This window comes from Ananas comosus, linkage group 16, assembly GCF_001540865.1.
Source record: "Ananas comosus cultivar F153 linkage group 16, ASM154086v1, whole genome shotgun sequence".
Classification (NCBI taxonomy): domain Eukaryota; kingdom Viridiplantae; phylum Streptophyta; class Magnoliopsida; order Poales; family Bromeliaceae; genus Ananas; species Ananas comosus.
In genome coordinates, this window is record NC_033636.1 from 8,866,688 (window position 1) to 8,920,058 (window position 53,371).

Genomic DNA, 53,371 nt, shown 5'->3' on the forward strand with positions numbered 1-53,371 from the left:
TAAGTTATTTTAATGTAATAATATAAATAAAATAATTTGAAGTTAAACATCTGAAAATAAAAAAAAAATAAAGTTCATGCTTTTTACATTATTTTTTTAATTAATAATTATTTTATAAAAAATTTTCAATTAGGGAAAATTTTGTTTATTATTTATTACCAAATCTTCTATTTGAATATATTTTGGCCCCCCTCAAGATTGAATCCTAGCTTCGTCCCTGCACAGAAACAATCTCTCGTATGCCAACGCCATCTTCTTGGCGGTGAACATGGACGCGGCGTAGTTCCTGCACACCCTCCCCCGCTCCGCGAGCCTCCGCGGGCCTTCGCTCACCGCGAGCTCGAGCGCGTCCACCGCCGCCGCCACGTTGGGCGCGAACATGAACCCGAACTCGCCGTCGGCTACGAACACGCTCCCCTTTAGGCTTGGCAGCCGCGTTGCCGCCACCGGCTTGGCGCACATCATCACCTCCATGATGGTCAGGTCCAGCCCCTGCGGCCGCAGCGTCGGGTCCACGAACACGTCGCGTTGTAGAACCCCCGCAGCTTCGAAGGCGGTAGCAGGCCCAAAACTTTGGCGTTGGGGCCCGGTTTGGCGTAGCGCTTCTTCTTGGCCGGTGGAAGGTGGCGAAGGCCATTAATGGCGTGGAAAGGAAAGAGAAGCTGGGAAGGGAGTGGCGGAGAGGTGGAAAAGGGACCGATATATTAGGAGCCTAATATGACTCAAACTCAGAACCTCCTATTTTAATATCATGTGAAACAACCGTTATACTCTAAAAACTTAAGTTGTTAAAAAATGATATTTATATAATTTTATATTCAACATGTAATATTCCGTAATCTCAAGCATGTAGTAAAACGATTGCTTTTAGGAGTAGATGTTGTGTACTGAGCATAGAGGTCTTCCTAATTTTAAATTATTTTTTATAATGAATCTACATATATTTAAAATCATTTAAAAAAATAAACTTATTAATTTTTTTCGATATTTATTTACCTAACGTTGGAAAAAATTCAAAAGTAACATATGAAAATAAAAATCTTAAAAAAAAAATCTTATAAAATATTTTATAAAATCTTACTTTAATAATTAAAAAAACGAGTGTGACGAACATGCACGCGATGATTGATACAAAGCCCCGACGTGCTCTAATCCTGCAGCCAACTAAGTCTCCAAAATCTCCAATTTATTTAAACAATTTTAGGGCCTAAAAAAAAAATGACAAGCAACTTTTATTTTGTAACCACGATGTTCGCTGCACTCTGATTTAAAAAAATTTTCCTCTCGCTTGATTTTATTTCCAAGTGGAAGTAGAGCACTTATTTTTATTAGTATTATATCTAACACATCCTCCGTAACCTTAAAAATATCTAATATACTCCTAATTCGCCTTAAAAAATATTTAATACACTCCTAATTCGCCAAAGTATTCTTATTGATTTTTAAAATATTTTTTAAATATCCCAAAATCTAAAGCTTACTAACTAATTATTAACTAATTTAATTTGCCTTTTATTAAGCTAAGTTTCGACAATATTTTAGATACCAAGGAAAGCTAATGAAACTAATTTGTACGCGCCTGCTAGTTAGATTTTCATACCTACGATTCTTAACCCTAAGGGCGCGTTTGGTTCGTGCTATCTTTTAAAGATTCCTAGTAATCCAATGGGAATAAAAAAGATATGACGGTATTTGGCTAAACGCATTAAGTAATCTAGTTGGTAATATTGGATTCACTTGGGAATATGATTCACCCCAAAGTACTAATCTCATTCCCTTGAGGGAGTATGGGTATCCTCATATTAACGGATTGGGGTAATTATAATATATCTAATATCTTTCTTTCTTTCTACCCGCCGGCTAATTGATATTATTTTTCTTTACACTCTAACCTTATATCTCTCTCTAAACTTATTTTTCTCTCTAAAATTCAACTTTTTTTCTCTCTCTAAACTAAGCTTTCTCTCTCTCTCTCTCTCTTTCTAAAATTTCAACTCTCTCACTCCCTCTAATTTCGACTATATTTTTCTTTCTATTTTTTTAATTATGCTTTCTCTCTGTAACTTATACTCTCTCTCCCTTTTTTCTAAAAAGATTTTGAAACTTTTGATAACATTATCTAAAATTAATTTAATTAATTAATTAATTAATTAATTAATTGTATATTTTTTGTAATATTAAATAACATGGCTAATTAATATTACCATGCGAATCAAACACAGGAATTTCACATTCTTAGTAATAGGATGAATAGCAATAAGATTCTCGGATATCTTTTATTCCTAGTAATCTTTCATAATGCGAACCAGACACACCCTAAACTCTAACCATGAAAAATACTAAAACCATAGAAAACCTAAATTCCTAAAATTCTTAAAACCACAAAATCCTAAGCCCTCGAATTATAAACTCTAAATCCTAATACGTTCAACCGACCGTCCCTACCGCAAGTGACAAAGAGTTTGATGATTAGTGTGTCTACTATTTAGGCAGAATGCCGTCGCCTATTGTCACTAAGAAACTGAAAGGTCCCAAGTTTGAATTCTAGTTGATTCACATTTCTAGTTAAGTTTATATATAAATAAAATAAATGAAGCGGATGACATGTTATCTATCTTTTAAAAAAATAAAAAAATTACTAAATAGATCCTAAAACGTTCTATTAGTGGAACGGACAAATAGACAAATTTCAAACAAAATTAATTAATAAGAAAATAAATAATTTTATAAAATTAAAAAAATGTTTTTAATATTAAATTTTTTTTAAGAGCACCTATAAAATTAGGAATAGAGAGAAGATACTCGAAAAATTAACCCATTAATTATAATATGAAAAACTATTGGGATTTTGGCCCACTGCCACTCACCTAAAACTTTTAAACCTTATATTTATCATTTAAACTTTAAAAATTGTACAAATTAACAGCATAAATTATAATTCATCTATTTACATTGATTAGCATACTAATGAGTAAAAAAAATTAATAAAAAATATATATATCAGGGACATAGATTTTTTTTTTTTTTGATCTATAAATTATAAATTAGTTGTCTAATATAAAATTACCTTTCCAGATAAAATTAATTATGATTTGCAAATTTAACTTATTCAAACTAAAAATTAAGAGTTAATTTAACCTCTAGAGAAGCAAAAATTAAATTTGTCACTTTTAATAATTACATAAAAAAAAAGAACCCATGAAAAACATCTATTTTTCAGGGCCCAGCACAAGTCCTAGCATTTTATTTCTCCCACTGCTCAAAATTTTCTTAATATTTCGAAACTAATATCATACTAACATCATTTTCTTTGATTTTTTTTTTTTAAATTATAAGGTACTCCCTTTTCAATTTGATTTAATACAAACTAATTTTAAATAAACAAACTGAATCTAAAACCAAAAAATTTTATAGTCCGCTGACGATACGACATATCTAATAAAACTCATTCAGTAATTTACAGCAACCCTTTTCTCTCTTATTAATATTCTCATATCTCGCAAAACATTTTAATTAGATACTGAGTTGTCGATCACCCGGCGCCGGTTCCGGTGACGCCGAGGTCGGGCTTGCCGTCCTCCTTGCCGGCGCCGAACACGGGCCCGCCTTTCCCCGCGGCGTCCTCCGCCTTGTCCTCAATTTTCTTCACCTGAATCCCGCCCTCGTCCGCCGTCGACCGCGCCGCCGTCCTCGTCCGGTTCTCCCCGCCCTCCACCGACTCGTACGTCGTCGCTGTCGCCGACCCCTTCGGCTGCGCTCCCTGCGCCCCTGACATTTTTTTCTAATTATTTTTTTTTTAACTTTTTTTTTCCCTTTAGATTTAGCTACTCTTGGAATTTTCCTTCCGACGAAGTTCGTTAGTTAGTTATATAGGGTGTTGGAGGGGCTTAGAGAGTGCCACGTTACCGCGGGTGATAGGCCACGTGGAGGTGCCACGTGGAAAGAGTGGACACGTGTGAGACAAATAGTGAGACTAGAGAGTTCGAGAAGGGTGCGCCGAGGTAGGGACAGAGTCTAAATCCACGGCCCAAATCAGCCCTGATCGTGGGTTGGGTTGAATTAGGACCCAAATTGATTTGCAAATTTATACATGCACAAGATGATCTCACTGTTTATTTACGAAAAAGTTTATCTAAATCGCATGTATACATCTGTCCCACTAAATATTCTTTTCTACTCATCTGCAAAAGATTTCTAAGATGTAAAAGAAACGCAATGTCTAATAATAATAATAATAATAATAATAATAATAATAATAATAAGCACCCCACATGGTTGGATCCACAATGCACTCATTTGTAATTTATGTTCGCAATAATATATTGTGATCGTGAGGGCTCAGATTCTTTAATCTTTAATAATTAATAATAATAATAATAAAGTGCCGTGCGTACTGACCTAAAGAATTCGTTTGGAATTCTATTGTAGCCCTCTAAATAAATTTTTTTATTCTCCATCTCTAAACTCTTTTAATAATAATAATAATATAATAATAACTTAATAATAATAAAAAAGCATTAAAAGCCACATCCTGCGCGGCCCCCGAAAGTCAAAGTCAGAGCCAAAGCATACACCGAGACTCGCCGTTACACTGACGTGTGGGGCCCACACGTTGGTGGGGTCCACCTGTTAGAGCCAGAGCCGTGATATGCAACGGTTACATTGTGCAGGTGATTCCTGGGAAACTGGGGACCATATCACGAAGTAAACGGAACCGGGCATTGGCCGCGGCGCGGGAAACGCGTCGGCCTCCTCCGCTAATACTTTGGCCTAACTCCTCCGCCCACCTCCCGATGCCCCATCTCCCGCTCAAAGCTTAAACCCTGCGCCCGGCGCATCGGCATAATTATGCACCACGCATTTATCCTAATTCATTTTGTTTCACATTTACGCCTGCTATTGCGAGTATTGCGAGTGATCCTAAACAATTTTCTACCTCTTTTATATAATAATATGTTAGTAGCTAATTTTAATTTTTTTTAAATTTTTAAGAAATCTTATTTTAAATTTTTGAATCCATCGCATTTGCTATCTCTTCAATCAGTACATAAATTTAATTTATAAAATATTCACTATATATGTAGACAGATAGTATTAAGATAAATTTTAGACAGTTTCTTAGTTTGATTCTTTAGATAACACTTATTGTATAAGTTTAATATTAATTTAAATAGTATTTTTAATGGAAACGTTAAAGTTGATATTCTCTTGTAGCTTATCATTGTACTCACACAATAAAAATATAAAAATTAGAGTTAAAGTTTAGATACCTATTTCTAAGCTGCCCAGCTCGCTGTGATAGTTAGTTGCAATTAAAAGTAGACGAAGAACTATCGAGTCAAACAAAGACGCATCCCTGCCGTACAGTTTTTTTATTGATGCTTTAGATGGAATAGAAGAGAGGTGGCAGCCGGTGCACGATGGTTGGATGCACAGGGTGCAGAGAATAATACTACCTTTCACCATCACCACCTTAATAACAGCACGGCCCACCTCCTCCCTCCCCAGTCCCCACCCTACTCTTCTTCTAATTTTTGTTCTCGCTCACACCATTAATGGCGGCGACCACCCTCCACAGGCCCAAGCGACCCGTGAACGGCTCCACCGCCCCCATGCTCTCGCTCTCCCCCTCCCTCCTCCTCCTCCTCCTCCTCCTCCTCTCCGCCTCCTTCTTCCTCCTCCTACTCCACCATTCCCCTTCCTTCTCCTCCTCCTCCTCCTCCTGCTCCCCCTCCTTCCCCAGCAAGAGAACCAATCTCCGAAGCTCCCGCTCCGACCCCAAGCCATGGTCGGGGGACCTGCGCGACGCGGAGTTCTCCTGGAACAGCTTACACTTCTCCGACTCGGCGCCCCCTCCCGCGCTTCTCAGGATCGCCGTGTTCTCCCGCAAGTGGCCCGTCGCCTCCGCCCCGGGGGGCATGGAGCGCCACGCCCTCACCCTCCACTCCGCCCTCTCCGCCCGCGGCCACCGCATCCACGTCTTCACCTCCGCCGCCGACGACGACGCCGGCGGCGGTTCCGCTAATTCCACCGGCGGCGGCGCCGGCGGCATCCGGCTCCACTTCCTGGCGGGCCCGGCGGGGCAGTGGCGCTGCGACGAGGCGTGGGCGCTGTACGAGGCCGAGGCGGCGGCCCACGGCGCCTTCGACGCGGTCCACTCGGAGAGCGTGGCCGTGTTCCACCGGCGCGCGCGCGGCGTGCCCAACCTGGCGGCGACGTGGCACGGGATCTCGCTGGAGTCCCTCCACTCCGGGATCTACCAGGACCTGGCGCGCGCGCCCGGCGAGCCCCTCTCCCCGGCGCTGAACCGGTCCCTCGCCCTGTCGGTGTTCAAGGTGCTCGACGAGATCCGCTTCTTCCGCAGCTACGCGCACCACGTGGCCATCAGCGACGCGGCGGGGGACATGCTCCGCGACGTGTACCAGATCCCGGGGGGGCGGGTGCACGTGATCCTGAACGGGGTGGACGAGGCGCAGTTCGGGCCGGACCCGGCGGCGGGGCGGGCGTTCCGCGCGGCGGCCGGGGTGCCGGAGGAGGCGGCGGTGGTGCTGGGGGTGTCGGGGCGGCTGGTGAAGGACAAGGGGCACCCGCTGCTCTACGAGGCGTTCGCGCGGCTGAGCCTGCGCCACCCGGGCGCGTACCTGCTGGTGGCGGGGTCGGGGCCGTGGGCGCAGCGGTACGCGGAGCTGGGGCGGAACGCGGTGGTGGTGGGGGCGGTGGAGGCGGGGAGGCTGCGGGGGTTCTACAACGCGGTGGACGTGTTCGTGGACCCGACGCTGCGGCCGCAGGGGCTGGACCTGACGCTGATGGAGGCGATGCAGTGCGGGAGGGCGGTGGCGGCGACGCGGCTGCCGAGCGTGAAGGGGAGCGTGGTGGTGGACGACGAGTTCGGGTTCACGTTCGCGCCCAACGGGGAGGCGCTGCTGGACGCGCTGGAGCGCGCGGTGGCCGAGGGCCCGCGGAGGCTGGCGGAGCGGGGGAGGGCCTGCAGGGACTACGCGGCCTCCATGTTCACCGCCACGAAGATGGCGCTGGCGTACGAGAGGCTCTTCCTCTGCATCAAGAACGAGACCTACTGTAATTACCCTTAATTATTTACCCTTCTTCTTCTTCTTGAACATTTTATTATTTCCTTCTTCCTTCTTCCTTCTTCCTTCGGTGGGGGTGGGGGTAGGGATGGGGGAAGATTTTCCCAATTTCTTGTGATTTTTAAAGAGGATAGATAAATTGTTCTAACGTTAATTAATAATAATAATAATAATAACGACGGATGAGAATATTGAGGAATTCCACTCCATTTCATACATATTTGTACGTGGTTTCTTCTTTTTTTTCTTTTTTTTTTTCCCGTTTCTCNAAACATATACAATTATTTTTCTAGAATTAGAGTACTATACTATTAATAGCACCAAATAATTAATATTATTAAATTTTTGACTCTTAGAGGGAGGAATATGTGATGAGGATGGTAGTCATCCATTAGGATTGAGGGAGTGATTAGTTGAATAGTATAATTTAACATATAAAAATAATTAAATTAGTTAAAAATTTAATAGTCTATAATAGCCAAACTCTATAATCTATACTTCTATATTATTCTCTAGTAACATTATAGAAATGAGAGGGAGCTCGATGCTTTTTAAAATGCCCAAATTTTAGTACTATCAATTTTATAGTCCTTGGGATTATGGATCGTTTTGAGTCCTTGGATTATGGATCCATTATGGATCGTTTTGATGCTTGAATGGTGGTGCTCGATAAATAGCTCCACCACCAGTCTTAATGATCTAATAAATAAAGGCTTGACCTAAAAGCCCAAAATAAGCTATCGTAAAAAGATTATACCTTAATTCAGTCGGTACAATTTGTATAGCATTCTATAATATTATACTTTCTGATTGCGCCAATCACAACGCATTCTACCGGCTTAGATATCCCAATAATGCACAATAATACTGCATTTTACCATCACAAACGCAGGAAAGCTTAATTAGCTACCAAATTGAAGTCACAACAGCCCAACAACACAGTGGAACATTAGACAGAGTTCACCACCGTATGTAGTCAAATAATACGTGAGATTTTTTAGAAAAAAAAAAAACAATAACCCGACTCTAAAGTTCACAAAAAGGATAAAAAAGTGAAGCTTGATAATAGCAGACATATTTGACTGCTAACGCTGCTCTTCAGTTCTCGCCTTCCTCCCCGTCTCCGCTTCCCTGCATCGCGGCCATGGCCACTGCCTCTCCTGGCGGAGGATGGTCGAATCTGCAGTTTGAGCCGAACTTGCACATGCCCGTTTTCATGTAGAAAGAGCAGGCGGTAGCACCCTGCAATCATTTAAGTAAATCAAGGATTAGCATTTTCACCTCTCACGCCGTCGACACATTTGTGAAGATGAAAAAAGACTCAATTAAAAGCATCCATTGCATGGTTAAAGCAGCAATGGGGAGCTCTAAATACTCGATAAATCTCTCAAGGTGAACTTTTTCCACAGGCAGTGTCGATCCTACCAAAATTTCAGAACAACTTTTATTAAGAATTTAAATGCTTTGGTATCGAGTCATACGAAAACTTGCCGACACTATACTGCACAGTGCATGTCGGGCCGTGCCGATGTGTAGTGATCATAAAAATTATGTGCGCCGACATATATTGATATGAAATATTTATTTTCTTTAATAACAAAATATTCTAATTACTTATTATATATTTTTATCAAATCTTTTGAACTTTATTGAAAATATTATTTACTAATTTTTTTTTAAAAAAAAAGAGTATTGAGCTGTGCCATCGATATGGGAACTGTATCATGTCGATATCTTGTTGGCACGATATGGCACAGTAGATATAGCTCGTGCTGATGGACACTAAAATTCTTGACCTTTATACTTCCCATAAGCAATAGTTGAATATTTGGCAAGCATAGAAGTTGAGAGACTTAATGTAGGAGTTTCAAAAAGTTTATGAGCTCCAAAGCAGAAGCTCCAATTTGATGCTTCGGCTTTTGTCGCAACAACGAGTTGCGACAGATTTTAATCAAAAAGCTGTCATATTGGTTCTTCAAACAGCTCAAATATCATAGCACTTCTGTAAAGTTCCAACTTGGCTAAAGAGGCTATTGAAATGCAAGATTACGATGCAAGATTACGATATTGGAGGGGTAAAAACTGAAGAAAACAAAATGAGCATCTAAAGCACATGCTGAAACCATCAAAAGTTAATGTAAAAAAGACGAAGGGTTTTCACCACAGAAATCGGGTTCACAAATCCCATGCATCAGAAATGAAACTTTGTACTAGAGATGTGTTTAATGAGACTGGCCACGGCATTGTACCTCTCTTCGTGGGAGCCCAGCAAGGGTTAGCTTGACATTCAGAGTCTGTTTTGCATCTGACACTGGAGCTGCGCGATCAATAGGGTGGTGAAACCTACATCTGTCTGCGAACTTGCACTGTCCAGTCTTCATGTAGTACTGCATTGCACAAAAATTAAAGAGATGTCAACACCCTAGAGGTAATCAGATTTTCTAGGGCTGGACTTGGCAATTTGTTAAAGAAGCTGGAGATTTAAGCAAGAAACCAGAATACGGCACACATACATCACATTCAACTTCTCCTGGGCGTTGAGGATAGACAGTTGGAGCAATTGCAAGCTGTGCCCAGCAAAAGAAAAAAATAAGGTATATTAGTTATACAACTAAAGACATCAAACCAACTCCAATTTAATTGTCATTAACCATTATGTGCCAAAGTAGAAAGTGGTCATTTCTGCATTACTGATGCATGGGTCGGCTGAAGATTAAAGCTTTGGAAAAGGTTAGCAGTCGGATTTAAAACTCCAAAAGGTAGATTAGTTGCCGTCGGATGTAGAACAGTTTGTCCTACAGCAGCAGCCAATGGTGGAGTGATCGCTGCATAGATAAACCAACCAAATAACTACCCAATAATTTATGTATTCATTAAACTGAAGCAGATAAAGCATTTTTTTTTTTTAAAAAAAAAGCACAATACTATAGGCGGCCCACCATATCTGTCAGGGTGGTTGTAGCGGCAGGTAGCACCATATTTGCAGCTGGTGACAAAAGATATAGGAGGTGACGCATTTTGAGTGCTGAAAGATAAATAATCACTGCAATAGAAGAACTTAATTCAACATGAGATAGATTTACCTGCCAGTCTTCATGTAAAATGGGCAATCAGTTTCGCCCTGCAGTGCAAGGTAAAAGTTCAGTAGATAGATGATATTACTTTAATTTCTACAAGTACATTGGTTTAAAAAACTTGAACTCATTCAGTTCAACAGAAGCACTTCTTTATTAATATCCCTAGCAAAGTCAATTAAAATACCCTCAAAGGAAAGAAAGAGCATAAAAACAAAAATTTAAACCTTCCAACCAAATGAACTAACATAAGATAAGAAACCAAAGTTTCAGAATGCAATTGCAAGCCGATATGCTCGAATGCAACAGTATAAGCTTTAAAGTATCTTGATGGCCCTCCACCGTGTGAATATCATATTTAAAATTCTACTAGACAGAGCAAAAGCCAATAGCACCATCAAAGCTTCTTTATTTAATCAAATGATCTCTACCTAATATGCCCAGTTTTAGGAAAAATAAGTATTCAAGTATGGCATTTACTGGTCTTATGGGCAGTCCCTTCGAGTTGTGAAATAAAGCAGGGGTAATTGTAACATGTGTCGTTGTGAGCATTGAATCTCCACCAGCTAAACCATCAATCTCTGCTGCTTCTGCCTTTACCGTGGCACCAGCATCTTCTCCGCTTAATGGTATTTGAATATCCTTTGGATGATGAAACTTGCAATTTGCACCAAATTTGCACTTTCCAGTCTTGGCGTAGAACTGTAGAGCAATGAAGTTCACATCAAAGAGGAAACAAATTGACCCTACAAAAAAAAGCCCAGGAATGCAGAGACTTCTTACCGTGCATAATGGTTCCGAAGGCCTCTCAGGTAATACTGAAACATCCGAGATTTCGGTTCCCTACAGTTTCATTAAATAACATGAGAGAGAGAGAGAGAGAGAGAGAGAGAGAGAGGGGGGGGGACGACATCCTACAAACCTCCCCATTCATTTCCTTTGGGTGGTTGAACTTGCATCGGGACCCAAACTTACATTTTTGAGTCTTCATGTAGTACTACATTTTGCAATTACCAGATTGCAAATTATATACAGAAGCAGATAAGTCAAAATAGCAAGGAAAAATATAGGTAATCAGAATATCAACCCCTTACAGGACAATCAGGTTCACCAGGTCTTTCTGGAAGAGTTTCGACATTTGGGACAAGTGGCACCTGCAAAAGCAAGATATTAGGGTGAATACTGGAACAGCAGAAAAATAATTACCTTGATTAATTTTTAATGCAATCTATGTTGCAATTATATGAAAGAAAAAGAAAATCAGAGAGGAAATTATCATAGAACAGAGAATTCAGTTTCAATTCAGCCTATGGTTTCAAGTTACTAATAGCAAGGTAGCAAGATTCTAGGAGTTACATAAGATTCTTCCAATGACTCAGAAAAGGCCAAAAATATTGGAAGGCAATACAATGTAGTACCTCCCAAGTTATATGTGAAGGAGGAGCAACTCTTCTGAAGTTAAAAGTCTACTTTGGAGGACTAGATTCACAAAAATCAAAAATAATAACAGGTTAAAGAAGAGTAAAAAGAGGAGACATCGCAATGGACCCAAAAGATAAGAAAAGAAAAGGGAAGAGGTAGCATATAACGTATTAATGGAAAGTAGTAAGCTAAAGAAAACTAAAACTATTCCCTCTTTGAATAACAGTCCAATTTTATTATTTCACAATTGTGAATAAGTAAAGGAAAATCCAATCTAAGGATACCACCAGCGAAAAAGTCTAGGAGGATCAACTGTACAACATGGAATGAAACAAATGCTTAACTAAACATTAAAGTAACAACCAAACTGCTAATCATAAATAGCTAATTTGATGTTTGCATCACATTTTATGTAAACAAAAGAGGGGGTTGAAAAGGAAACATGAACACAAACTCATATCTCAGATTCTCCAAAATATTTGATCCTGATTTTGTAGCTAAGCACGGTTGAACCAATGTAATTTATCACAGACCATATGTAGGAGGCACAAAGAACTTAACATTTTAAAGAAAGCAAACACGACAACAACCTTAGCAACGACATCTCTGTACGGTAACAAATAAAATTCATATTTTATCAAGTGATAGATATCAACTAAACCAAGTGATCATTTTTATCACTAGCCACCAGAACTAAGATGTAATGGCTCTTTGGCTTAATTCTACTGTTACAAAGCAACAGAAGATGGCGTGCTATGAAAATGTCATAATTCAATCTAAGAATGACCTGAAGAAATTCTAGTACATCCATACATAATAAAATGGAATTCAAACTTTTCAAGTAGCATCAAATTCACTTTGTTTAGATTTTTCTAGGAACAACTCCCAAATCCAGAACCTTAAAAGCTAGTCTTTTACACACAAATAGTAATCTCCTCTCATAATAATAAAGTATGAAATAATTCCAATAAAAGCTAACTACTCCTAAGAACCTATGGTATTAACTTCAACCGAACATGCAACTACATGAAAATGAGAAGATTAACCATAAAGGCAGCTAATAATTACTGATATTTGTACATAGTCTTGTTCTGCCGATAGGAAAACATGGATTTTTAGTATAAAGATGAAGTAAATTGCAATAAATATAGAGCATAAAGATAACGTCTAAACTGTTCTCTGTGTAAAATATAGAATAGAATTAAATAGACATGAAATTGTTAAACACTAGTATATCGAATGGAAAATCAATACCCACTATATATAAATATAAATATATATATATATATACATATATATTAGGGGATAGATAGATAGTCACCTCTTTCCAGTCTGGGATTCCACCATCAGGAACCCAGATAGGATGGTCAAATTTGCAGGCCTCTCCAAACTTACAGGTTCTTGTCAACATATAGTGAGCACAGTCCTTCTCCCCCGGACGTTGAGGATAAATAGGAAGATTGCTTTCAAATCTAGGCCGTTTGACCAAATTTGTGGAATATAAAGCCTGACTTTGCCCAATAGTACTATGGCTTCCCAGAATAGATTGATGATAGAGAGCTATAGATAAGTAATACAAGAGAATATATAAGGAAAAAGACTTATAACATAATTATACACTTGAAACTATAATAAGTTTTTTGTATAAGAAAAGAACATAACCAATGGTTATATTACAACATTAGAAAATAAAAATAAGTCATAAACTTAGATTTATATCATGCATATTACTAGCATAAAAAATAGGTGATACACATAGTTATTATGAATCATAATTGTCACTCCTCGAGAAGAGTGTTCCTATAACCACTAATACCTACTGAATCAGCTGATACTCAGTAACTGCAACTAAAACTGATCATAGTAATCTCGCAGGCACATTGCGCTGAACACCCATAATAGTAAAACATCTACTTCTATCTTAAGAATCCAAACAGCTAATTAGCCCAAATAGAAGCCTAGGCACAAAGGCATTGATAGCATAGCGATTTCATCGATCAACAACCAAGTATCTATCTCAGTAAACCACTCATGAACATCAAAAGCAAGTTCAGTGAGAAGGAAATCGAAGCTCGAACCTTCTACGGATCGTCTCGCGCCAGAAACCGCCGCGTCCGCCGATCCAGCGGGCGTCTTCGCGGCGGCGGAGTACCTGTAGGCGTCGGTGGGCTTCGAGTAGCGCGCGTACAATTGATCGGCCCCGAGGTCGTAGGAGGAGTACATGGCCGTGTCCGCCGCGGCGGCGGCGGCGGCTGCGGCCGCGGAGAAGGGGTCGGCGCTCGCGAGCCTTGAGGAGACGGCGTCCGGGAGGTAGGGATTGGCGGCGGAGCGAATGGAGTAGAGGGAGGAGGCGGCGCTTCCGTCGTAGGAGGAGGAGCCGTAGTTGTAGAACTGGTTCGACATGGACGAGGAGGATAAAGCTCGGCTAGGGTTAGGGTTTGGAAGTTGGATGGGGGAGGGAAACGCGTGCCCCGCCCGATGCGGGAGAAGAGAAAGGACAAACGCGATTTGAGTGGTGGTATATTTCCTAAGGTTTAAAAGCATTATAAGGCCTCGGCCCAAAATTGGGCTCGGCCTAGTCGCGCCACAATACCAGGCCTGCTTTCCAGGCCCATGTACGTGTTTTGAAGTCGGCGGTTGAAGCTGTTTCGCCGCCGAAACCGTGTTCCTAACGTGAATTCGGCGGCGTCGGGGTTCTCGTCGCCGACTTTTGGAGTCCTTTTTCATTTTAGGTGTCCATTACTGTAGAAGGAATTAGGGCGTGTTTGTTTCGCCGTGCTAGTCTCACTTCGTCGATCCACATAAACGGGCATTTCAAGGCAACTGGCGAGTAACAATCCGAGGCAAGAAAAGGTTGCGAGCACCAACCTCGACTTTGTGTACGCCACGAGATTGCAACGTCGTCCCCTACAAACTACCTAGGCTAAGTGAAGATGCTCGAAACGTCCGGCCTCTTGCGACCCCAGTTTGTGTATCTATTTGACTATATATTCGCACTAGACACATTCAGAAACATATTCATGCATGTATATACCTGCACATCTAGTCTAGAATATAGATAGTAAAATTGTAGGTGTGTATATAACTTCTATGAATTACAGGCCACAGTGATTTGGCCGTTCAATCTTTCAAAATTTTAATTTTATTATACAATTTTTTAAGTTTTTATGTGAGTTAGTCAAAGGCATTTTGATTTTAAAATTTGATATCAGTTATCTTTAAATGTTTAGTTAGTATATTTTATGTGATTTTAGTAATTATAAATTTATTAAAATAATCAGTTTGAATTTTGAAGATAAGGCGTTGTCGGCTGATTCAAATCTAACAAATAAAAAGATTATATAGTAAAATTAAAATTTGAAAATTTTTGAATAATCAATTGACAAGTCACATATGATTTTTCCCAATATATTAAACCCCCTCAACCACAAGGCAACTTTGAAAAATAGCATCTCATCTTAACTTTTGCAACTTTCTTAAAAGTAATTCTATACAACTAAAGTAAATAGTTTATCAAATTTGATAAATCCGCTGAAATTTTATAGAATAATTTGTTTTTATTAAAGGTGAGAGATCCAAAATTCCACGACTATTTTTTTTAATTATTTGCAAAATAATAATAAATCTCGTTGCAAATTTTGCCCCACCACGTATTTACTGCGGCCCAATATCTTGTGGCTCACGAATCACGGCCCGCCTACAATAAAACCCGCTATGCGCGCTTTGCTGCTCCAACACACGAACCAACCCGACCCGACTCGATCCGACCCGACCCGACCCGACCCGAAAGCGAGCACTAGATATTTCTCTTCCTGTAAATCTCATCCTAGTTCCCAAACATTTGAAATGTTTCTATTTAGTTCTCAAGTTTTCTAGCTTGACGTGCACTTTCGCTTTATTATCAACGAAAAAGGGTGTTTTCTTCGTACATCTTTGTTTTTATATGCCTTGTTGTTATTCTTTGTGTCACTTTATTTTATCATCGAGTTTAAGTATTATTTTTTAAATTATGAAATTGAATTGTTGAATTAAGAATAGGAAAAGGATAAAAAAGTCATACTATATAGATGCATTAATTACACACAATAATATTTTTTATTTTGATGTATAAATTACTTGAGGCAAATTATTAGCAGTTTTTGTTATGTGTAGTTAAGAAGTGTGATGAAAAAATTTGTTTAATTTGTACATAATAACGGAATGTAGCAAACGAGCTCCGTTGTTATCTATTTATTTTCTATGATAAAGCTTTCAAATCGACAATTGTCACTGTTGAGTAAGATCTATATCGGCTGAAATATTTAGAAACCAAATTTTATATTTTAATATTTTTTTCTTATCCATTAAGTAGATATAAAAATGAACAATTAAAAATAAATGTCCTTTAAAAGGTGACTATAGAAATATTGTAATCAATATCAAGAGTATAGATCTTATTTTAAATGGTTTAAAAAATTTTCTAACCAAAATTCAATTTATTTAGATATTTTTTTACCGTTAAATTAAAAAATGTTTCATATTAACTATTAAAATTATAAATTTTGAAATTATTTGATCATTAAATCTATGATATCGAAACGATTTAAAATTTAATTTTTAAATATTTCAAAGTGATATAAATCATGGAGTTCAGTTATGGTGCTTGTAAAAGCACCAAGAACTTGGTGCTTGTAAATTTTTTACCGTTAGATTTATTTTTCGAATCATTTTCAACCATTAAATTATACTATTCAACCAACCACCCACTCAACCCTAAGGGGCCCACATCATCCTAATCATATATTTCTTAATTCAATAACTAAAAATCTACAAGTATCAATAACTTGGTACTTTGAAAAGTATAGGAGCTCAATTCTAAATTATGTTCAACACTGCCGATCGTCAATTTGATAGCTTTATAATAAAAAATAAATGGGTGATAATGAAATCCGTTTTCTACATATAGCATTGCATTGGAGCTCAACTCCATAATCATGTCTCTCAAATTATACTAACTTAGTTAAGCTATGCGGTGATTTATTTTAGAAGCTGTTGAGGATCGGAGGGACATTAGATAAAAGTTGAGGGACAAGGGTGCAAATTTACCTTCCTCCTTCGGACTACGGAAGGAGTGAGGTGGACGCGCGACGAGCTCATGGAGGCAACGCCTCTGCCTCTTTCCCACACGCAACTCCCTCGCGCTTCCCCGCTTCTCTCCTCACTATACAAGCGGGTTCCCTCTCTCCACCTCTCACTCTCCTACTCTCTCACCTCCCTCCCCCTCCTCCTCCTCCTCCTCCTCTTCGACCAAAACCCTAATCCGATCCCCCCACCCCTCCCATGGCCCTCTGCGGGATCGCCTTCTACCCCGCACCCCGCTGGATCGCGGCCCCCACTACGCCCTCGTCGCCGCGGTTCCCGATCCCGGCGCCGGATCCGAGGGGGCGACCGAGGGCGAGGTGCTCCTTGAGGAGGGCTCCGAAGCGCGCCGCGGCGGCGGCGGCGGAGAAGGAGGCGTCGGCGGTGGTGGCGGAGGAGGAGGAGGAGGAGGAGGCGGGGCCGGTGCTCAGGTTTAGGGCTTCGGATTTCGCCGTCTCCGATCACGTCAGCGTCGGGCTTCAAGGAAGGGTGCGCTCGAATTTTTTTGGGTTTGAGAAGTAGTTTCCACTTCTTCGTGATTCGATGTTATACGTAAATGCCGGTTTATTAAGTAGTTTTGAATCTGTACATGCGTGTGTAGTCGGACGAGGTGATCTTTGAGGCGACGGTTTGTGATCCCAAGAGGTGAGTTAGGGTTCCAGTAACATAAGCAGGAAGCTCGTTAGTAGTTGATTGTTTGAGTTTGAAATTGAGTTAGAATTTTGACTTGGCGTGGTTGCTTAATTCCACAGCCCATTGTACAATTCGAGGGTGGTTCTGCGGAAACTCACAAGCATCCAAGCTAAGCGTAGAGGCCGCCGTGCTTTGCAGGTGCATTGGATGGAATCAACTCACCGATACTTGATTTTGCTTTTGTTCATGATCTTATGGAAAATTGTACTGGCAAATTATTGTGTTTGGTTTAATTTCAGGTGTTAAAGAAGCTTGCTCGGCGTCAGCTCATGTACCACTCGTATTCCATGCAAGTACATGGATACATGTTCGATGGCGAATCTGGGAACGAAGGCCTGTTTACATTGGTGCATGGCGTGAGTGGTTACAATTGCTTTGATGCTTTCTTGGGGCATTCATAACTAGATTGTGTAAATTGATTTATAGAAAATGTTCATTTGCCAAGTGGTGAGTGAAAATTGCATCGGCTAGACAAAGAACGTTGTAACTGGAACTATCTGAGAATTTTTCCTTTTTTTCTACCTTCAGTATCATGGAAGTTATTCACTGAGGCACTGGCTTCAGCTCTCTGATTGGCTACCAACATTAGAAGCAACACTGGCATTGGATGAAGAATATGTTAGAAGGGTGGGGGATGACACCATTGGAGGGCCTGCTGTCACCCGACAGTTGCGTCTCACCAGGATTCTGATGAGAGATCTTTTGATTGGTGTAAGCATCTTCTTGGAACAATTTACAGCAGTTGTTAAAATTCTTTTGGAACGTTACCTCCCACCTTTTTGTTGTTTTTTGTTTTTAATCTAATTTACTGGTATCTAAGAAGCACTGTTGGATTTGCAGGTCAATTACTTGCATAGCCATGGACTGGCCCATACAGAGTTGAGGCTGGAGAATGTACATATAAGCCCAATTGACAAACATGTCAAGGTAGTTAAATGTCTTTCAATTAATTTTAAGATGTCTGGGTTTGTGACTCTCTTTGCTTGACCTGCATGGACTGTCCTTTTAAAATGACAAAATGTTTTCTTTTTGTGTCAAATCAAACTTTGTATCAAGTATGAATGGTGCCTGTAGCGATTTTTTACTTTGAGATGTTATTACTTCTTATGTTAGTATTAACTGGGAAATAGGATATATACATTATCTTAAGATTATCTTATGAATGTAATAAGCGACTCTTCTGGAATACATACCTTATTTTTTTAATTGATTTAAATGAAAGAGATCTAATTCACATGAGCTGCATTAGATAGCTGGCCGTGTATTACTTCTATTGCAGTTTAAGGTCCATTTTTTAAATACATGTTCCCTTCTTTTGCGGGAGAACAATTTTGAAGTTCTCACTCAGGCAAAAAAGTGATGCATCTACTAGTAAGTGTTTTTATTTCTTTGTGCATAAGCAAATTGATTACATCATCTATTGATCTTAACCTTTTATACATTGTCATACTATTGAGTTAAAAAGAAGGGTTATCATGGTCTACCATTGACCACCTCTTCTTAATATTGATCGTAGGTTTGTCAAGATTTTTACTTAATGGAAATGAAGTGAGGGTAAGTTTGAGGTATGCAACTGCTACGGCCATGCATGTAGAGGAACTTTGATACATGCAATGTGTGCTCGTGCACATGAGGCTTGTATTGGCAACAGAAAATGGGTACAAAGTAGAAAAATTGACGCCTTACTATACGTTCTGTAGAGACGGAGCTTTTTGAATTGAACAATCTCATCGCGTACTCTATCAGACTTCAAATCTTTTTACCTAAGCTGGTTTAGTCTTTCTGTTTCTTAGGTTGGAATTCTTGGAAATGCTGTGGATTTCTATGAAAACACTCCAAGTGGCAATCTAGTAGATGGTAACACTGACAGGAGAAAAATGATGATTGCATTTGACATGAGGTAAGATAGAGAACAAGCCATACATCATAATCATTATTCTTATTATCATTATTGTTTTCATGAGTGTCTTTTTGATCTAAGATTTCCCTTATCAAAATGGTTTTCCTGCATGGGGCAAGTCAGCTAGAGAGCCCAGACACATTAGAATGAAAGTTATGAAACTTACCAAATTAGTTTGCTTTGCCACTTTGTAATAAAAATTCTATATTCTGTACAGATGTGTTGGTTTCATCATGGCAAAATTGATCCTAAAGGAGCTCATGAATCCTTCAATCTTCCTGAAGTTCCAGTCTTTTTTGACTAAGGTTAACCCTTTTTTCATTTGAAGTCTTTTTACCCGCACATGGGTGATGAATTAAGCTATTTATTATTGGTACTTTTCCAATTCTGTGCTACTACTACTGTGCTCCGAAGCTTTTAATGCCAATGCTGTTATTAAATTTGTTGTGTTATATTCAATGCCTATTAAACTGCTTTATGGGAGAGTGAAGATGCTTCTGAACATGCAGGGAAACGATCCATCATGCTTGCGCGAGTTCCTCCTTCCAATATTATGCCGAAATTCTCCTTCTGGGAATGCTGGTTTGCAAGTAATTGTCCATTTGGTCCATTCTTTTCCTCAACTTATTTACTAGCGAAGTGCATAACCAAAACAACATATTCTTCCTTTTCTGACTATTACTATTTTTGTGCCCGTTTCAGATGCTGGATAGGAACTGGGGTGCGGGTTGGAATCTTTTGTCTTTGCTTTTGGCAACAAAGCCATCTGAGCGGATTAGGTGGGAGTGCGGCACATCTTTCATGACTGTCTTGACAATTACCAAGGAATTTTTTTGAAAAACTATTGCTAGTTTAATCATACTATGTTGCTGGTTTTCACTGATAATATTTTAAAACTGGGCAATGCTGTTCATCTTTTGAGAGAAAGTTGACATGCATATTATGCTTTTGACTTCTCATTCCTTTTGAGCTGCTCATATCCTAGTCCAGTAGCTCAATAAATTGTAAGTATGTGCCGCTTGAACTCCTCATTTCATTGTTCTTTTCTTAGCCACCCTGATTCTCATGTTTCTGCTTGCAGTTGTCTGGATGCATTGAGGCACCCATTTCTATGTGGACCTAGATGGCGTGTAAGTCCATCGATGGATGTCATTAGGTGGGGTTTAGGTTCTACTGCAGTCCGTATGGCAGAAGATTATATCTATGGACGGCATCAGGTATATGAACTTTTGTCTTAATTTAATCCTGCTAAAACTGTTAAGATACAAATTGACAGCCATGAGGTGCTTTGTTTCTCTCAAACATGAAAAACTCTGTTATTTAATCATGAGGCATGGCTAAAGAAAGAAAGAGAATAAAAATGCAAGCCTTGCATATATGAGTTTTTCAAATTTGCATTAAATCGTAGCTGTTACGGTCCCATCTTTTTATGCTAAGAGGTGTTCTCATCTGTGCAGCGTAACAGAATTGCTCACTTCATCGAACTAATTGAGTTGCTGAACCCCCGTCCAAGACCAAAGGTAAACATATCAATCTAAACACACTTATTTTACTCCTTTGGATCGAAAAGTACGTAGAAGGCATGTGTAAATTTGTTATTTCTAAATGTTATCAGTAATTTCCATCTCGGCTACTTCGGATAGTTAACTCGCGAGGAAATGTGACAATTCTCGATTGTCATTAACTCTGTGTTTTCATGCCCTAAGATATTATTTTGGTAAAGACTGTATCCTGATTAGGTACTTTCCTCACTATTTTCTGTTTGTTTTGATGCATTTAGAGCTGGCTTGACCTTCTGCCTGGTCGATGGCGCCTTTTGTACAGCACCGGAAGGCACATAGGACTAACACTTCGTGAACCTTCTCCAAGAGTCCTCATCAGCAATGCATACCTAAATTTCGTGCCAAGTCCTCATTCGAACCACCCCGTCTTTTCTCTCTCATCAGACATCAGTTTTAAGGTCATGCCGACGCCTAACTGGCCCCACGACAAGTCTGGAGCTCCCGGATCTCTCCACGTAAAATCTTCCGTCAGCATAACTCCCGGGAGGCTTTATTTCACGGAAGAAGAAGGTGAATCGAAAGAGCTGAGTTTCCAAAATCATTCTATTCGTAAGTTGCCACGCAGTAAGTGGAAGGCGACAAAATTGAAGGAGCTTCCCTCGAGTCTACCCGCCGTAAAACTCATCGCGGACGGTATAGATATATCGCTTAGTTACGAGTCGTCTTCATTAAGTGTCGATGCGGCGAAAAATGTGCTCCAAGAGGTTAGAACACAGATTCCACCTGAGATGTTCGACGTGTCCAGGCTCGTGTGTGGGTCCTATGTGGACGCGAGGATGATGGTTCTTCGCGGGGCGAATGGATCGGCTTTGCTGTTCATCAGATCATGTTCTAATAGCTAATTGTTGTTAAGAAAATTTGATTCAGAGTTTTAAGTTGTTGCCCCCTTCTCTCCTCTTTCTGCAAGAAGGTTATTGCTTCTTGCTCCTGTAAATTGTATAGTAGTCCGTGCCATTTTAAAAATTTAGTTTGTTTGGACTTCTACCCATGCAGTGTTTGGTTAGAGGATAGGTATAGGGATAACCCCTTATCCCCTCTTTATATCCAAACGTTAATTTTTTATCCGAGAATAGTAGTTCTCGGTTACCTATGATAACCGGGTATAATTATTTTCACCAATATCTTCGTTTTTTATATAAAATTATCCATTATTTTTTTTATTCCATATTATCTATCCAAACGCTATTTTTCTTATTTCCGGGAACAATCCAATTTTCATCCAAAAGTTATTTTTCTTATCTCTATATTTGTACCTATTTCTGTAATAACTAGTTTTTGCTTATACCTGAACCAAACGCTACCTTTGGGTATAAATTTTATAGATTCGTAACTAGATACGTCCATAATCTTCACTTTGGGCACGAGATTGTGCGCCTTTCTCGAAATTTCTCTCTGTAATGTGAGAATAATATGAAAAAGGGTCATGTTACGCCTGAGCAGAACTAGGCTGGCCCGTCAGACCCGGTTTCTTGCAGGTGGAGTCTGGCCCAGTCCATTACATTGGATTGGGCGAAGGGGTAATGTAGGCTGTTCTGGGCCAGAACAGCCCATATTAGCCGGGCGGAAACAGGATAGAGGCCGGTCCGGGCCGGACCGAATTCAAATACGGGCCGGGCCGTTCCACAACTACTAACCCTCCGACCCAGCACGGCCCGCCGGTCAGGAAGGTAGGGGCTGGGCCGGACCGGGCTTCGGGCTGGTCCTTAAAGTTTTTATTTTTTAAAACAAGATATAAAATTTAAAACTATGATTAATAATTTATTTCTGTTCAAATTTATATTTTTTGATTAAAACTTTGAAAATTTTATAAAAATAATTACAAAACAATAAATATTGTAAGCTTTTCCTAAAAATATATAAAACTTTTCCTATTTTTATTATGTTTAAAAGAAAATGAAGTGAGAAAGGGTTTTGGTCCAATATATCCAGAATGTGCCAGGCTGCAGGCCTCCTCTTGGGCAGGAACAGCAAAGGCCCGTATCTAGCCGCACCTCGGGCCTAAAAAAGAAGCCTAGCACGGCCCGGCCGAAATATTGGCCTGGGCCGGCACAGGTGCTGTGGCTGTGCCGTACTCCAGCCCAGCCCGTGGCCGTACCGGGCTGGGCGGTCCGTTGACATGGCGTAGTCCTGTGACAACTGGGGTCAGCCTGGTGCTTTTCCACTTGGACCAGATCTGCTCCGAGCCAGCGAGATTAACTTGAACCAGGTTGCTTTTCCACTTGGACCAGATCTGCTCCGAGCCAGCGAGATTAACTTGAACCAGGTACAGCCCTAGAAAGCGTAACTACACGCCCCGGCCAGGCCCAGGCTGCGCAAAAGATGAATATAGTACTACACCATTAGAGTTTCCTTTCTTTTTTCCTTTTTTTTTTTTTTTTAAGAGCCAGAGAGATGGAATTGCAGTATTATGCATAAGTTTACTAATTACGAGGATAAAATGAGAGAAAATGAAGCACAGGTACCAACCATACATTGTACACTACAAAGGCCTCTCTGATATATTCGGCTTAAACCGAAACTAGAAAATACAACCTAGTTACTTACGAGCGAAACCAAGACAAGCTGAAGCACATTGCCGTCGATCTCATCAATAGTTACTCACCACAGTATATACGAACAAAAACAGAAGTAGATGGTGAACATCAACACTCAAAATGATAAAACAAGTTTTTGGGTTCTCTGGGCTAAAGAGTACAACAAGTTCCTGATTTGTACCAGTTACGCTGCACGCGGAAACTGAAAAAGTGATAGAGCGATCAAGTCTACATGAAGAAATAATTTGGGAAACATGCGCTGCTGCCGGAGGAGAATATCCTCTCCCTTTTCCAACACAACTTCTGCTAAAAAATCAGACTATTAAAAGTTGATGATGATTTTAGGATAAAAAACTGGATGGACGGAACCAAAAAGAAAAATGTAACAAGGGGAGATATTTTTACCACTTTTAGATCAGGCCTTGTCGCTGCAAATCAGTATATGTTTTCTTATTGTAAATATTCCCTTCCTTGTCTTCATACTCTTCTTCAAGATCAGGCCGCCATTTATTAAATCCTTGCCGTTCCTGTATTTTCTCCCATAGATCTTTTGCCTCCTGTCGCACGAATAAAAAATGTGAGCTCCACTTATTATATGATTGCCACTTTATTGTATTCTCTTAGGTGAAAACGCATGAAGGGTAAAAGCCCTCAACTCCATTTTAAGTTTAACACCTAAACTGTATCTCTATTTAAATACGACCCCCTTGGCTTTAATTTGTTTTAAGTCATTTTTTTATTAGATGAATTGAGAATTCTGTCCAATCTGGCAGTAATTTTGTTAAATCTAACAGCTCTACCCACTTTTAGTGCTCGAGCGGGCACACACGAGAGAGAAAAATAGAGAGAAACTTTACCTGAATAGATGTGACTTCATTGAAGTTCTTAGTATTGGGTATACCAAGACAACGCATACCATGTTGGTGCCGCCACTCCTTGAAATGACGTTCATACGCCCTTCTTCCCCAATAACTATGATTTCCGCATATTTCACACTTAAATTCCTGGGAAAAAAAAAGATAAAAGAGTCCAAATCAGCAAAGCACAACATGTTCAGATAACTTATAACAGCACTAATGCACCACCTAATTCCTAATTAACTTCTACAAGCACAATTAACACAGTGGCCTCACTTCATTATCCATCCACATTATCTATGCACATAACAATGAGCAGGTACAGATCGGGGTGGGACCATACTGATAAGTCCAGAAATATGTAATTATCATTAAAAAAATTAACAAAAACATTGTATATCGTGTATATAGGCTGACAAGATGCAAATCTTGAGAGCGCAAATATCATATACCAAGCACCGTAACCTGGAACTGCAACAAAGCAAATAGGCAGAAATAGGAAACATGATCTGCAGTTCTGCAGCATTTGAATTGACTAATGAACTGTGCACTCCAAAGTTTGAATTTATGAATATTGCCTACCTGACCAAGACCATGAAGCTTGTAAAGCCAATAGGGGATAGGCTTGCCATCCCAACCCATAGGTAGCTTCAGAGGGTTATAAATCTGCTGTTCTTCGTCATCACTTTCAGTATCGGCTTGTACATCCTCCTGTTTAAAACATCAAGAGCACATCAACACAACTGCTAGAAAGCAATAAAGTAAAGGAAAGCAGCATTAAAAGTTTTGAAATAATAATCAACAATATTTAATGTTTTATCACAAACTGTTGTGCAGTTTTCAACTGTGGTATTTGATATTATTCTTACTGCAACTGAGTAAATGCTTTAATATCACTTTATTTTGTCAAAAATATAAGATATGAATGTAGTATAACTATCACAGGAGACAGTAAATATATAATAATTGAATGAAAACTACCTCTTCACGCTCTGCTTCCATTTCTTCGTACGTCAAGGTTGGCTTTTTCTCAGCATTTTCCATTGTCTGAGTAATAGTCTGCAAAAAAGATATTGACATTAGAGATATCTTAGTTTTGTAGTGTTATAATGCTAATATTCATATAACTAAGCACATAGGGTATCTTCTCAGTGGTTGAGCTTCTGCATGAGCATGTCCTCTGTCATGTTTTACAACTAATTCTATCCGCTGGACTAGGCAGAAAATCTAGGTCAGAGATGAAATATTTACAAGCTATAATAGGTTTTGGATAAAAAGAACATATAAACATTAACATTGTACAAACACCTATAGAAAAACAAGGATAAAAACAAGAGTTACAAGACGATGCATTATATAGGCATACTCTGTTTTTTTTTTCCAATAATGCCAATAGGCAACCCCAACTCCGTAAAAAAAAACCCCTAGCTGTGAGCACTTCCAGGCTCGACTTTGGTAGACAAGCACCTCCGGTAACAACCCCTTCTAGTCTAAATTGTTTGCACTAACATGTCAAGTAGTTACTGGTCCTCTGATGTCATAGATTCCAGATAGCAGATTGCAGGGAATCAATCACAAAACTCCAAGCAGCTGAACATGCTATATGTTTCAAATGAGATAAGACAGAATAATGGCAGCAAACGAACTGAATAGAAAAGAAGCAAACCTCTTTTAGTAATTCACAGAGCCGTTGCATCTTAACTTCCATCAATGCAATTTCCTTCTTCAAACTGAGCTGCTCCGCTGCCCCATTTTGCACAGAACTCCATGAACCTTTGGCGAAATGTTTTCTGTCCAGTTGCTTCAAGGGAGTGTGCTGTACAGCAGAACACTTTAATGATTAAAAGAACAGATTAAAGAAGGAAAACAAGATTACTGCAGATTACTGCAGCATGTACCACAATAGCTAATGGTTAATTTAATTTAAATAAAAAAGGGCTCAAACTAATTAACGGCCATCCTTTAACCTTGAAAAGCTACAGTTGCATACAGTTCTAAACAAGCAATAGCATTCACAAAGTACATATTTTAGCCATTAATTCACATGCAAGTACGAAGAAATAAGACCCTACGCTGGTCTTAACTTAGATTGGATCAATATCACTAGGAAAACCCTGCAAGATCCTCTTCAATGCATAAACATCAGCCGAACACCCTGAATTTTACTTGGGATGTAAGAATGGAGCATTACAGAGCTGCTTTTCCAATAGCTTGTTAATAATCACCTCCCTAATTTATAAGAGTCATTGACTCTCCAAGGAACTGGAAAATCATGATGCTAATCACATTGCTATGGAATATTATACAATGAAAAACATGTCGACAATTTGAGAGTCAGTAACAGTGGAAATATTATGTCAGGAGATTTGTACGTAGAAAAAAGAAGAAAAGAAGAATCAACAAAATATACTTATGAAATTCAAGTGGTACCCATTAATGTGGCAACAACGACGACAACGACAACAAAAAAATAATTAAAAAAAAAATCAATGCTCAATATACTGAAAATTGACCATTTAACAATAGATAAAAGATAAAGGAAGAATTCTTCTGATGAGAAGACCTGTTTTATTTATAACTTACAAAAAGAAGTAATGAGTATGTCATTTACCTTCAGTAAAAACAGCCTCTCTGCACGCTGCCGAACTGTACCACCAGATTTCAATCCATAAGCAGCCAGGGCCTATCAAAATATCCAGTTGATTAAAAAAAATATTAACCCAAATAGATTGATAATGACACTGAGGAAAACTAATCAAGCAGCTATTACAGAATGTATAATCAATGAAGAACAGGCTAAATGAGACATTTTTACCAAATGCTTTGACTACAAATACTACTCTCACAAGTTAATGCATTCCAATGCACCTAAATGCCTCAGAATATTTTAAGACAAAATGAATTGTTGAAATGGGTGACTTTACTTCGAGAAACTAAAGTTCTTCCACTGATTTGTCAATCAGCATGACGATATGAATCTTCAAATTACCACTAAAGAAATCTTAAAAAGAATAACAGGAAAAGGAGACCCTCCAACCTCTTTCAATTTTTCAGGGCCCAGTTCCGTGAGTTCTTCAACAGTACTGTAGTAATCAAGATCTACTATTGACTCCAGTGATGTGTTCCCCTTATCAGTGCCTCCGTTCTCCCACCCAGGAACCTTGCCTTCAGCCCAGAGTTCCTCAAACTCAGTTTCCAACTATCAAAAATCAAATGACCTTTCAACAAGGGAGTATTATATGGAAAGTTTATTGTGCAGGTAACAAGCAGAAAGGATGCCTTTCAAAAATGAATCAACAATTTTCTATTTATCAATTCTTGATTATAAAGAATAACAAAAGAATGATGGCAAAAGAAAAAAAAATGTGAGTAGACGCTGATTGCTGACAAATGTATAATTTAGTAGACGCACATATAACTTCTTCCTATCATGAACAGGAAGGACAAAGTCACAGGCATGTAATGCTTGCTCTTTGGTAAGTCCTACGGTGCAATAAGTTCATAACAACTTTCACCACAGAAAATGGCGTGGCTTATACAAACCTTTGAAAATATTCTACCAAGGTCTTGCAATGGCTGTGTACGCTCTAAAAATGATATAAGATACTCCAAGAGATGCTCCAAGTATTCTCGGTATTGCCTGCAAATGCACGAATACTATTAGAAGTACTTTCTGCTGGGATAGAATATGCAATGCATTATTTGCTACGACATCAACATGTTAGCATAACATAACAGTTCTTCCCCAAAGAATAAGCAGGTTCTTTTTTAATATTCAACAATCTAAATCTAATCATGATTGACCTAGAAATAAACCATTTAAACATAAGATACATAACATAGCTGTTTCCCCTAAAGTAGGGGGTGTTTAGGTCTACAGTAAGAATTGGAATTGGAATGGCAAGGACCTATTCAACCAACAAGTCTGGTTTGCAATAGGTTTCTATCCCACATTCCCACCTTGGAATGACATAGCATTTTGTCTTCTTAGCTCGATTCAAATTAAGGTGATTAAATAACCCATACCACCTTGGAATGAAAATCGAAGTGAAACTCTCACCAACCAAATGGTTGGTCTCAGGTTGATCATCCAATTCCCATACCAGCCCAAAACTTCCCCAACCATGCCCAGTTTCTCATCAGAAAATCTGACTCTTTCTGAAGCCAAATCAGAAGACACCACCAATTCACATTCCATCAAAGAAAATGAAGAGATACGCTAGATAATATGTGCACTGGTTACAAAAGAAATCAGCAAAACATATAAGACAATTTTAATGGTGATGCTTATTTCTTGCCAAAAGAACCTAGACTTTGTTAGTACTTTTAGAAGTATCAGTAAAAACTCAAATTAATCAAAGGCCCATACCTGGTCAACTTCAGATTCAGAGGAATCTTGTCGGTCTGAGAAAATGTACCCACATAAGCAGAGTATTCCATCGGCGCTCCAAATTTTGAATTGATAAACTCATTGTACAATTCGTGCATGTCAAGGAACCGACCAAAAGCTTCCTATTGCAATTCAAAAATCACAAGAGGAGTTACTTTGCTCAGAGAAGATAAAGAATAAAACATTGGCAAATCAACAATATAATTATTGCATAGAACGTCATGTAAGACTGCAAAGTACTAGCCATACAACATGCATCGGGCAAGACTTATTCTACAAAAAGTTGAAAACCTTTCTTTGAATTCCCAGGGTGTGTGAACCACCATTTATATATAAAAGGCATAAGAGGAAAATTAATTACTGTTTCTATTAGAAGGCTACATCCCCTAAATCTTACCATGCATGCCACCGTAGTCCTACACGCAGATCCTGCAGAAATTAAAATACATATATCACAAGAGGTACCACTCAGTCAATTTTTATTGTCGTATATAAAATGTAACAACCAGCTCAAACATTCCAAAAGAGACTCAACAGTATGGAAAAGACAAATCAGAGCTGTAATCAACCCTTTCGCTGCTGCCAGCTACATGTTAAAAATTTAAAATGGAGGACAAAGACTCATGGACGGGGGCAAAAGGGGGACAGATACATATGACATTTTATTGACCTCAAATAACATTTGCCTTCTATTTCTCTCTCAATTTTGAAGGCATAAAAACTGTGGAAGATGATGTGTGGAACCTACAACAAGGTCCCAATTGGCCAGGCTGACAATCCCTTGCAAGTGCTATTTGAGTATAGCTTGTTGAACAAGCTTAACTGTTTTCCGACTAATATTACCCCAATAGCTTTCAGCTGCCGCAAAAGAAAAAAGCTTCAAATTGAAGCTTCTTTCTAGGCAAAAAGCATAACACAGTTTCCTGTCCCAGTAAGTTATAGACTCACTGTTTCCTGTCCCAGTAAGTTACAGACTCTCTGTTCGTTGAATGTTTCATTGCGACTTTTGTCAGTAGAGAAGTGGTCACAAAGCCAGTCCAACAGGAACAAAGTTCTCTAAATATCTGAATTCATTCAACCTATACCTCATTGGACAACACATTCACAACTTGAGGCAAGCGCTAGCAAAGCATCTTCTGGTGAGTAGCACTAAATTGCTGTGCTGCATAGTAGGAATTGAAGGCCTCCTCTAGACAAACACTTGGAGTCATCATGTTAATATCATAACATTAAGTACATCAATAAAACAATGAGAAATATGATTTTCATCAATTTATCCATTTTACATTTCCTCTTTACTTGTAGTTCTGCCTTTTAATCCTATCTGAGTTACACATCCATTTCATAGAACCATATGGCATTCCATCTATCATCATGGCGGTGTTTTCCACCCAAAGAACCCTCAGTGAACCAATAAGATGCATCGACAGACCACGGTCAAGCAAGAACCAAAAGATTGACTATAAGTATATAATAAACAATTACTTTGACACCCGATAGCACTGCAACAGGAAGAGCTTGTGGCTAACCCTCAAAACAAACCATTATATTTTTTAAATCTCCAAATGTTCGCATACCAAGTACAAAATGAACCAGGGACGTCAGCTAGCTTGAATAGCCATGTAGTTTGTATCACTTAAACGATGATAACTATTTAACTATGAGGAGCTGAGGAGCTAATTAGACATATTTCACAGGTCCAAATAGGAACTCTGAAATGGGAGGTGAAAAACCTAGTTGCAGACAAAAGTTCACACTTAACAACAGATGCAAGAACATTACAAACCTCAATGCATCAATTAACAGAATAAACATGACATTCAAGTTGAAACAGCCAGAACAATGTAAATAAGTGACTACCTCGCCACTGAATTCAATGTGCGGCTCCTCCTTCAGCAACTCCTCATAGTCTTCAGTTGCATCAACAACACGAGCAGCAGGATGTCTCCTGTGGTAGTCGCGAATCTGTTCAAAAGAAGGCATAAAGCCAACAGTTCAAGTATAAGTCTAAAAGCAATGGAGGCTCATGAATAGGTAGGAAAGGTAAAGACACTCGCTTTCAGAGCACGCAGAGGTTCCACTCATGAAACCGGCACTACCAATACAGTACAAATTGGCCAATTTGGAGTGGGAAAAGAGAACAGTTTAAAGTTGGAGCAAAAAAGAAAGAAAGGAAACAGCTTTTCATTGTTCCTTTTACCCAAATGGTAAATCACTTAAAAAAAAAAAGTAGTTCACAACATTGTGTGCTGGAACAGTTACAAGTAATTATAGGATTTAAATAAAGCTCCTTACACTTGGTTTTTCTAACTCATCAGCTAAGTATCTAAATTAAGCAGAACGAGAAGAAAAAATGGATTTCCTGAAGCTTGCAACACTCAATCAGCTACTGCTAACTTTAGGATTTAACGAATCTCACCTCCTTTAAGCGATCATAGAAAGCGCCGAACAAATTGGAGGGGCCACTCGGCCCTTGCCCTCCCAACGCCGCGATCTCGTCCCTCCTCGCGTTATCCTTGTCCTCGTATATCTCCACCTTAACCAATTCCATTTCACGTCAACAACAAAACCCTAATTTTCGCCCCGAAGAAAACGAAGACGAGACAAAAAAAAAAAGCAACAGAGGCGTCGCGGATTCAAGGGACTCACGAGCTTATCGGTGGTGGAGATGATGAGATCGATCATGTGGCGGACGCGCTGGTTCTGGAAGAGGCGCTCGCGGTTGTTGGCGGGCTCCCCCTGGAGCTCCCGTACGATGAGCCGCTCCAGGCGCTCCACGTCCTCGTGCGCCGCGCGCGTCACCTCGAGGAGCGTCGACGACATGGCCGAGCTTCGGAGACTCGGTGGAGACGAGGAGAGGGAGAGGAGAGAGAGCGCGTGAGAGAGAGGTTTCTAGGGTTTATCGTGGAGCGAGCGCGGCGGAGACGAAGAAGAAGCAGCGCGGAGGTTCTACTAATGAGCGAGATGGGGATTGGGATACGGTAGTGGTGTGATTGGACCCGATAAACCACATCGAACCCGATAATGATATCGGGTCAAGTTTCGGGCCCATTAATGATACTGGGCTCTTCTTTTCTTGGCCCATTAATAGGACTATTGGGCCGAGGGTCCAAAATTTATGCTCAAAATAATCAAATTATAATTGGGCCAAAACCCAGAAAAAACAAACACCCAAATGTTGTCTACACAAAGGCATAATGCACTACCGTTTTTACACTATTTTATATAATGTAATTAATAAAATTTTTTGCATAATATTTTTACATATTAAATATTTATATTTTTATATTTTTATGAAACTTACTTTAAAAATGGACTAAACAAAGCCGATTGAGTATTGGGCATTGGGCCTGGATTTGGGCTAGGCTTAATTTTGTTCACGAATTACGGGCCAACGCGTCGGGCTGGTCTTCGGCGGATTTTAAGAAAATAAATCAAACAAGCATTTTAATTGATAAATTTTTTCCTCACCAGGGAAAATGTTGTTTACGATTTAAATAAGAGCTTCTACTTTTAAAATCTAGATGATAATTTCAACTTTTCATCTTAACGCTTCTTTTTTATATATATATATAGTAGAGATCATGTAGGCAAAATATTTCAACTTTTCTTTGGGGTGAGGAAAAACACTTGGATGTGTTTGTTCTCCGAAAATGGAGGAGTATGAAGTAATTATCGATCGTAAGTACTCAATTTTGTTATTTGGTTTACTATAACTTTTATCTTAAGTTGAAGCTCAAACTCCCAAAATATAGTATGTGACTTCAGCCTTTTTCGAGCCAAAGTTAACTGTCGAGAAAAGGAGAGAAAAAATTAATAAAATAGGAACGATTGAGAATTTCAACTTTTATATCATTCATTTTTTATTAAACAAATAATAAATTGAAAGAATTTTAGTTCCACAGCATAGAAAATACAGCGAAAGAGAAGTAATTTTTACTTAAACTCCAATTTATTAAAAAGTCTAAATTCAATCAGAACTTCGACCGCTTCGGTGAAGTAAATAGTTTGTGGTTTGCGGTCGCCGCTACATTCATTTCCATCCTTCTACTCAAATGGCCTGTTTTGCGCTTCTAGATCTTAATTGTTTGTCACTACACTTTAATGTTGATTATTATTATTATTATTATAATATATAAGTAATATAAGTAGTGAAAAATATTCAAAATTATAAAACAAATAAAGTGATCAATTGAGTCTCTAATTTGTTAGGCTCTCAAGATGCCTCAATTCTCCCGTACTTTCGAAAGTACAAAAGGCTCCGTGCTTATAAGTTGTTTTCGATAATAGGACGTTCAATTCGACGATCGGCTCCGTTAGGTATGATTTACCCTATTGGAACTATCTAGAAACCAAATTTTAGATTTTTTTGACATCATTTACTAAGCGATCAAAGGGTCTAAAAAATGACTNTCAAATACTATTCCACCTACCACCACCTACCACCATCATCTCAACCTCACATCTCTCCATCCAAGGACTAAAAATACTAAAACACCACCCAGGTGATACTTGTAAAAGTATTCTAGCTCCTCTCTCTCTCTCTCTCTATATATATATATATATATATATATATATTGCGGTATGGAGAGAGAGAGAAAGAGAGAGGATCGTTGAATTGCTTTTTATTATACGATAAAAATTAAAGAAAAAGCTGTGACCTTTGGTGATCGATTGGAGTTGGTGAGCTCTCCAAAGAGGGGAATGGCCAATAACTTAGATTCTCCAATCCCTAGAAGGAAAAATAATAATAAATAAAAAAAATAAAACTATGGATTTTTTCACTGTAGAACTTTGAACTCTCCGTGGGCGCCAAATTAAAGAGTGCCCACATATACCATGGGCTAATAATACAAGCTCGAAAAAGCTATGATCCTAAAAGCTACATATGATCAATTTGATCTTCTTATTAATTCATCAAGTAAATTACTCTACTACTTAATTAGGATTTTTCGTTGGTGTGTTGTTTTATTGTTTCCATATTTACCTAGTTATAACAATTTGTACATATATATAAGGTCAAGGATTTAATTCTCTGAACAAGTGTTTCTAAAAATCAGAATTTAAGTCTCCGACTTCTCGTATATCTGGTGTGTCGATGTAAATATCGTTATATGAAGTTATTCAATTTTTTCTGGATATTTGATGCAATTGAATTTGTGCATTAATCTCTTGCGAATTTCTCAGAGATTAAGTTGCTTTTTGCTAACTTTCTACATTTTTTTTTTATTTTTTAAGTATTAACTTCATAAGTTGTTTTGGCTTTAATTTCGTTTAGAATCATTCATAAGAAAACAAAAAAAAAAAAAATCAAACAAGTATCTATTGCTTCGTCGCGGTTTTGGCATATGTACTTGAACAAATATCTATGTCTCTTTTGCTTCTTATTTGGCATCTAATCCAACACACATGGCCCATGAGCATGGGGCTCACTTGTGGCTCAAATTAATGACTAGCAATTTTAGCTAGATCACAAAAAATAGATAAACTAAACAAAAAGTAAATATAGTATATTATTATTATTATTATTATTATTATTATTATTATTTTAGATTGTTTCGTGGTATGTTAAGTTATGAATAAAGTAATTGAAATACTTTAAAAAAAAAATAAGTAGAATTTAAGCTTCTTCATCAATCAAAGGCAACATTATATGTTAAGTCGAAAGTATGATGATGATCTATGAGCTTACCTCAAAGCAATGCATAGTACGTTTACTATTTTATTTATTATCTTGATCTTTTAATTTCTTGCCATTGATTAAGTGACCTAATTTATGATTTATTTACACATTATTGTTGGGACTTGAGTCTTTGCTTCTTTTATTTTTCTCAAAATTTGAGTCTTAATATGCTTCTTTCACTTTGCATCTTTGGATTAAGATATTCTTTGGAGGGACATGCCATAAAGTTTGTTTTTATGTTTTCACTATTTTCATAATTTTCAATCAGAAAATTAGGAAACATAAATTGAAATCAACACTACACCGCATTAATGATCATGCACAATATTTTCAAAACAATCTTCAACAAATTATGATAATATTTCTCGATAGTTTCATCAGTTCGACATGTTATTATGTGATAAGCTTACATTTAATCTTATTCGTAAAAAACTTTCGCAATCATCTGATCCAAAAGGGGTCGCCCACCGTTGTTTCAATCAATCAACAAGAAAATGAAAACGGTTTAATAGAGACCACTCATGTATTCAACCTTATCATCTATATCTTAAATTTCCTCTTTTTTAATCGTGTCGTTTCGTACAGCACATCGGATATATATAGCTATGACATTTCGTTCCTTTAGACCAAAAAAAAGATTAAAAAAAAAAGTGCGAAGAACCGAAACCGTCTCTCTCATCCTCTTTGTGTTTAATCCATAGGTAGATGCATGCGCTTGACTTGAAATCAAATAAGACTAATCTCTCTCACCTATAATTTTCTAATATTAATTGCATGCTAAAAGCGTTGAATTTAGCTCCCTGATGCAAGCTTTTCGTGACCTAAACATTTTNTTATATATATATATATTGTGTGGTATGGAGAGAGAGAAAGAGAGAGGATCGTTGAATTGCTTTTTATTATACGATAAAAATTAAAGAAAAAGCTGTGACCTTTGGTGATCGATTGGAGTTGGTGAGCTCTCCAAAGAGGGGAATGGCCAATAACTTAGATTCTCCAATCCCTAGAAGGAAAAATAATAATAAATAAAAAAAATATAAAACTATGGATTTTTTCACTGTAGAACTTTGAACTCTCCGTGGGCGCCTAATTAAAGAGTGCCCATATTATACCATGGGCTAATAATACAAGCTCGAAAAAGCTATGATCCTAAAAGCTACGTATGATCAATTTGATCTTCTTATTAATTCATCAAGTAAATTACTCTACTACTTAATTAGGATTTTTCGTTGGTGTGTTGTTTTATTGTTTCCATATTTACCTAGTTATAACAATTTGTACATATATATAAGTTCAAGGATTTAATTCTCTGAACAAGTGTTTCTAAAAATCAGAATTTAAGTCTCCGACTTCTCGTATATCTGGTGTGTCGATGTAAATATCGTTATATGAAGTTATTCAATTTTTTCTGGATATTTGATGCAATTGAATTTGTGCATTAATCTCTTGCGAATTTCTCATAGATTAAGTTGCTTTTTGCTAACTTTCTACATTTTTTTTTTTTTAAGTATTAACTTCATAAGTTGTTTTGGCTTTAATTTTGCTTTAATTTCGTTTAGAATCATTCATAAGAAAACAAAAAAAAAATTCAAACAAGTATCTATTGCTTCGTCGCTGTTTTGATATGTACTTGAACAAATATCTATGTCTCTTTTGCTTCTTATTTGGCATCTAATCCAACACACATGGCCCAGGTGCATGGGGCTCACTTGTGGCTCAAATGACTAGCAATTTTAGCTAGATCACAAAAAATAGATAAACTAATTAAACAAAAAGTATATTATTATTATTATTATTATTATTATTATTATTTTAGATTGTTTCTTGGTATGTTAAGTTATGAATAAAGTAATAAAAATACTTAAAAAAAACAAATTAAGTAGCATTTAAGCTTCTTCATCAATCAAAGGCAATATTATATGTTAAGTCAAAAGTATATATATGATGATGATCCATGAGCTTACCTCAAAGCAGTACATATATAGTTTTCTATTTTATTTATTATCTTGAGCTTTTATTTTCTTGCCATTGATTAAGTGACCTATTTTATGATTTATTTACACATTATTGTTGGGACTTGAATCTTTGCTTCTTTTATTTTTCTCAAAATTTGAGTCTTAATATGCTTCTTTCACTTTGCATCTTTGGATTAAGATATTCTTTGGAGGGACATGCCATAAAGTTTGTTTTTATGTTTTCACTATTTTCATAATTTTCAATCAGAAAATTAAGAAACATAAATTGAAATCAACACTACACCGCATTAATGATCATGTACAATATTTTCAAAACTATCTTCAACAAATTATGATAATATTTCTCAATAGTTTCATCAGTTCAACATGTTATTATGCGATAAGCTTACATTTAATCTTATTCGTAAAAAACTTTCGCAATCATCTGATCCAAAAGGGGTCGCCCACCATTGTTTCAATCAATCAACAAGAAAATGAAAACGGTTTAATAGAGACCAGTCATGTATTCAACCTTATCATCTATATCTTAAATTTCCTCTTTTTTAATCGTGTCGTTTCGTACAGCACATCGGATATATATAGCTATGACATTTCGTTCCTTTAGACCAAAAAAAAGATTAAAAAAAAAAAAGTGCGAAGAACCGAAACCGTCTCTCTCATCCTCTTTGTGTTTAATCCATAGATAGATGCATGCGCTTGACTTGAAATCAAATAAGACTAATCTCTCTCACCTATAATTTTCTAATATTAATTGCATGCTAAAAGCGTTGAATTTAGCTCCCTGATGCAAGCTTTTCGTGACCTAAACATTTTGTCGTTCTCGATTAGACGAGCAATTTTTTTCAAGATGAGGAAAGTCGACGATGAAAAGCGCTTATTTAATAAGCACTTTGAGACTTTGAGAATCTAGCCTTATAGAAAGAAGGCTATCTTCAATTTGGCTTTGTTATTGTTATATGACCCAAAAAATAATAATAAGAAGAACTTGGTTGCATGTGTTGTTGAATTTTATATGAGAAAGTGGTGATGTGGTTGCAAAGGAGGGGTGTTATTTGCTTGTTTTCTTAGTCGTAACACTATTTGTTGTTTTGTGCTTAACTTGGTCTTCTAGGTAGTTGGAAGGGCCGGCTCCGAGGCTGCGGTTCGGATAAGCCCGAGCCATAGCTATGTTGGGTTTAGATTCTAGCTTGGATTGTGCGAGTTGTTGATTAAATATAACACAAGAGATCTATCTTTTCTACGATGTTAACACCATTTATGAATCGTTTCCTATCAAATCAATTTGATGGTAATACGGCATGGGCACTTGTTCGAATTTGGTTCACTCCTTTTCATGAGGAGGCTGTGGGATATTATTCGAGTTTTAGGAAACTCCTGGTCAAAACCACCGATTGATACTGAAACCTAATATCGGAATTAATGTACCAGAAAGGTTTGATTCCCTAAATTAATACTAGATCTAATAAAGCAATAATGTGAATGAATTCTTAATGATTTCTCCATGAAATTAGAGTGGAAATTCGACCTGTCGACTTAAAAAAATGCCAATTGCCTCTTTCTCATCTCAAGTAAAGTAGGTTTTAGATCACCATCAATTGGTTTCACATTGCTTTTGCGGTTTCATGTTGATTATTATGTATATGTGATGTATGTGAAAAGGACACCTTTACTGCAATAGGATTTGAGGCTACAACACATGGTTTTATCTTAATAAAGTTAGAGTGAGCTAATTTAAAGATAGTCATTTTAGCTTGATTCATTTATAGGAAAAGTGAGAATTGATTGTTACGCTTTCGCAATACCATAGATTACTATGTTTTCCTACTTTGTTTGTTACTTTTGAGAATCTGATCTTGATACATAGGCTATAGTAGGAACTTAATGAGCTAAGGCAACAGGCAAATACGATACGCTTTTTATTCCGAAGAAAAACAAAGGTAATTTGTTTCAAAATGTGTTGTGTAGGTTGGGGTTTATCATCTCCTCATCATCATCTATGACTTTTCTATGAATTGCTATCGTTACTCGCAAATAATAAATCAAAAAGAAATTGACAAACGCACTCGGTATCCTCCTCTCCCTTTCAGCTCAAAATCATCATCATGGATGCACAAATCAAACTATTCCTACATGTTGCCAGCTCCAACAGTGACAATATTAGTACTTATACACAGTGGCCCAATTCGGTCCACTAGTATTAGCGATTTGTTAATTTTAAATCACTGGCTCAAAATATTTAAGTTATCAATACTATTGAGACGTGGCACAGATACTCAATTCGATTGCAGTGTGAAAGCAGGAATACTTTAAGGGCGCGTTTGGTTCGAAGTCGGAATCGAAATCGGAATCGAAATCAAAATAAGCTGGAATCGAAATCGGAATCGGAATGACTCATTACCTAATTTTGTTTGGTTCATCACCTGAATCGGAATCGGAATAAATCATTCCCATTGTCGGTGTTTGGTTCAGGTAGATATAAAAAATGTAATCAAATTAATATACTAACATTATCTTTATAATATATTAATTTAAATTCAAATTAAAAATTAAATATTAAAAATTTACATCAAAATTTTGAAATAATGTCAAAATTTTAAATCTATTTTTTTTTAAAAAAAATTAAACTTTGAAGTTGAGTGGATAATTTAAAATATGAAACTAAATTTTGATTTATTCAAATTCAAATTTAAAATTACAATTTAAATTTTAATTTGAATACATAAATTTAATTTAAGTTTGAAATAAAATTTGAATAACATTTTATATAAATTAAAATTTAATTTAAATTCAAATTCATAAGTTAGATTCGAAATACTTGATTAAATTTTAATTTTTAATTTAAGTTTAAATTAAAATTTAAAATTATATATTTAATTTTAAAATTTTAACTCATAGTTTAATTAAAAAAGTTGAAAAAATAAATTTAATCCGAATAAATATCCATTCCGTCCGGATTCAACTTTCAATCCGGCCTCCTAGGCCGGATTGAAAAAAGAGGTGATTGGGGGATTCCCATTCCACTCGGAAATCGTAATCGAAATGGAACTCCCGCGTACCAAACACCCACAAACGAATTTATCCATTCCGATTCCGATTCCAGAGTGAAAAAGAAGCGAACCAAACACGCCCTAAGGATGGTTAATTCTTCTTTTGTTATTCTGTTAGGTAGTGTGGTGGAATCTAACTTCAAAAAAAAGCGAATACTCAATGCGGTAGGTACGTAGAAATGGACATGAGATCCACATATATAAATTAAGAGCAAAAGACAAAAAAAAAAATCAAGAGCCAAACTTGCCCCTTAAGAACTCCATAAAGGAGTCAAATTTATGAATGCTCTTTGCAAATCATTGACTAGAATCTTCCTAATTGATGGTATTTTAATCACATTTCTCCACAACTTCCATTTGTTTAGCACAAAGAAATAATGAACATGAAAAGTAGGAATTTTCTTTTTTGCTATTGTTTTGGTAGGTGTTGGAGGGGACATTATGTATAAGTGCCATTATTAAAGCACTAAAGTAGTACTTAAAAAAGAAAATAAAGGAGCTCCAAAGTGATCTTGGCATAGCCTTTTCTTAATTGTTCTTTATTACCAATTTTGTTGGGGTCTTCCAACTATCTATGGTCCAAAATAAATTGCCTTTAATTTTTTGGCCTTTTCTTTTGTGTTAGTTAAAGATATTAGAGGGTAAATCAAGTACTTTCACAATAATAAATCTGAGTGTAGGTGGATAAGTTACTCGGTTTAATATAAAAGGTCCTGAATTCAAATTCAGATTGAACGATCATGGGGTACAAAGTTTCCTGAGATGAAAGAGCTTGTGGGCTATGTTAAATTATATCAAACAATCGTTATTCTCTAATAGTTTAAGTTATCAAAGAACGGTGTTTTTAACATTTATACTCAACACTTCAGTACTCCCCCTCACGTCTGGTCTCAATTTGATAGTTCTGCTCTGATATCATGTTAAATTATATAAAACAGTCGTTATTCTCTAATAGCTTAAGCTACCAAAAAATGATGTTTTTAACATTTACCTTCAACCGTCTATATTACAAGAAAAGAAGAATAAAAAATAATTAGAATATCCACATTAGGAAGACATTTAGACCACTAATGGTGCTCTTGTATCTTAACTACTCTTTTGTTACCTAACTCCCTTGGTCCCACCAATTGAATCATAGAGAGTCCTCAGGAACTCTGCAATTGTCACAAACCACTTGTACAAGGAACCCTGCAACTGTTATTCAAAGAGAAAAAGTTTAATGCACATACTTAGAGAGAGAGAGAGAGAGAGAGAGAGGATAGAAATGGGAAAAAAGAAAAGGTGGGATGGCCCCACATATACAACTATATAGGGCCTACCTTGTTTTTGTTTAAACTTGATAAGTGGTTCTTCTTTACTCAGGCCCATACAAAATCACCATGTGTTACTACTATTATACCTAATATCAGTGGCTCCTACTATTCTTCAAAGATAAGGTACCCATTTGTGTGGAGATGATAAGTTCACAAAAGAGTCCCACATAGTGCCCTTGAGAACTATAACTCCAACTACCACACATAGGGCTCCATTTGTACTATATTGTGGGGTCACCTATAGATCACTACACTACTATTGCACTCTTGTAGTTTTGCACAGATGTCCAGAAACAAAGTGCCCACAACAACAGTTGTAATAAAATCCTGCACATATGACACATTACACTTGGTTTGTTGAGGTATTGATTGCATATATATAGAGAGAGAGAGTAGGGCTGTTACTCTTATGAGTGTCAGGCCCTTTTTACTCATAAGTTGTTTACGATGATGGGATTTTCAAATTGATGATCCACTCCGTTAAATATGATCTAGAGTATTTGAAACTTCTAAAAAATAAATTTCGTAATTTTTCGAAATCATAATAAAGTCCATCAAGCGGGTATGAAATGAACGGTCGAAATCGAACGACGTCTTAAAAACGGATGATCGGATCCTTCAATTTAAGATCGGAGTTATTGATCTTTATCTAGGTAGTGAATAGAATTTTTTATTAAAAATTCAACCGATTCCGATTCTTTTACACCGTTAAACTAGCAAGTATCCCATACCGGCCGTTAAAAATTATCAATTTTGCAACCTTTTGATCGCAAGGTAAATGATGTCAAAAAATTATGACATTTGATTTCTAGAAGTTTTAAATGCTCTACTCTAGATAACGTTTGACGGTATGGATCGTCGATTCGAAATCTCTATCATCGAAAACAACTTATACGTACGAAAGTGATCATACTCATAAGAGTATAGTAGCTGGACTCTATATATATATATATATATATATATATATATATATATAGCTGGGGACAATAAATAATAGAAGTGTGTAATATATATATAAGATTATAAGACTTCAAAAAGTTCTCACAGATTGGTGTAAAAGATTCTAAGGACATGTTTGGCTCAAAATGGGAATCGAAATCAGAATAAGAATCAGAATGAAAAATGAAATGATGAATCCCTTAATTTGTTTGGTTCATAATAGGATTTGGAATCGAATTCAATTTATTATTATTATTTGGTTAAGAAAAAAACTAATCTACTAACTAAATTCGTAATCAAAAATTTAAATTTAAAGTGCGATTCATAATTTCTAATTACAATTTAATCTAAATTTATATTTATATGTACATTTGGATTTCAATAATTATTATTGGAAAAAATGAGTTCTTTTCTCCATCCCTTTAGGAATCAAAATTGTCTTCCACCTCTATGTTGGGAGTTATTTTGGAGGCATTTGAATACCGCAAAATGGGATTCAGAATGTTAATCCCTGAAACCAAACATTTCCGATTTCTATTCTAAGCCTCAAATCCTTCCAATTAAACATGCCCTAATTGACACCATGTTTGCGTCAGTGGGGTCCTGCACGTTTTTGTCTACTTGATTCAGCTTAAGGGAAAGTAACAACGCAACCGATGAAAGAGATTTATCAATTTCCTAACTTCGCTAATTATTCGTTTAAGTTCACCTAATGCGAAAATTTGAGCAAATGTTAGTGAATGACCCATCATTTTTTTTTTTTTGTTTTGTTTTAGTTAACTCATCTCCCATCATTTGACAAACCTATAAATGAAGAAAATAAGGTAGCTGTTTTTTTTTTTTTTTTTTTTTTTTTTTTGAGACTTTAGCTACTGTGGTGTCCAATGGAGATCAATTTTAATTATAAATCCTTAGCCTTCTGTGCAATTAAATTTCATGTCCAGAAGATTTAGGTTGCCATTTTATGTGAATGAAAATTACAACACCCAATCACCATTGAGTAGCTAAGTTGATAAGTATCCCTCAACTAGAAGGAAAATTTTTTTAAAAAAGAAAAAGAATCATGACCCCAGAGCTAAACAAACTTTTTAACAATTAACTTAAATATAAAATAAACATAAGAAATATAATTTCAAAAAGGTAAAAACATACAAAACTTACATAAACTATGAACTATTTTGATCAGCTATTCAATCTTTTAAAACTTTAATTTTACTAGTCAACCGGTCAATTTGCTTGATATAAGATAGTCGACAATATTTTGACTTTAAAATTTAACCTAATTATTTATTTTAATAAATTTATAGTTGCAAAGGTTATATATAAATTATTCTAACTAAATCTGTAGAGATAAACGAGGTATTCAAATTTTGAAACTAAAATATCGTTAAATAATTCAAATCAAACAAATTAGAAGGTTGGATAGTAAAATCAAAACTTTGAAAAGTTAAATAGTTGTTTCAAAATGGCTTATAGTTCATATAAGTTTTGTACGTCTTTATTCTATAAAAACTAAAAAAAATTAACAAACTGGCTAAAATTGGGAGTAATAATGTAATTAACTCAAAAAAAAAGTTTAATTTCATATAGATCCCTGCAAACATAGTGAATTACAAATATATCCCTACAAAGTTCAACTTTCATATGATGCCCATGTAAAAATTCTAATATTTTTAAATATATCTCCTTGTTTTGTTATCGTTAAAACACTCTTTTTTTTTATAAATGAAATGATATTTTTATCATCACAAATATGTCCTTCGAAAAGTCCTAATTATTAATTAAAAAGATACAAAAAGATCAATTCACCTTAATAACTAATTAGGGTTAAAAGTTTTATTTATAGTTAACTAATTTTTTCTAACGGATCCTAACGGCGGAGACATATTTGAAAACATCAGGACTTTTGTAGTGACAATATATAAAAGTTGAATTTTGTAAAAATATATTTGTAATTCACTATATTTGTAGGGACCTATATGAAATTAACCTAAAAAAACTGTGCCATCCTGTGAAATTGCACAGGTATAAAATGATTGCCTAGTTTTTTGGGCCTCCTATTTTTGTCGTATTATAGTGTGGCACGTGGCAGAGAGAGGGCAATTAGTGTTGGGTCACGTGCGCATCACGAGACGTGACCAACCAGGAATCTTTTGTGACCTTATCATGCATCATCATATCATATCATATCATATCATATCATATCCGAAAAGCAATGCTCCTGTAACGAACAACTGAACAAAATCCCCCCAACTTTTTTCTCCATTTCAGATAATTAGATAAACCCAAAAATTCTTTTTGGAATCAAGTTGATAAGCACAACAACGTATATAAGTGGGTTGCGCTACACGAGCCCCTCTTTTAGGCCTTACCACAAAAGGATAAAAGAAGTGTTTAGCATTACATACGGATAAAAATGCATGTAGCTTATTTAAACTATGGACCATTTTGAGTTGGTACCAAATATTTTGAATTTTAATATTTTAATTTGTTTGATTTGAATCGGTTAATAATATATTGACTTATAGATTTTGAATGAGTTATTTTTCTTCCTAGTTTTAGTAAGTATACTTTATATAATTCTTGCAATTATAAATTTATTAAAATTAATAATTAGTTTAAATTTTTTGAAGTTAATGTATCGTTGACTAACTTAAATAAAATAAATTGAAAAGTTAGATAGTGGATTCAAAATCATCCATAGTTTAAATAAGTTCAGCACGTTTTTACCTTACCTAAAATATTATTTTTCTGGATTAATTATTAATGTGTTCACAAATTTATATAGTACGAATTTGGAACAACTACTGGCTTCCGTAGCTGATTGGCACTCAAATTACCGATCAAGAAATGGACGGTTCGGTACTACACGCTCGTGTCTGCAAATAGAATAACTCAGACTTCGAATGTTTAAACAACAATAAAAATTCGACTAGCGTGATCAACATATAAAAAACAAAATTTTAATATATGTGACAACACTTGAAAAAATAAACCCAAAAATCCCAAGACATATATGTTGGGACCAAGATGATAAGCTCCACTACTTATACAGGTAGGTGAAAGCTTCTCTGATCTTTGTTTAAATTAAAAACATGAAAAATATAAGGAGACATAAATAATTCAAAGTGACTGGTCCCCAGTTGCATATAATACCAAGTGGAGGTCATGTGCAATGAGAAAGATACATGGGCCACATAGACCAAATAGTGAAGGAAAAAGGATCTAGGTTATTAGACCCACATTTAAGCATCAACATGTAGACTTTTATGTACTTCTCCTCATTTAAAAAAAAAAGAAGAAGAACCTACCTACTCTCTGAGGTGTTAGGTGATACATTTTTTGTTCACCAAAAGTTGTGCAGAGTAAAATTATTTTTGACCATAAATATGCACTTTTGTTGTTAAATTTGTCGTAACTAAGTTTATCAAAAACTCCATTTTTGCAGTAATATTGTTTAGGTGGGGGCGAAAGCAATTACGAAATGTAAAGGAAAAAAAAAACTGATAGTTGTTACTTTTTTTTTCACTTTTTTATGCAGTACCGTAAAAATTTTTAATAAAACAAATAATAAAAATATAATAACTATAATTTAAAAGTTATTGACTTCTTATCAAACGAATTAATAGCAGTGAAACGGTAATTTCCACCTGAACTTTAGTTCATTGAAAGCTATTTTTAATCCGGTCAAACAAACAGGCCCAACGTAGGGTTTCAACAAACTATTCCTCAGAGCAGTAGTTGGGATGTCGCTCTCTTCTAGTAATAGCATAATAACTTAAATTAAAAGATAATCAATAAGTTAACATAACCTGCATGATTAACTGCTTATGAAATAGTTTGGCGGCTTTCGTAACAAGTTCCCTATTTTCAAGATGTTAGGTAAGATAGAAGTTTTGAAGTTCTCCAATTTGATTTTTGTTGTTGTTGTTGATTAAAAGAATAGTAACCTATAATTTATTCAAGAGAGGAAAAAAAAAAAAAAAAAAGCAGAAAAGACAATTCAATTGCTGATAATAATTGCTTGAATAGACTACAATCACCAGCATTATTAAAACCAGAAAAATAATTAAAAAAAAGTACAAAGAGAATCATTAAGGATCTTTTAATTTAAAGGTAGTAATTAAACAATGGTATTATAAGGGCAAATTAAAAATCCATATTATACCATTCTCAAACCTAACCTAACTATACACTCTGTAGGATATTTTATTGAGGATTAGTTTTTTTAAAGAGAAAATAATAACTTGCACAACAGCTTCCACCTCATACGCTACAAAAATAAACCAAATTATCCACCATAAAAATTTTGTAACTGATTCCTATAGAGATGATTGCTTATAGTTTAAGCAATGAGTTCGTTTCCACTAAATCATACTAAATAGATAAAAGGATAAACTTCAAATACCACCTCTGTGATTTTGCATTTTTTCACTTTAATACCATATGATTTAAAGTGTATCAAGTTAATCTTATGTGGTTTTATTTTTATCTTTTCGTCAGTTTCTCTGTTAATATTTTGTTAAAAATATATATAAAAAACTTCTGATATCCCATATAGGTTTATTGAGTATTCACTTCAGTATTCTTTAATTTTAAATTTGTCACTGATTTAATAAAAAAAATAGTAGAATCGATAATAAAAAAATAAAAATGAAACCACAGAGCACTAAATTAATACACTTTAAACTACAGGGTACTAAAGTGAGAAAGTGTGAAACTATATGAGTGGTATTTGAAGTTTTTCCTGGGTAAAAATATATAGAACTTATCCGAAAAATGAATTATTTTGATTATACTATCCGATCTTTCAACAAAATTAATTTACTACGCAATCTTTAAATTTATTTGATTTGAGTCAGTTGGTGACACTTTAATTTCAAAATTTAAGCTAATTTCTTATTATAATTAATTTATAGTTATGAGAATTGTATAAAATATAAAATATAATAATTAAATCTGTAAATATTAACGACATAATCAAATTTTGAAGTCAAAGTGCTGTTAACTCACTCAAATCAAACAAATTTAAAGGCACGATTCAAAATGGTCTATAGTTCAGATAAGTTCTATACATTTTTACCTATTAAATAACTTACAAATTTTATAATATTTAGCTCTTTTTTTTAAGAGAGAGAAAAATAGCGTGCTACCTGCTTCGTTTATTTTTTTTAATAAATAAACTTAGTTAGAAATATAAAGCAACTAGATTTTGAACTTGAAATCTCAGATACCAATCATTAAGTTTTTTCTAACCTGCACTAGGGACGGTCGGTATATTTAGCCGAATTTTTAAAACCGTGGTTGATGAGAGAGGGACCACTAAGTTAATGAGATAATTTATAACATTTGACCAATTGGTATTGTGGGTGCCAAAAAGTTGTCCTTTTTTTTGTCATTTCCCCAAAACAAATGCTTGATCAACTTGTAAAAAAAAAAAAAGTCTTATTTTTCATTATAAAGTTTAATAGAATTCAAAATAAATAAATAAATATTTAGGGAATCTTGCAATATATCTTTATGCATATAATAAAAGGACTTGCATGTAGGATTGGATCCAAAATTAAATATGTGGATAATGGTATTCTCATTTAGCAGAGACCTCATTTATATGGTATACTTGAAATAATAGGAAAAAAAAAGGGGCAAATGCTAAAGAAATATTTAAAAAGTTGTAAGGAGCAAATTCAACTTGTAGTTGTACATATTGATGTATGTGTGCAATTTATTAAATGGACCCTTTTTTTTACATGATTTATTTGAAAGCAAAGTTGACCAACATTAATTTGCTTGCATAAAACACTACAATTTATTATTATTATTATTATTATCGTTATTATTACCGTAAAAGAAGGAGAATATTTGCTATACATTGAAGTAATCAAATTTGGGGGAAAATGCAATTAAATTAGATGCTTCAAGTAAGGATTTGTTATGCCTACTACTTAAATTCTACTTTTATATGCATATAATACTTCATACAAGTCATAAATAAGTGCTTTATATATTAAAGAGCTTTTTTTAACCTTCGTGCATATTACTTTTCGTAACGCTGTTACCGTTAAAATAAGAAATAATGGATCACAACCACGAAAAAGTGATATCACTTTATCTTACATATTTTCTAATCACATGCCCATTTAAGAACATTCAATCTTTTTTTTTTCCTGTCAATTTTTCGATCTAAGCGTCGAGAACTGCGATGAGATGGTTGAAACAGAGAGATTGATATAAAATGCGCACTTAAACAATTTTATTTAAATGGTATTTTTTAAAGAATATCCGATTGAGTCATAAAATTTCTATCAAAACCAACAAAACAAACTACCAAACTAACCAAAAAAAAAACTATATATAACAACAAAAGAGAAATTAAAAAGAGAAGTGAAACAAAATAATGAAAAGAACCAAATTAAATGCCTAACATAATAAAGAGCAATAATTACGTAAACACTGTTCCTATTGGCCGCATAAACCATTGGCCCTACCCAAACCAGGGGCCACATATACATAATTACTAATTAATTAATTAAAAGAATAATTACCTGTATACCCCTCAAAACTTTTAAAATATCTCATGTACCCCTACTTGTTTTGCTTCAAATATATCTCTCGTATATTTCTTTGTTATTCAAAAACACTCCCATTGTTGGTACCCGTTAAGTCATATTGAGTTAAATTTGAATTAAATTTCTATTAAAGTAAAAAAAAAAAGTCAAAATATCTTTTCTTCCCTCTAATTTATGGGTAAATGAGGAAAGTTGGTAACGATAAAAGAATATATTTGAAAGATCAAAAAATGAAAATATTTCTTTTATTCTTAACTCGAGGGCACATAAGAAAAGTTGGTAATGATATAAAAGTATATTTAAAGAAACAAAATAATAATTTTACAGAAATAATGAATATTTCTAATGGTCTATTAATAGAATTTAACTTTAAGATTATATTTGAAAGAACTAGAAATGTTAAAAAAATATTTTTTATATTAACTTTTTAAAAAGGGATAAATAAAAAAATTTGAAATTTTTCAGAGATATATAAGCAATTTTTCTGTAATTAAAGCCAACTTAGAGATCCCTTTTATTTTCCTTTTTTTTCCTCAAAAAATAAATTAATAAATTAAAAATAATATTGATATTATATATNTAAGAATATTAATTCTAACTCCCAGTAACCAAAGAATTAATCTGCAAAAAATCTCAGAAAATGGATTCTGTAAAATGCTGAAAAATTAACATCTAAATTAATTAAGGATGAGTGAAAGGGGAAGTTCTTCAATATACTTATATGCTGCCACTTTAATTGCACCAACCATAAAAAGAAGATTATATCTAAGATCTTCTACATATAGTTGGATTATCAAGAATAAAGAATATAATAAAATAAATGTCGAAAACCTTCAACAGTGCAACACTACAATATTAACTAGGCAATATTGCTTTCATTCACGTAAATTAGAAGTCCCAAAATGTTACTGATTTTTTCGCCAATGTAAAGATGTGCACATACAAGATATATTAGTAACTGTACTACTAATAATAAACAGCTAAAATCCACATAATAAGCTATAAGAAACTTCTGAAGATTTTCTATCCAATGAAAAGATAAAACCATAGCCTAGTTTTAGATCTTTAAAACATTATTGAAGGAAGAACATATTGGAAAAGAGAAAGGACTGCTCTTTAGCCAGAGAAACTATTAACGTTAAATGGATAATGCGCACAAAGCAGAAATAGCTTACAATATTTTACCTATAAGAGTTATCACCTGCTTTTTTTCTCTTTTCTTTTTCCACAAAAAAATAACTTGCTTTATCATTGTATAGAAAGCAAAGTTTGAGGAATGAAGCCTGGTCCGAGATCCATCCCTAGATTTCATACAAAATTAACCTGTATGTTGAGAATCACTATTTCATATATATATATATATATATATATATATATATATATATATATATATATATATATATATATATATATATATATATATATATATATGTAAAATAAAAAGCATGTGGTCATGTATGATGGTAGTGCCTTGTTTCGTGGTCAACTTGTCCTTCCCACAATCCACGCTTTACGGTTGCTACACCCAAAACGGGTACTTTATATGGGTGGGGTTTTTTTTTCTAAAAAAAAAATTCATATTTATTTATTATTTTATTTAGTTTTCCTTTTTGCTATTTAAAAGTATTCCCCTTGGATTTCACGAGCCCATGCATAATAATAATAATAATAATAATAATAGTAATAAAGTAATGTGGGGCATGGGTTCGGGAAAGAGAAGATTAGGTGTATATGGTTCATATGGTCATTTGTGGACCATACCAAGTTAAAATGCATCACATGCTGATACTGCAGTTGCTAAATATAACAACATAAAAACATCGTAATCAATGAGCTTAAATTTTTAAATAATAACGATTGTTTAAATTGATTTAATATGATACCAGATCAAAAAATCTTAAATTCGAGTCATGTCAGATCCAAGAGATAAATATGATTAAAAAGTGACTTATGAATAGTTTTAAGATTGAATAGTCAGTAAAAAGTGGCTGAATTCTGATCGGTCTCGACAATGTCAATTGAATAGTCAGTAAAAATTGAGGACTAAATAAGATTGGTCCTCAACTTTTTGAGGATACATTTGGAGCCACAGGAAACCTGCATCTTATGCAGAATCCCACTGCTTTCAAGGTTAGAAGTTGAACTTCTGTTTCACCTGGTGCAGTAGACCAGCTTTTTCTTGCTGGCCAAGAGGATCTTCAAATTTTGGTTTGTTGATCATCTAGGACCCACCACGTTTTGCTTCGGAAACTACGAGCCTACGACTTTTTTTTTAAGGATTAATTTCATACAGATCCCTATAAATATAGTGAATTATAAATATATCCTTATAAAGTTCAACTTTCATATATTATTTCCGTAAAAATTCTAATATTTTCAAATATATTCATGCCGTTAGAATCCGTTAGAAAATTTTAATTAACCATAAGTTGAATATTTAACCCTGGATAGTCTATGAGACAACTTGATATTTTTGTTCCTCTTATATTATACTATTATGGTTTTTGAAGGGATATATTAGTGATGGCAAAATTGATATTTCACTTAAAATATAAACAGTTCTATACCGGTAACAAATCAGAAAAATATATTTAAAAATATTAAAATTTTTGTAAAAATAACATATGAAAGGTCAAACATTATAGAAATTTATTTATAATTTACTATATTTGCAGAGATTTATATGTATTAAACCCTTTCTTTAAATATCAATATCATACTACAGAATCTCTCTCTCTCTCTCTCTCTCTCATTGATTTCGATAGTAACATGGACGTAATGGTTGAGGATGAATATTACAATAGAAAAATAGTGCACTAAAAAGAACAAAAATTCATTTTTGGCCTTGTAGCAGCTATAGATGGACAATCTTTGGATCAAAGAATCTTTAATACATTGATTCTTTTAGGTATCGTTTGGTTCGAGAATAAACAAAAAATGGATATTCCGGGGATAGGTATAAATTGAGATATAAGCAGGGATTAGATCAACTTTGTGTTTGGATGAAAATTGGGTTATTACTGTAAATAAGAAAAATAACGTTTGGTTAGATAAAATGGAATAAGAATTAAAGTGGGTAGTTATAAATAAAAAATAATAATATTATTCTTTTCTTTATATTAGAATTAGAATTTTTATATTTTATATTTTTATTTTAAAATTTATGCCGTGTATGATCAGTACGCATATAGAATTATTCTAATATTTTAATTTTATTTTAAATAAAAAATCAAAAGTAGATTTGTCTTTTTCTCTATTTTACTGAATTTAAGTATTTTGTTTTTTGCTGACCATTTTGCAATTACTAAAGGTTTTAGAGTGATTAATTATTTCACATCTATTAGATTTCTTGTGCTTTAGAATTGAATAAAGAACCAAGCATAAAATATATAAAAAATAGTGTATATATTTCTTTTCTCCTCTTCTCTTTTAATTAGAAGTAAACTAACTAAAAAGCAATTAAATACAACATAGAAAAAAAAAAAGGATTGGATGTATCTATTTTTCTCCTCCTTGGGAGGAATAATAAACTAAGTTGACATTTTTCTAATTAAGAACAGATGCATTGCACATACCTTAGACTTATAAAGCCTGATTTCATCTTCAGGAATTTTGAATATATAAGCCCAATAATTTTAATTAATTTTATGTATTGAGGATGACATTAATTTCGAATATTTTCATTGTATAATAGCATATTATTCATTTATTTTTTAATTTGTTTTTCTTATTAAGGTCAATCCAATTTGGGTACTATGAGATCATATATAATTTCACAGAATCTCTAAATTTAATGCCATTTTAATATTAAGGTGTCTTAGTCCTTGCAAAAAAAGGGTTAATTTTATACAGGTCCCCGCAAATATTAATAATTGCAAATATATTCCTACACAGTTCAACTTTCATATATTGTCTCTACAAAAGTCTTAATATTTTCAAATATATCCATCTGGTTTGTTACCGTTAAAGCACCGTTTATTTTGTAAGTGAAATGACCTTTTTGCGATCACAAACATGTCCCTCTAAAAGTTCCAACTGTTAATTGAAAAGGGGTAAGAAGATTAATTCACCTCATTAACTAACTAGGCCTAAATATTTTAATTATGGTTAATTATTTTTTTTCTAATGGGTTCTAACGGCAGGGGTATATTTGAAAACATCAAGATTTTTGTAGGAGTAATATATAAAAATTGAACTATATAAGGATATATTTGCAATTCACTATGTTTGTAGAGACATGTATGAAATTAATCCAAAAAAACCTGTGGGCTATAAACATTGTATTGTTGCTGCATCACCATCAGATTCTTTCTTTATTTAATACACAAATAATTAAATTCAACCCTTTCATCTTTAATTAATTTCCATGGCAAATGCTGGGTTAGGGGGGTGTTATAAATTAAACCACAGGGACAAATAAATTTATAAAATGCTTGTGAACGTGTAATCTAGGGTTGAGATTTATCTCTTCAATCAATGTACAAACCAAGTTGACCAATTAGATAGGAGAGACAAATAAAAATTAAATCTAAAAACATTTGTTGCTTAAGGATCTCAATAACCAAATTAAATCGGATTTTGGTGACAAATTTTGTGTCATTAGTTACTAGATTTGGTTTGAATCACACTCAAAAAGAGGAAAAATATAAATGGTTTGAAATATTGTCCCTATTAGGGTTTGTTTGCTTCAATGTTTATAATATTCTAAAAATATTATATATTTTATATTTGAAATAATAAGTTGTTACTAATTTATCAAACCACTTGGGTTGGAGGATTTTTAAAATCTGGTATATTCTTATTAATGGATTTCTAACGAATCCATCAAATATGAAAAATTAATGAGAATATCTCATAATTACTCATAATAATCTACCATATCTATCACGTAGAAATTAACATTAATTTTATTATTTTGCTAACACCTTTTGCAACTATCTAACTTAAGTTCAACGATAATTAATGATTTGAGCATTTTCAACAGAAATTACAAAAGAATACTGAAATATTATAAACTGTGAAGCAAACGTGCTAGTTGTTTGATTTGGTTCAAATTTTACTACAAATACGACCTCATGGGACGATTTTTTCACACAAAGATGTACCAAATGTGCAAGCGTAACGGGAAAAGTTTTTTTTTTTTTTTTGCGAGAGAGAGAGAAAGCTAGGAACCTATCTGTTTTTTTTTTCTTTTTCTTTTTTAGAA

At 35.4% G+C, this 53,371-nt stretch overlaps 5 protein-coding genes across 6 annotated transcripts; 2 read left to right on the top strand and 3 right to left on the bottom strand.

Annotated features, from left to right (window-relative positions):
• LOC109722607 lies at window positions 3,423–3,816 on the bottom strand. Its single transcript, XM_020250702.1, has one exon. It carries the CDS (start codon window positions 3,773–3,775, stop codon window positions 3,533–3,535), a length of 243 nt encoding a protein of 80 aa, XP_020106291.1. The 5' UTR covers window positions 3,776–3,816; the 3' UTR covers window positions 3,423–3,532.
• On the top strand, window positions 5,276–7,299 carry LOC109722021 (D-inositol 3-phosphate glycosyltransferase). The gene has a single exon (XM_020249866.1). The coding sequence runs from the start codon at window positions 5,556–5,558 to the stop codon at window positions 7,089–7,091; it is 1,536 nt and encodes a 511-aa protein (XP_020105455.1). The 5' UTR covers window positions 5,276–5,555; the 3' UTR covers window positions 7,092–7,299.
• LOC109722355 (zinc finger CCCH domain-containing protein 8) lies at window positions 7,961–14,088 on the bottom strand. Its single transcript, XM_020250391.1, has 12 exons — window positions 13,663–14,088; window positions 12,906–13,144; window positions 11,257–11,316; window positions 11,085–11,159; window positions 10,946–11,005; window positions 10,643–10,864; window positions 10,172–10,209; window positions 10,028–10,074; window positions 9,780–9,913; window positions 9,602–9,655; window positions 9,338–9,475; window positions 7,961–8,330 (listed from the first exon to the last, which is right to left on the bottom strand). The coding sequence occupies exons 1-12, from the start codon at window positions 13,985–13,987 to the stop codon at window positions 8,187–8,189; spliced, it is 1,536 nt and encodes a 511-aa protein (XP_020105980.1). The 5' UTR covers window positions 13,988–14,088; the 3' UTR covers window positions 7,961–8,186.
• Window positions 16,699–21,839, top strand: LOC109722309 (probable plastid-lipid-associated protein 14, chloroplastic). Its single transcript, XM_020250326.1, has 13 exons — window positions 16,699–17,191; window positions 17,304–17,347; window positions 17,455–17,533; window positions 17,635–17,751; window positions 17,924–18,106; window positions 18,236–18,322; window positions 19,189–19,295; window positions 19,513–19,600; window positions 19,805–19,885; window positions 19,998–20,074; window positions 20,377–20,512; window positions 20,753–20,815; window positions 21,076–21,839. Exons 1-13 carry the CDS (start codon window positions 16,904–16,906, stop codon window positions 21,697–21,699), a joined length of 1,974 nt encoding a protein of 657 aa, XP_020105915.1. The 5' UTR covers window positions 16,699–16,903; the 3' UTR covers window positions 21,700–21,839.
• On the bottom strand, window positions 23,317–31,590 carry LOC109722354 (splicing factor SF3a60 homolog). 2 transcript variants are annotated; one of them, XM_020250389.1, is made up of 13 exons: window positions 31,288–31,590; window positions 31,058–31,174; window positions 30,499–30,603; window positions 28,618–28,760; window positions 27,792–27,888; window positions 27,286–27,447; window positions 26,860–26,931; window positions 25,915–26,064; window positions 25,230–25,307; window positions 24,831–24,959; window positions 24,249–24,395; window positions 23,797–23,948; window positions 23,317–23,694 (listed from the first exon to the last, which is right to left on the bottom strand). In XM_020250389.1, the coding sequence occupies exons 1-12, from the start codon at window positions 31,459–31,461 to the stop codon at window positions 23,802–23,804; spliced, it is 1,521 nt and encodes a 506-aa protein (XP_020105978.1). In that variant the 5' UTR covers window positions 31,462–31,590; the 3' UTR covers window positions 23,317–23,694; window positions 23,797–23,801. The 2 variants fall into 2 exon arrangements, with proteins under 2 accessions (XP_020105978.1, XP_020105979.1); XM_020250390.1 differs by having other exon boundaries at window positions 23,317–23,697.

Coding starts and splice junctions, on each gene's coding strand:
- LOC109722355 (XM_020250391.1), bottom strand. CDS start 13,987: ATGTCGAACCAGTTCTACAACTACGGCTCCTCCTCCTACGACGGAAGC. Junction 10,865..10,945: donor CTTCGGAACCATTATGCACG/GTAAGAAGTCTC, acceptor ATTGCTCTACAG/TTCTACGCCAAGACTGGAAA. Junction 10,210..10,642: donor AGGGACTGCCCATAAGACCA/GTAAATGCCATA, acceptor CTTGCACTGCAG/GGCGAAACTGATTGCCCATT.
- LOC109722354 (XM_020250389.1), bottom strand. CDS start 31,461: ATGTCGTCGACGCTCCTCGAGGTGACGCGCGCGGCGCACGAGGACGTG. Junction 27,889..28,617: donor CTGAATCTGAAGTTGACCAG/GTATGGGCCTTT, acceptor GTGCATTTGCAG/GCAATACCGAGAATACTTGG. Junction 26,065..26,859: donor AGAGGCTGTTTTTACTGAAG/GTAAATGACATA, acceptor TCTGCTGTACAG/CACACTCCCTTGAAGCAACT.
- LOC109722607 (XM_020250702.1), bottom strand. CDS start 3,775: ATGTCAGGGGCGCAGGGAGCGCAGCCGAAGGGGTCGGCGACAGCGACG.
- LOC109722021 (XM_020249866.1), top strand. CDS start 5,556: ATGGCGGCGACCACCCTCCACAGGCCCAAGCGACCCGTGAACGGCTCC.
- LOC109722309 (XM_020250326.1), top strand. CDS start 16,904: ATGGCCCTCTGCGGGATCGCCTTCTACCCCGCACCCCGCTGGATCGCG. Junction 17,192..17,303: donor GCGTCGGGCTTCAAGGAAGG/GTGCGCTCGAAT, acceptor ATGCGTGTGTAG/TCGGACGAGGTGATCTTTGA. Junction 17,348..17,454: donor ACGGTTTGTGATCCCAAGAG/GTGAGTTAGGGT, acceptor TTAATTCCACAG/CCCATTGTACAATTCGAGGG.